This window comes from Symphodus melops (assembly GCF_947650265.1).
Source record: "Symphodus melops genome assembly, chromosome: 8".
Classification (NCBI taxonomy): Eukaryota; Metazoa; Chordata; class Actinopteri; order Labriformes; family Labridae; genus Symphodus; species Symphodus melops.
This window is the reverse complement of record NC_136698.1, coordinates 26,221,218-26,293,306: the sequence shown is the minus strand read 5'-3', so window position 1 is coordinate 26,293,306 and position 72,089 is coordinate 26,221,218. Positions and strand designations below refer to the sequence as shown.

At 40.4% G+C, this 72,089-nt stretch overlaps 3 protein-coding genes across 3 annotated transcripts in view; 2 read left to right on the top strand and 1 right to left on the bottom strand.

The window, feature by feature from the left end:
* Positions 1-30,890: 30,890 nt before the first annotated feature.
* LOC306828331 (chymotrypsin-like elastase family member 3B) lies at positions 30,891-34,342 on the top strand. Its single transcript, XM_079350713.1, has 8 exons — positions 30,891-31,091; positions 31,482-31,570; positions 31,649-31,746; positions 31,884-32,012; positions 32,168-32,304; positions 33,581-33,723; positions 33,824-33,976; positions 34,143-34,342. Exons 1-8 carry the CDS (start codon positions 31,049-31,051, stop codon positions 34,158-34,160), a joined length of 810 nt encoding a protein of 269 aa, XP_079206839.1. The 5' UTR covers positions 30,891-31,048; the 3' UTR covers positions 34,161-34,342.
* Positions 34,343-45,387: 11,045 nt separating this feature from the next.
* On the top strand, positions 45,388-54,602 carry slc34a2b (solute carrier family 34 member 2b). Its single transcript, XM_079350515.1, has 14 exons — positions 45,388-45,559; positions 45,841-46,043; positions 47,214-47,261; positions 47,346-47,477; positions 47,559-47,687; positions 47,830-47,973; positions 49,594-49,705; positions 49,795-49,990; positions 50,814-50,909; positions 51,164-51,275; positions 52,232-52,399; positions 52,647-52,763; positions 52,843-52,967; positions 53,652-54,602. The coding sequence occupies exons 3-14, from the start codon at positions 47,216-47,218 to the stop codon at positions 54,192-54,194; spliced, it is 1,920 nt and encodes a 639-aa protein (XP_079206641.1). The 5' UTR covers positions 45,388-45,559; positions 45,841-46,043; positions 47,214-47,215; the 3' UTR covers positions 54,195-54,602.
* A 17,328-nt stretch (positions 54,603-71,930) lies between these two features.
* Positions 71,931-72,089, bottom strand: part of LOC306828605 (protein sel-1 homolog 3) — a gene marked incomplete at its 5' end in the record, with an annotated part of 25,315 nt that continues 25,156 nt past the window's right edge. The window contains one exon of the mRNA XM_079351127.1: positions 71,931-72,089. This exon is cut by the window's right edge and continues 834 nt beyond it.

The window sequence follows — 72,089 nt, the reverse complement described above, 5'->3', positions numbered from 1 at the left end:
TCTTCCCCCCCCCCCCCTCTCCAGGAGCTTTTCCACTGCAGCCATATCACCTAACACTAATGACAGTTTGAATCATTTATAACCAGGAAGAGGGGGCACGCACCTCGCAGCGAGAGACACTGTGTCTGCAGAAAAACAGAAGAGACGGAAACATACAGAAAGAGAAGAACACTTGTCATCTGACCATCCCTGACTGCCGAAAAGCTCCTGACACAGAAGGAAGATAAAAGTCCCAAATATTCACAGCTCTTTCCTTTTTATATCTGCGTGCAGTCAGCATAGACTGCACCACTGTGGAGAGAGTTTGGAGCAAAACGTTATTTACCTATAAAAATAAAAATATCAAATTATAAATTTTCTTTATTTTGAAAATATTTTGACACAAGCAGCTCAGAACACATCAGATTTCTTCGAGTGAAACTATGATTATAAATAAATGAAAGAACTCTCCAAATAAATGCCTGACTTGTGCCCTCTCTCTTATTCCTAATTTCTTTATTGTGTTTCATGTTTTTAGGTGATTTTAGTCCCTGTACAGCACTTTGACAGAAAGCACTTTATAAATAAAGTTATTATTATTATTAATTCACAGCCCAAGATGGTTTCATGCACGCTCCCCCTTAAAGCACTTTTTCACATTTTTAGGCAAGGCAAGTTTATTATGCTGTTCAGACACAAAGCAATTCACAGAGCTTTACAGACATAAAAACATTTTAAAAAACACATTATTTACAGAGCTTAAGGAAAGAATGCAACAGAAATTTAAAAAAATAAAAAAAATAAAAAATAAACAGGGCAAAAGAAAGATCATACATCATTAGAAGACAGAAGAATGTAAAAATACTTGATTCTATTGCACTGTATTTCTGCTCATGCAATGTGGTTGTTTTTACCTGAAATTCAAATGTTGCCACGTTACCGTGACGCCGGGATGATGAGCACTTAAAGGGATCATCTGTTTCAGCTCATCTGAACATACCCATCTCATACACTGTGCTGCATATCATGTATGAAAACAGGACTGTTGCACAGTAAACATTGCAATACAAAGTGTCTGTCTGATGTCTGTCTGTCAGTTCAAGCTTTGAACACATGAAAAACAGATTGCCTACATTTACAGTGATTTTAACTTTTTGATAGGATTTGTTTAAGATTATAGCAATAAGTGGTTCTTTACCTGTTTTGTAAACATAATGAAGCATGGTCTGTTTACCTGCTCTTTTGTAATGTTAACAGACAAACAGTAAGGTCCTTTACCTGCTTTTTGTAAAGTGCCTTGAGATTACACCTGCTATGAATTGACGCTATACAAATAAATAAAGGTTGAAGATGTTAGAAGTGCATGTTCCTTAACTCTCCTTCTACAGAGCGACATCGCTTACTGCAGCTTCCATGTTGGATTTTCAGCCAGTTTAGACAAACAATGCTGGCAGTTGTTCAATGTTTCAAATTCACCAACTATTGTTAAATGTACCTCTTAAAACTTTAAACTGTCCCTTTAACAAAGTGGCTGAATAACATTGACCTCAGGGCACTTTGGCAGATAACAATTATATGAACAGATGTCTGCGTAAAGCTGCAAAACAATATAGTCCTCACTAGACGGCCTGTTGTATTTACACAGGAAAATATGTGCGCGCGCGTTTGTGGGAGAGTCGTGGGTCCATGGAGTCCATCCAGGCCCAGACGCCATAGATCCAGATCCAGAGCAGCTCTATTGGCCCCTGAGCTCTTATAACACTAAAGTGAGAGAGCTGCGTCTGTGCTGCTGCTCAGCTGGGACTGACCCGCCGGCGAACACCTGTCTTTAGACCGGACTGACCCACAATCTGTGAGCACACATCATAAACAAGATTTTCAGCATGCAATTGTATTTGCGTGTGTGTGTGCATGTGTGTGTGTGTGTGTGTGTGCACACTTAAACAGAAATAGATGATCAGCAGGAAAAAGAACATCTGTTCAGGGTCATAAAATCAATATATCTGGATCATTTTGGAGTGAGGGATTAAGTTGGTGCAGTGTTTACTGTGTGAATGATGTTTTGGTTTAGTGCACTGACCTTTCAGCAGACGTAAAGGTAACACAGTTTGCCCTCTATGGGGCACTCGTTCAAATACTTTGATATTCAAAAATTCAACCTCAGATTGTTATTGGGGGACGTAACCGAACTTTATTTCTGTTAAAACATTTTTCAAGAAAAAATTCAACATTGACCAAGTTTGGTTCAAATGCCACAATAGCAGGATCAGTGACGTAGGGTGCTCTCCTCTGATTGGCTGAGTGAGGATCACATGCTTCTCCACCTTACTTAAGTGCAGAAGGGTGGCCATATGTAATGTGTGCGGAAATTAACAAAAATAGTCACTTGTCCTATAAAGGGTTAAACCCAGGTTTTAAAAATAAATAAATAAATAGGGATGTGCTCAACGAGTCTCTGAATGATTCTGTGTTCATCAATGTGTCCCACAATGCCAGTTTAAATGTTGTGTCTAAGCTGTGACGCAGCCACAATTTTGGAACCCTTACTAAGAAAGTGGTCAGAATTTAATTGAGTAATTTAGCCGCCAACACAAACCCAATATTATAGAGCTAATGCTAAGTTTGTATGTTCGAACCTTATTGATGCCAATAAGTGTGGATGCAGAAGGTTTTGAAAGTTTGGGTTAAATTCTAAATCCGTTTAGTTGTATTAATCTCTGATAATAATGCAAGAAAACAGGGAACTGTATTAGTTTACCTGTCTGATGCTCACAAAGCCCCTCATTTTATTCATAATGAAAAAAATGAGCGTGTGAAGTGTCATTGGGCCATGTGTTGTTCTGGAAGACAACATCAAAATATAACTAAAAAACTACTCGACCTTTTTGAAAGGGCAATCACATTTTTATTTTCTGTGATTCTTAGTGTCCAACAGAAACAGCACATGATTCTGTAAAGTCTGCAAAAACAGTGAAGGCCAACCACTCCACGCAGCAACATGTCTGACCCTACCGTCGAGAATTTAAATCATCATGAAACCTGAGATCCAGGGTCCCATGTTTTAGTACAGACAGACTGAAGCATTATTTTATACACCAGTCGAACATAGAGCAAATATAGATCTCAATCCCAGATCACAGTATTTGTTTGGTGTTTTGATGGTGTGTCCGTGTACGTCGGCTGCAGGCTATATCATCCCTGTGTGAACTTATGAAAATAAATTAGGTGGCTGAACAGACGTTTATTAAACTGAAAAGTTTCCAGGTGATAATTTTGAATGTTTCAGTGAATGTAGAAGTTTTACTATCAGGGATTTCCTTCATATGAATCCAATGATCTTATTATTTCTTTAAGCAGGAAGCTGTTCAGACAACTTTATTGACTACAGAAGAATTGACACATTTTCGGCTGCTGCTGTCGGGAGCTGTCCTGCCCCTCAGCAATTACTATTGATTCCTGTGTTTCTGTTTGACTGCCATAGAGCACAACGTGACTTGTTAGCTTCCTACAAATAATGATATCTGCATAGAGAACAATGTCCTACATGGCAACTCCAATAATTATCTCCAGCTGTAACCAGGGAAGAAAATATTTAAAGCTCAGTTTATGTCTGTTTTTAATGGATGGTGGTGGTGGTGGTGGGGGGGGGGGGGGGGGGGGTTGTTTATTATGTCACATTCTTTCACACGAAGTGAAAAGGCGTGAGTTTGGGAGTCCTTGCGTTCATTCACTGGAGCATTACCATGTTCTTTGATGGACTTCATTGGGCCCAAAGGAAAAGGACGTAACCCTGTTTATTTAAATGCACAGCTTTGTTGGAGTTTAAATGCAGCTCTGTCTTCGTTCCTCAGTCACTGTGCCTCCATTCAGGGCGAAAAACAAAAACCTTTGACCCCTTTTGTCTGCTCCATTTGTTGCTCCGCTCGATGGCAATCTTTGTGCTCTACAGGTTTCTCAATTTAACAATTTTCCAGTAAAACGAGGTTGTCTCTCTTTAGACCTGCCTTTGGCTTTTCTGGACGGGTTTCCTGCATCTAAAGACTTCTTTAAATGACGCTCTGATTGGCATACTCTCCTGTGTGACATCGCCATAATAGATTTCAGTCTTTTTGCTTTCTTCAAGACACAAAACAGACTCCTCGCCAAGCAGTCACCGGGTCTGCCCAGTTTTTCTTATTACAGATAATAGCAGGATTAGCGGCCTTTTCTTTCAGCTAATATTCAGCCCTTGCTCCAAACAGTGTGGGCTTGACAGGTCCAGATCTCTCCAGACTTTGGGAGATTACAGTATTTAATATCACAAAAGAGGTTTAAAACTCCATGTCTTAATTCAGCCCTGCTCTCACTCTTTTAGTGTTGATTCTCAGCTCTAAGTCGAATGACTTCAGGGTGATTCAAGGGTCACATCTTAAAGCAATGACAAAACTTTTGAAAAGACACTTTAATATAAAGTTTGAATGCAGTAAAAGTTGAAACACTGATCTGATTAAAAGCTCATTAAAATGTTCACTCTGATGGACAAATTCAGGTGAAGGGAACAGCCGGTGCTTTGAGTTCAGAGATGCCCCCCACCCGAGACTTTCCTTCTGGAGTAGACGGACCAATCAGCTCACTGTAAAGACACTCGCTTCATTGTGTTAATGTGTTTTGGATGGGATTGGAAAATGTGGTTAAATGTTACTTGAAATAAATAGAAGACAATCAAACAAACATTGAAGATATTATGGTAAATATAAACTTCATGTAGAGAAACTACATTCAGTTCAAACTGAAGATGTAAAGTGAGTGACGAGCATGATATGATATGAACGCAAGAAAGAGGGAGGACATGAGCTCAGTGAACCAGATCCCTTTACAGCAGGAATCTCCAACCTTTAAGTCTCCAGCTACTTCTTCTTCCCTGATTTTTATTTTATTTTTGCAGTTTATATTAAAATTATTATATTCAAGGAGATTTCTGACGCAGCATGCTGTCGACCACTGGATTGTAATCTGGTTTGATAGATCTAGAGTTGTAGGGAGTAGATTCTGTTTGCTTGGCGAGCTACTTATTGAAGGCCTCCAAGCTAGCGATATCTCGTTAGCCCCTTCTTGGAGACCTCTGCTTTACAGTGTAAGCCAACTGCTGGTACAACCCTGAGCCAGGCCTTACTGTAAGCTTTATCTGCAAACAAAGTTTTGAGCCTGCACTCTTAAAGAAGAGAGGGAGCCTGAGTGGTAGAGTTCTCCAAAGGAGTGGGGCCTGATAACGGAGGGCTCGACCTCCCATGTTACTTTGGAGACTGTATGAGAACCACAAACAGGCCTGCATTCTGGGAGCGTGCAGTTCGAAGGGGTAAATGGAGAGACCCGCCTCCTACAGTAGAACATGCATGCTAACTTCAAGGCTCAAGTGTGAAGGCTCAGTGGAGAATATAACACATTTGTCAATGACAGCATGACAAATGAAACACTTGGCAGAGTTAGACTTCGCGTTCATGCCTGTCGTTCCAGCGTTTCTCCTTGGACTGATCTCTCGGTACCGACCCTGCTCGCCTTGGACTCACCTTTCCCGTCAAAACCTCCGCCTTCTGTCCCCGACCACGACTGCTGCTTCAGCCTCTTCTGCTTCCTGTTTGCCTGTTTTTCCAGGCTGACTAAATATGCCTGTCTATGTTTCCTCTCATGCTGCACTCTGGGTCCAGACACTGCCCGTTACACTTGGACTGTTTCATTGTCACATTGACTGTGAGAAGGCAGCCCTATTTGTGCTGCAGTTAAAAGGTGCCGTTAATGTGTTTGCGTGTTGCTTTGTGGATGCTTTATGTATCAGAGTCGAGCCGCCTCTGTTAGTGTCAGTTTATGAGCAGCTTTACGAGCCGGTCGCAGCTCTGCACGCAGAGAGTGATGGAGAGGCCTTGAACGGCGCCATTGACTGGCCTTACTGCAGCTCATCTACAGCCGGCTAAAATCAACAGCACTATTAAATGCTTTAGTGAAAGACAGACCTGTAAAACACTGTGAGAAACACGGCTGTGGGCGGGTCACGGAGGGACCCCTAACTTTCTTCTTTCTGCATCAGCGTAACTGTCAGCGTCGCCTCGAAAACAACGTGTTGGACAGACAAAATATATCCAACAACATGAGGGGACAGTTTGGCCAAGTCCCCATTTTAATGTCCAATACGTCCAACAACAACAGCACATGCCAGATTTGGATTTTGAGATAAAATATGGCCTCATGAATGCATCTTAAATTCTGACCCACCACAGTGAGGGTGTAAAAAAAAAAAAAAAAAAGGCCTCGGTGGAGACAGACGGGAAAATGTGGTAATATAAGGTGTTTTATGGCGCCGCCAGGGAGCGCCTGATAATGGTGAAATATTGCTGCAGTGCTGGGGCCAGAAATTTAGCCTTCAAGATCCCGGGCAGCGTTCCTCCTAACAGCATCATAAATTAGTTTGGCAGGTGGGTTCTGAAGTGGGGGCCACACAGGACAAGGACCCGAACTAAACACTTGGCTCTGAACTTTTAACCATATTACAAGACTTCCACTCTGTTAGTGTGAAAGTTGGACACGAGACTGATGACTCCGAGACGCTTCTTTTATGGGCTCGAGCTGAAAGACATCATCGAATCAAATGACTCAGACCCTCCCTCCATCTTTTGGACCCGTTTGGAGTACATGTCATGATTACGTTACAGCAGTCATTGTGTGGCAAAACAGACAGCATTAGCCAATGGCAGTCCCTCCAGGATTTCACAGACTTTTTGGGGGATTGTTGCGGCCTAAAATGCCGGATTTCACGGCAGCTTTTACAAGAAATTGCAATGTATGTTACTTTGTTTTTAACCGTTTTTGCAAATTAAATTGCAACAGGAAGCAAAAAATGCAAAATAGTTTCCATTTTTTTTGCATGCCGAGCTCTTTCCTCTTTTCAGAATGGCGCTGTTGACTTCACGTTTGCTCTTTTCAGTATGTCTGATATTCCCCGTTATATTTTATATCTTCCTACAGATCGTATCTTGTACCCTGATCGTCTGTGCTCCGTGTCTGCTGGGTTAAAAAAAAAAAAGATCTCAAATATGAAACATGCAGTAAAAAGTGACGGAGCAGCGTCAGCTACACAGCGGTACGTTGTCAACAGACTGTTGTCATGGAGACAGGACGGACCTGCAGCGCTTCACGCTCACTCTCCTGAGTGCAGATAAACAGGAAGTGAGTTTGGTCCGTGGTCACTAAACTTTGGTGACGTAAAGCTCGCTGATTTCGCAGGGGGCTGATCTGATTGGTTGAAAACTATTTTGATTGTTCAAATTTGCAGAAAAGTTGCGGTGATTGGAAAAAAATTGCAAAGCCACAGGGATTGGTTGAATTTGCGTGAATTGATGCAATCGCAACATCCCGACTTCCTGGAGGGACTGATGTTCGTTCCTACTTCGTCTGAGTCATTGTGTGGAAGCGGCGTCATTAGCCTGCCTCATGTTATTGACACTCATACTCAGATGTGGTATGTACGATGGCTCAATAAATAATACAACACAAAAGTTCAAATTGCCTTAAAACAATTTAACAACTAAAACATTTGAGAGGCTCATTACCCGAACCGCCCTCCTCTATCCTCGTTCTTTCCTCTATTTGAGTTCTTCTTGACTTTTTCTTTGGACTGTTGATGGACTTTGTTTTGGACTTTTAGAAGGATGCTTTTGATTTTGGCTATTGGTTAAAAGAAATATGTTTGGTTGCTACACCCTAGTTAAACGTCTCCAGAGCGGACACAAAGAAAAGGTCTTTAAAAGACACATAGAAGGAACAGTATCATCTTTTTTCTCTCTTCCCTGTTTGTCTCTTTCAATTTGTCATAAATGTTTTCTATCCTTTCGGGGTGTGCTTGGTTTTGTCAAGTACTTGTATTCTTTACATACTTTTACAATACTTTTAATATTATATATACAAACTCAGAATAAAGTTGAGGTGTTTTACATTCCCAGTGAAAACCTAAATAGGCGTGTGTGTGTGTGTGTGTGTGTGTAGGGGACAGCTCAGCGCTCATAAAACCAGCAGGATTTATATGGAGTGAACAGAATGTCCAAGAAGCTCTTGAGACTCGGACAGAGCAGGGAGGGGCTCCACAGATCTGCTCTGTGTTCACTTTGCTCACTTCACACTAAAAGCACTTTTTACATATTCACAGCTGAACGTTTTTAGAGAACTGGAGGAGGACTTCCCCTGAAATCCTCCTAAATCAGGATGTTCTCACACGCACCTCCCAGCTGTCAGACGGGAGATGTGACAGGAGGTATCCTGAGACTTAAAAACAATGAAAATGGCGGGCAAAGCAACAGAGTCAGATGCACCTGATGGAAATGTGTTTGTTTGTTGTTTGTGTTTTTTTGTGCCATGGACAAGTTGTCATTGTTACTCTGTGTCTGAAATAATCCATAAAAAGACCTTTCAGATGTTGCTGTAAAAGCAGAAACAGCTTTTGCATAGCCATCGGACTCCATACTTTAAAATACTTACTTACACTTTCATTTACTGCTGTTAACTGGTTTGTTTTTTAATTATTGTTTTACACTTCTGATTTTAATTCTTTGTTTGGATCCAAATACAAATTTCTGTAACCAACTAAAAATGAATCAGAGCAGCAACAGTGCCAACCTAGTTTAACAAGTGATGTTAATATACAAATGAAACGTGTGCATTGAGCTACAGTACGTATTTATAGCATGTTACACGATTTTAACACATGCAGGATTTGCACCCAGCGGCTTCTTTAGGTCCGAGTGTTCATTTTGAGACGAAGATGTAAAGACAGAAAATCTTTGTGACATCATGTTTATTTATTTCCCGCTTCATCTTTTGTGGCTCTTTTATGGAAATGTAGATTTGCTAAGGCATGTCACTTGGTCAGTAGTATATTTACACCCATAAAATACATTGAATACATGTTTGAAACATATATTTAATTAAAAATGTCCCATATTGTCTCTTAAAATCGTAGGTGTACTTTCTGTTATATCTGCACCCCAACAGCCATCTGATACTTTGAGTCCATCTATTTAAATACAAACTGTTTGCTACAATTCAGCGTTCACACTATGAAAGTAAACAAGTGAACATGAGTTGAGATTTAACAGTAATAGCGTGTTGTTGATTGTCCACAGGCCTGCTTTGGACAGATAGGTGTGTGTGTGTGTGTGTGTGTGTGTGGCGAGCAGAGTTCATGACAGTGAGGTGGGGCGGGTCACTGCGAGGTCACCGAGGCTCTCTGTTGGTGGTCTACACATGCTGTGAGTGACGGATCAGACCGGAGACCTCTGAGGCTGAACCGCGGCGCGAGGTTATCACAGTCACCATCACACACTTCCCAGGTCGTGGCGAGATGTTATGGCTATCACTGACAGCGGCTTAAGAGTGAGTTACATCAAATAAGGAGCGGCAGCCATGCGTGGAAGAGCGCCGTGCTGCAACATATGAGCCAAATTAACTGGGCTTGGATTATTTTCTGCCTCAGAGGCTCGCCGTTGTTTTTGTTTGCATTAGTAAAGGTTGGCAAAAATTATATGGTTTGCAAGAGCCGACTGATATCTGATCCTCCATTATGATATTTTCTGAGTGATTGGTTGAATGAAGGGCACGTTTTTAGGAGCTGCAGTCTCATTTAGAGGAAGTGTACACACATGCAAATGTGCACATACACATCAGTTGAAGCAAATCCAAGAGGTTTGTCCTCGCTTGTTGAAATCCCTGGGACTTTTTTCAGGTTGTTCTCCCCACTGAGAATGAGTCATTGGCCTCACAATGGGCCACAGTGACAGCCCGTCCTCTGTGCAGCCCTGATAGCAGCAGAATGCCACTCTGGGAGGGTTTTTAGTCGCTTTATATTCTGTCCACGACGAGGTCCTAACCCCCCTGTGTCAGCCCCCTCACCCCTCACCTCCCGTCTCCTCTAATGTGGCTTTATTGACTGTGACACACTGAGCATGGAGACGATGACCAAACAATTAAAAGTGCCCCCAAAGGAAGGGCCATTAGAGTCACAGGCCATTCCTCAGGCTTTGTGTGTCCAAGCGTGTGCGTCTGCGTGTGAGCGAGGGGTTCGTGCACAGTCCAAACTGTGACAATACACCAGTGGTTGTGGACAAGTGAGGCGGAGGAAATCCCCCCTCACCCCACCACCCCCCCATAAGCCAATGAATATGAAACAAACTCTGAATTCACTTATCCAACTCGTCCGACAACAGTTTAAATGACAAATAAATAATGTGACATTTCATAAAAAGATTCCAATATTTCAGCGTAGAAAGAAATAAAGATGAATGAAGGTGAAACAGAAGCAAAGTCAGGGCAATAAAGCAAAGCGTACGGCCTACTGCAATGATCACCACCACATCTGTCGGTTCTCAGTCATCCATCTCATGGGAAGTGTGAAGCTTGATCTAAAGGCAACTGGACAGTTTAAAGATCCTGAGGATGTTTCACCTCTCCCCTGGAAGGCTTCTTCACTTCTGCAGATGGATGATGCTAATCGACACGCTAATGATCCAGGATGGTTATACAAATCCAGAAACTTTGAACATCGGCACTCCCTCAGGTAGGACATCAAACTTCAACAACATGATTCATTTACTCTGGGTAAATTACGATGATAGGTTAAAGGCAAAAATACACAAACGTTTTTTTTTTTGTTTGTTTTTTTTTACTAAAAATGGAAAATCAAATGTGTTCAAAACGTTTACCCATTTCTCATCAATTTAAGATGCAGCTAAACTTGTCATTTAGAACCCACAATCAGACTGTGAGATGAGAAAATATGAGATATTCTCTGATACAAGTGTTGGAATAACATAAAAATGTGAATAATCCCCCCCCATGAATTCCCTAAAATTGGAAAAGTAACTTTGGAAGTCCAAGAAAATGTTGACTATTAAGTTGGCACCATCTTATCGGGAAACCTGCAGCTAAAGAAAAAAGAGATTTTTCTAAATTCATCTATTGCATTTTGACTTTTTTTTTTTTTTTTTTTAAAGATTTATTTTTGGCCTTTTTGCCTTTATTGATAGGAAAGTGGATAGAGTCGGAAATGGGGAGAGAGTGGGGAGAGACATGCGGGAAAGTGGCCACAGGCCGGACGCGCGAGGACCGAATCCTCGCAACATGGTACGCGCGCTGTCGCTGCCGCTGAGCTATCGGCGCCCCCTGCATTTTGACTTTTAAATTAAATTAAAGCCACGCATGCAATTTGTGTCAGAACAATTCAGATAAATAAAGGTTTCCATTTTGATCATTTTTTCAGCTTTTTGGCTCGAGTCGAAATAGATCAACTCGTAAAGTTTGAGAAAAGAGATGACTGAAAGCAAAGCTTATGTATTTCCTATTGAGATCAGGATTATTTCTCTTTTACATGTATTGGAAGCTTGTAAACATAAACCATCTTCTTATTCACTAAACCTTGTAAGGCAGAGTCAGATCGACTTCCCATCTCAGAGACAGACGAGCTAAGGGAGATTTTATCAACAGCAACACCAGCAGAGAGTAAACAGATCCCTCACTCTGGTGAAACGATGAGGAGCGATGAAGAGGATCATGTGATCACATGCCGCTATTGTTGGCTGATAACTGTAAGTCAACCCTGGACTCTTTAAAACCAACCGTCTCTGAGATTTTTTCCCCGACACGTTCAAAGCCTTGATAAAACCGGGTTATCAGGAGAATCGAGGCCGCTAAAGCTCGAGCAAATATCTCCGAGATCAACTGGATTATGAGGAATCATGTGTGTTCAGCTGCCACGTGAAGCTCGCTCCCTGCAGAGACGGATCTCCAATGAAGTGGGGGAAGTGATAGTGAGTGGATAATACTCTTAAAGAAACACACACACACACACCTACAGGGGACCACATGTGGACCCCCCTCTCTCTCTGCTCATTTTAAAAATACTACAATGAAAGAGCAAATTTCACTTCAATGATCTTAAACCACAAAGAAGATGTCTGATTTTTTTTTTAATCAATTTCTTGAACACGTTCAGGTTCGGGTTAGAAAAAAAATCTCAACTTTACCTTGAAATGTTTCCGGCTGGTCTCCTGCTGTGACGACACCCAAGTCCCCTGTTTGATAGGTAAGCAAGTACACACACACACACACACACACACAGGCCTGTGAATGTGTGTGTTCCTGACAGCATTAAGGGATAACCTTGTCTTTTCTCCTTTCCAGCCTGCAGCTTATAAAACGTGAAGAGAAAACCTGATAATGACGCTGCTAATGGTCTGCCAGACCTCTGACACCACGTCTCTGTCGGGGTCTTCACAGGGCCATATAATCGCTTCCATGAACCACTCCTAGCCCTTTTCAAATGTGACTTTTAGCCCTGCCAGAGAGCTTAAATGTTAATTTGGTGAAATGCGACTAATGCTCGCCTGTCGCTTGTCGTCAGGTTTGATTATGTCGGTGAGCTGTTGTTTGTCCTCCTTTATTAGTTCACGCTGCGATGAAATGATCTGCATTTCATTATGACCTCCTGGAAACAATCCTCGTTGACGATTTAGACACGGCTTTGGAACAAACGCACACACACACACACACACACACCCACACACACACAGACAATATTTTTTATTTGCTGAAAGTCAAAAGAGAGAACATAATAACATTGAATATTTTAGAGAACATGATACAAGACCATTTTGTGCAGCTTGTTCTGATTGATCCCCCGGCTGGCGTTTAGAAAGACCTCATCAAAGACGGAAACGTTCAGCTGGCAAGACAAACATTTGAGTTTGTTACCTATTAAAAAGGCTTTTTCATCAGACGCCATCTGTTCCATAAATCTTTAAACCAACATCTTTGTATCCACATTGTGTCCGTTCATTTCACCTGTTAAACTAAGAGCAGATCCCCTGCACGGAGACAATCTCATTACAGTCAGAGATGACGGCATCAGGCCCTTTTTATCTTTAGTTATGAACAGTATCAATTAGATTTGCCGCCTTTAAAGAAAATTGGAAGAACATGAGCCTGAGCAGAGTCAAGCTTTGAGGAATGTGAGCATGCTAACAGCTATGAAGAATCCAGTTTTCCTACGCCGGTGTTTCTGTTCAAAGCGGATATCAAACACTCACAGGTGAGACATGTCGGCTTTTGTCTGGGTCAGTGAGAGAGGGGAGAAAATCTGAACCAGATTATGATTTCTAGATACTCCGAAGATTTACCACTAAGTCATAAAGTGATTCTGGATCAATTTCTAACTACAAAAAAATATCTTGAACTTTCGGTGACACAAACTTCAAGCTACTTCCAGCATTAATAATGTGTATCAACAGACGTATATTATAAAAGGAATAATAAGTGCAGCTCCAACCAGTTTCCCAAAGACATTTTAGCTTCCTTCAGCTGAGCGATTTTGTTCCCTCGACCACATCAGATTCATTTCTATCCGGAGCAAGTTCCCAAACTGGATTCACCAAACATCTCTTTGATTGATCAGAGCAGCATGGTGGAGAGCTGTTTGGTTTGACAACGGTTCAAACTGTTTATGAGGTAACTTGGTTTTTTTTTAATCAGCTTTAAAAAGTGATTTCATGCACGTGTTTTGTTGACAGTTAAATCTTGACGCTCCCATAGTTCAATTCCATTACAGTGGCGTAACAAAGCTCTGCCGTCATTATGCCCAAAGACGGTCAGTTTGAGGTAACAGTCTGATTGGCTGGAAACTCTACCCATATGAACAAGTGATGTGGTCCCTCAGTTTTATTGACTTTATGTTTTATTGATCGCTCTCCTGGTTGATTTTAAACAAATCTTCCATCATTGTTTTTGCCGTCTGTTGGATCTCTTGATTTTCTGTTATCTGCTTTTATATCATCTTTATACTCTCTGTTTGCTCCGTCTCTTTACCTCTGTTCCTTTCCTTCTCGACATGTTTTTGTTTTATCTGTCAAGCACTTTGTAAACAGGTGTTTTTAAAGGTGCCATATAAATAAAGTTATTATTATTATCAGTCTGCTCTTTAACTGGCTCTCCACAAGGATGTGTGCTTTCACCTTTATCTTCTTCATTCTTTAAGTACTAATGACAATAGGAGCGTCATAAAGTGTGAAGACGAGCTCGTCGTAGTTGGTCTTCCACGTGTCGACGTCAACAGCGATGACTTTGTGTGTCGTGAGGAATCTTCTCTGCAGTTAAGAGTGTTGAAAGCTAAAGATATGACCGTCAGTTTCAGGAAAAAGTCCAACACCCAAGAAGTCACACTCATCAACGTTCAACAAGTTAAACGTGTCCAATCATCCAGATAACTTGGGACAATTATCGACTCTAAGCTTAACTTTGAATTGATTTGTGTTGCTGCGTGTAAAAAGGGAAACCAGCGTTTGTCCTGTCTGAGGAAATTTGCCCATTTTCACATTGACAGAACCATGGTGACCCTTTTTAACCGAGTCGATCGTGGCTGTATCCGTTGTGTCATGGTTTAGAAACCTCTCTGTTGAGGAACAGAATCTCTCTGAACCAGATCGTGAGTGTCAGAGTCTCTGACGGCCATTTTTAGTGTAAATCCAGAAAACGCTAGCTGGTCTGGAAGACTTTGTAACGGTATTGCCTTCACCTGTTTGCTGGCGCATCATCTGATACCATTTCATTGGAAAGATCCTAAACCTCCTTCCATTGCCAGGTGGATGAAGGAAGTCATGTTCAATCTAAAACGAGAAAAGATTAAACGCACCATGAGGGGGGAAAAGGCCGAGTGTGTAAAATGTGGCCTATTTCACTTCTGTTACTGGGACAAGGAACTGGAATGACACCTAGCACTCTATATGACTATTCTGTTTACCAGGAGCAGCTGCATGACCTTGATCTCTGTGTTCGATGACAGTGTGGATAAATGTATGTTTATAAGTGTAGACAGTATTGTATGTTTTCTGGGATGGGCTGGGACTGAGGATGTTTTTTTGGGAGGTAAATGGGGGAGACGAGAGGGTGGATCTATATTTTGTATTTGTATTATGTGCAGTGATTTTTACTGTTGTGGTTGAAAACCCAATAAAAAAAAAAAAAAAGATGAGTCTCTTCCTCTGCACGGTGACTTTCAGCTCCTTCCTTCAGGACAAAGACTCTCGGGACAGCTTTGTCCCAGCATTCATTACAGGGCAGATAAAGTCATGAGCTGTGTTTCTGTAGCTTTTACAGTTTAGCTTGTTTTAACAGTGTACGATTTGAACCTGCACACTTAATGCACCTCCGCACTTTTACCCGTGTACTGTGCATTTACACTTTGTGTGTTTATATCAATCTTTAAGGATACAAATAAAGTAACCTGAACTTGAACCTGACGTTCATATTACTTCCACAACAGAGTAATATTTCTGTCCACTTCTGAGAACTCACACTGCGGTAGATATTTTCTCCCACAGCCCTCGAAATGTTTCTGCCTCAGAAGGTGGCAGAGAGGTGGGACTGAAGAGCTCACACACACCCATCAGCACAGTGTTTCCCCAAACACACACAGACGATACCTGAGCGGGCCACCCAAGTATATTTAGACCTATTTTTATTTATTCATAAAATTGCTGCATGCACGAGAAAGAGAGAGAATGCAGGCGCACGCGAGGACTTCACTGCTTAGTGCAACATAAAAAAACTCCTGTTTTTAAAATAAATAAATGAATCGCTCTCGGCTCCTGCAGAGATAAGACGGCAAAACCGAGAGAGCAGAATCACATCAGCTGCAGAGGACGAGAGAAAGGGTCTACCGTCCGGACTCTCGTGAATGCACCACACATCAAAACTGAAGCTTCTCATGGCTCCATTGATGCTGTGCTGAACTCCTATAAATAACAGAATGTGTGTTAACGTGCAGCTACGTGTTGCTGATGCTGTGCTGAAATCCTATAAATATCAAGTGGAGCTTTTTAAAGCATGAGGCGTCCTCTTTGTGTGTCTGTGCATGCGGGGTTAAGGGTGAGCAGATCACAGTTGTTTGTTGCAGAAACAAAATTAATTCAAAGAGAAAAAACACATTGAATACAAATACAAAGCTAATATTAAGATATAACCTAAGGCAGGACACAAAGCACTGTCAGGGACACCTCTCGTCCCAACCACAGCTTAGTTTCTCCGCCTCTCGTCTGGAAGGATCTCCGTACCAGCATGCCAAGGAACTGCTTTTCCCCCTCAGCTGTAAACTGTCCACCACATGAAAATACTCTCATATTCACTGGCTGTAAGGTGAAGACAAGAAGATACCTTCCGCCTGCAATCTTTCAAATGAAAAGCAGGATCTGAATTCACTTTTGCAAAAAGAAGTCGGATGTGTTCGTTGTTTCTAGTTTAATTTATCACCTCAGTCAAACACTTCCCTGATTCTAATTGACCATAATGTTCATTTTGTATATGAGTGTTCGTATTGAGAGTGAAATACTCTAATCGTTGGCTTCAGGGCTTATTAACCTCAAGAATGAAATGTCGCTAATACTAGAATAGCTCAATCAGACAAATTCAATGGTATAAACAACAGACAACAACCTAATTAGTGACATCATCATGGCTGCATTTCCCTACAGTATGACTAATGAATAAAGTAACCACACTCTGTAACAATTAAAACGTACTGGTAAGTGTTTGGATTTTTAAGAATTTGGTGCAAAGTCTCCTGGAAACAGTTTCATCAATATGTTTGTAAGTGTATGACAAAAAAACCTTAATTACTCTGACTGATGAATAAACTGATCCAAATAAACGCTGCAAAACTGACAAGTCATTTAGAGTTACCCACTACTACCATCTACTGGCACTTTATGGTATTTCACCTCCCCTGCACACTCAACCGCCTGAATCATGACGCTCCTATAAATCTGAGGTGACCTTCTTCAGTTTCAACTTCTGGAACCAAAATCTGCATGAAACGAGAAATCGAACACTTTAAAAACATAAAGTGGACTAACATGAAAGCAACGTCCATGTTACATCCTGAACACGCTGCTCAGGAGGATTGTTACCGCCACATCCAAAACATGATCTCACAACACTTGCATGAGTTAAAGCTGGTTTCGCCAAAGACACAAACAGACGGACAGTAAAACAGCAAATGTGGGACAAATGACACGACGGCTGCTAAATGTGAACAAGTCCGGCCTTCGTTTGGGCTTCTGCTCGTGCAAAATGGATCTTTTCATACGCCTCATGAGTGAGAAATATATGACTCAAATGTCCTCTTTAAACTTCATCATCCGTTGCTGAACAGAGCAGGTTGAGTTATAAAGCAATCTCTCACTTTGACATTTTTAAAAGTGAGCTAAAGGGAATGGAAAAACGGCGAGTCAGCTGCAAAACATATTTTGCACATATTTATTGATATTCAATAATTTTAGATGTGAATTAGTGCATCAGAATCCACAAGGGAAAAATTCAGCTGTTCAGTTGAGTAATGTCGCAGTAGGAGAATTATTACGAAATATTCAGTATTTATTAGAAATTAAAAAATCGGTTCATAGAGCTCAGAGGGATTAAGATGTAAGTGGAAATATCTGATGGATGATTTGATGCCTCGTGTTTCATGTAAGTTTGATTTATTGTACAGCAGATTTCCACCATGTCCCAGAGCATAAAACACAGCATAAGTTGTTGTTGGTGTTGTAAATGTGTAGGCCTTTTGAGACAGCGCCCCCATCTGGAAAACTTTGACAAAAGACCTTCACCTCCTTGTGTGCTCACACAAACACTCCTGGTATGTTTAGTATTTGTGCTGTGAAGTCATTCAGTGAGACATTAGTGCATTAAAACAGGTGCACATCTGTCAGTGATCTGAAAATGAACACTATTAGAATATGAATGTGCCACTATCATAATAAATCCAGTGTTTTAGTGGAAGTGGCTGTTCACACCTCGTCCCCCGCCGGTTTTGAGAGAAGATTAATTCTGCTCAGAGTCTAATTTGGAACATCTGCTTAGCGCTAAAGAGGATGTGGTTCCTGTCATAACATTCCTCCGACCCGACAGCGTGTCATTCACTAATCAGATGACTCCTCCAAACATCCACTGGGATTTGGAGAAATTTCTCCTCACACCCAAAGACTTACATAACCCGAGAAGAATCCGGCTGAAAAGGATCTCCGCGGAGACGAATGGGGCATAACAGGTCGTATGTGAACGAGGCAGACACACAGCGGAGACGGACAGCAACATGCTGGACTCCAGGGTCCTCAGGGAGTCTGCACCTGCTCTCAATACTTATCCAGCAAAACAGACTCCTCCTGTTGCAGGATGCTGCTACAATTATACGAGCAGGGTTAGCTGAAGCTAACAAATACAGAAAAGGCTAGGCTGCAAGCATTTTGATTGACTTAATTATTACATATTCTTTTCGACAAGGCAAGGCCAGCTGTTTTAAAGTCCTCAGTACGTCCCGCCCGACAGCCATTAACATCACCTCGGGGAAAAGTTACCTATTTTTCTAATGAGTCAGTTTTTCATCATACTATTATTTTTTCATATATTTGCATAACATGGCATTATAGGTACCCAGGAGAACTGTTATTATGATTTGATATGTCTCTCTTTCTCCATCTGCCTGTCTGTCAGGAGTGCAGTGGGATCAGATGAATAATAATCATCCAATTAAATGACAGAAACAAACAATGTAATCCTCGTGTATTTATAAAGCACATTTTAAAACAACAAGAGCTGAAAGCATAAAAACATTATAAACACAATATGAGCACAAAAACCACTGCAAAAACAACGTGACGAGTAAAACGCATGAAGACTGATAATAGCCACCTCCAAAACTAAGGAATACATCTTTGTTAGCAAACAGCTAGTTCCCTCCCAGCTGAAGAAATACAGCAGCAGTCTCAGTCGTTCACAATGAAAACTTAAGAGCACTTTATGGTCGGTTTTGCATTAGCAGAGCTGAACAGTCCATAGTGATGAATATGTAAAGACCTTCTAATTACAGCTTGCTGAGAAAAATGTACATTTTACAAGTCTGTAACATTTAACATCAATTAAGATCTAGTTTACGATCTCACCAATGTGTTTTGATTTCAGGCAAGGTCTTTATATCCTGCAACTGCTACCCAACCATAGACTGTAAATAGGACGAAGCCTGGGTGACGTCACTCGTTCCTTGCTGCAGGGGCCTTTGAAGGACCTTTGATGGCGGTCATGATGCAGGAAATGCTATCCCTTCATCAAATCAAAACCGATGAGTCATGCAAAAATTCCACAACCCTTACAGTTTGTGCCGATCGAGACAGGAGCTAATCAGACCTGTTGTTTTTTTTTAATCCAGGTTGTGAACATGTTAGTTTTAAACTGGCTTGTGTGACTTGTGATGCTTCTGCAGCCAGCCTCAAGTGGACACTTGATGAACTGCAGGATTTTTCATTTCCACATTGGCTTCATTTTAACAGGGTGCCACTTCGGTCTTCATGCATGTGGTGAAGCTGCTTCATACTCTTTCCTGCTCCCCAAGTCTGTTCTTTTCTACTCTTTGTTTATCACTCAAATTACACTTAGCATTGATAGAAAAGAAGACAATGTCCTTATAGTTTCAGAATCTGTTGCTTTGTCTGCCATCTTGGATATGTTTCATCTTGGATTTGTTCCTTTTGTGTCGTGTGTTACTTCCAGAAAATTCTCGTGCACTCCTGCATATCAAACTGTGTATGTGTGAAGAAGGCTTACGATTTATCAGTCACCTCTGATCTCTATCGTCCAAGTAAACTTGAACTCTTTATCCTGACTTCGACAGCACAAATGCGGAGAGAATGAATGATGCCGCCATATTCAAGCAATTAGAAGGTAAAGCAAGTTAATCACTCGTATCCCCACATACTCAGAGGAAATGTGAGAGTCCAAAACCTTGTCTTGTTTGTCCCCAGCATAGCCTTTTCTGAATATGGGGAGAGCATAACAGAGTGTTCAATGTAAAGTCCCCTCTTCAAGGACAACAGCCAATCAGCTACCAGCACACTTTGTGTTTTTCTCAACAGTTTGGGGTCCCTGTTGACAGTCGTGGTGCCGACACCGACCTGAACCGCTGTCAGCCCGGCGTACACAGAGGAGAGAGCTGAAATCACTAGCATATGGGCCCGAACACACACACACACACACACACACACACACACACACACACACCCTCAGCTCGTGTTTAGAGAAATGGCATGCTCAGCATAACACCACTGACCCCTGACGCACCCAGACTATTCTTTCAAGATAATAAAAATAAACTCACCTGGGAAACATGAGATGAACCTTCAATATTTGAACAGAGAAATCAGAAGTATGTTAATTATATTTTCGAGACGTGAGTTCTGTCTTAAAAATAATAACTACAGATGTTAATTGCAGTAAAATTCAAACACAATGTGTGTGTGTGTGTGTGTGTGTCTGTATATGCAAAGCCTGAGTGCATGTGTGAATGCTTACATAAAATACAGAGAGCTCTTTGTGCGCCACTTGCAACTTGTGGAAGCAGTAGCAGACGGCGAGCTCCAACTTCATGTCAACGACTCTGTGACAATATTTATTTTATGTTTGCATAAAATGATAAATATACAGGTGTATTTACCTGTAAGAACGGAGGAGAACGTCTCTCTCCCGTGTCGTCTTTCAGAGCTCGCACTGTGCAGGCGTGTAGAACACATCAGGGCAGTGATTTGTACGTGTTTGTTTTAGCCTCAGGTTTCAGGTTGAGCCGAGTACGTGTCACTTTCATTAACACGACGTTGCTGCCCGCCATGTGCCCGCAAGGTCATCTAGAGTTACACACCGCCAACAGGACTCATGTTGACATTTTCTAAATAGCTCCATCTATCATATCAGAGTTTTTTCTGCTGTTTTTTTTTCTTCTACCAAGCCGAGCATTTCTTTTTTTTTTTGCAGCCTTGTTTGTACATAATTTCTGTGTAATTTTATCCAGAATTTTTAAAAAATACCATTCACAATGGTTTTGTAGGTAAATACACAGCTGTGTATGTGGAGCAGCCTTGTCTCTTCAGTGGCCTCATAGCTGCTATTAGCCAGGTTGCAGAAGATTTATGAACCCCTCACAGCTCACTATATTAAAACAGCACCGCCTGCCAATTTGCAGGGTGTTGCAGGTGTCAGTGGGAGTGTGAGGTGAGCTCAAGCTGGTCAATGGCCCCATTATGAACCTAACGCGCACAGAACGGTAAAAAGTATATATACATCCTGAAAAGGCCTCCTTTAAACTGCGTGTGTTATAGTGAACTAAAGAAGCTCTCAACACACATGCAAACAAAATACATTAACCCTATAAGGCCCGCTCATTTCGACTGCTGTAACATGAACACAAGCGACATGAAAACGTGCACGCTAGGATACACTTACATTTTGTTAAGGCATTATACAAACTGCAGTAAAACGGTCCACATAATGTTCAGCTCCCAAAGGGCGATCTTATTTAGCCTTAGCAACATTACGATCTACCAGCTCTTTCTGGGGCCATCGATTCGATGCTGAAAAGCTATAACCTACTTTAGTAGGTGTTAATTTGACCATCCATCTTAGTCTCAATCATAAACATTAGTAAAAGGCAATGAAAAACAAGGTTAACAGAAGCTATGCTGATGTAGTGGTAGGCGATATAATGATCTTAGACTTGATCTGAACGTGTTGACGTTCTGCCAAAGCAGAGAGATCGAAGAACTGGGCTCACGTGTTTATTCTGTCATGCTGCAGTTTAGACTCCCACACAGACGTGTTTCGTCCTCTTTTGACCACAGAGGAGCGGGGTCACCGCTGAACATGAAAGCGAAACATAACAGTGAGAGTTATTTTGAAACGGACAGGGGGCCAGAAACAGTTTAGCTATCTGGAGAGTTTGCAAAGTGTTGGTTTGTAGCCGACTTCAGATTGTGAAACAACGAACTCTAAACAAGCCGGAGAGACGTTTACAGTCTGCTGAGAGTCAGACAGAGCGGAGCTCACAGTCATTCTCTCTCTCTGTTTTTCACAAGTAACTACCAAGCCTCTCATTATCCATAGATAAGGGGTCCATTAGGGAGAACTGGTAACTGTGCAGAAAAACAGGCTGCTAAAAACTTGGAATCTTCTTAGGCAAGTTATTTTCTGTTTGTTTAAACAGATTTTTTTCAGACTAGCCAACTTGTTGATAAGACAACACTCAGGAAACAGTTAAATTAGACCACAAATTATTTCAAATTGTCTTCGGGTTATCAGTGTCATTTGTTTTGGTTTGCTTGCTCTCGTTAGCATTGCTAGCACTGTTAGCATTTGGTTCTCTTTGTAGATTAAAGTCCGCATGAATGGAGATGTCTCATCGGTCTGTCGATATGCCATTTTAACCTGACAGCCTACATTTATTTAAATACATAATAAAATAATGCCTGTACTGTTGCTCCTACAGAATGAGACACTATCTGTGCACTGTGCTTGTTTACATCTGGGCAGCAGAGTGAGGAGAGCATGCAGGAGCATCAGAATTACAATTGTTTTTATGGCCAAGTACATTTACATATACGAGGAATTTGTCTTGGTGTAACAAAAGTAAAAGCAAGGCCAAAATAACAAGTACTTAAATCAAATAAAATATGGGAATAAAATAAAATATGAGAAGCCATTACCAAAAAAAATAAAATAATATGTTAGCATAACAATTTGATGGGCCAACGTCACCTCCAGTCTGACAGGATGGTCTTCCTCTGTGAGGTGCAACAAACTCAGGAGGTTGTCAGGCTGCCTGAAACCATCAGGTGTGTATCCATGAAAACACTTTAAAAGAAGGAACATGAACATGTGAATCACATTTTATGGTACGTAGCTCAACCTTATCAATCTCTATTTTTATAGCATCAATTCATAATAACATCTATGTCAAGAAACTTAGCAAAAAGAGCACATATCACTTGATATTATGTTTGTTATGTTGCGCCTGGGATTGAGCGTAGTCGTCAAGGTTTATGATCGCAGAATTATGTGACATCTGGAAAACATTGCATAGACATTCTGTCTTTTGTTATTAAGATATTTCAGTTCACACCAAAGCTGTGACAGAAATCTTAGACATCCCAAAGCACTGCTAACTATTTGAAGATATTAATGTGCATTTTTAGAATAAAACCTTTTGTGCATGTGGTCTTTCCACTTCATTTGAAGTTCAATAACAGCATTTCAAGTCTTGCAGGAATAAAAACAAGAATCTTTGACACAGCATTTAAAATATGGAGGGTTTATGTGCAGAGGCCTTCCTTGTTATTGTCCATCAAAGACAGAAACTTAATCCGCAGCAGGAGACTACGGACTATCCCTCCCAGTCTGCTGTTCTCTGTCTCTATCCTTCTGCAGGATTCTCTGGATTTTCTACAAACGTCCCTTTGAACATGAATTCAGTAGCATATTTCAGCTCAGCTCTGCTAGGTTAGTGTTAAGCATTGAGCCGTCTAATCTAACCCGACAGTCAATTTTGAGGTCATTTGCGATCAGAAAGTTAGCGATTTAGCCTTATTATGTCGATTTCCTTTTGAAGTCGTCGACCCTGATTGCAGATCTGTTCGCTTCAATTTAATCTCACAATAACCAGGTGGCAATTAAAGGAACCACCGAAAGGTTAGTGCCACAAAGTGTTACTTCTAAATCTCACACATGAAGGGAGCTCATTTTCATCTGTCAGTACGGTTTTAAATGTTGCAGACTCAAATTAGGTTTCGTCTCTGTAAGAGAATCAAACCCCTCACAGCGGCCCAGATCTGCTTCCAAAGGGCTGAGATACCCTGTGATCGTTCTTCTTTTTCTTTTTTTTCCCACATTAAAACACCAAGCTTCTTGTTTTCAATAATGTTCTTCTTTCATATCCGAGGCTGCATTTGAACCCATGTTTGATTTGTGATTTAAAGGAGCAGAGATAATCAGGGGGCTTCCATCTTACACGACCACAGCACTTTGGGTTAATGAGCACGTGATGGAAGCCAGTGTAGCAGGCTAAACTGTTTTTAATTTGACCAACAAGGTTTCAGTTAGACAGCGGGGGAGCGAGAGGAAGAAGAGGAGGTAAAAGAAAAAACAAGGAGGCAATGAATCAAGCTGAAAAGTATCGCTACAGGAGCCTCAAGGTGACCGAATGGAGTCGATTAGCAGAAAAAAAATCTTTTTTTTTCTGAGCCTGACGGCAGGAGTTTGAAGTGTTAAAGTTAATCATCAGGCTGATAAAAGGTTTTGATACCTCAGTACTTTTTGATACCTCATGTTAACAATAAATCTTCATTCTTTTAATGGTTGAAAGCATCAAGAAGAACCAAAGCCTTAAAAAAAAAAAAAAAAGCTGCTGCAAGAGAAGAGAAAGACTGTTTTTGCAATCTGCAAAAACTCAACTTTGACCAAGTTTATTTGTTTTTAGTCATTGATGTCTCGTTTCACTTAATATAAGCCACATAAACTGGACAAGTCCAGATAAACATTTTATCTCAACACATTACAAGATCTACATTGCTTGTTGTGAGTAAAAACATCAGCGCGTTTTACACAAGATTAAAATCTCATGTCAATAAAATAAACAAGTTGATTTTGTTTGCTGTTTTTTTTCAGCTTTTATTTTTACTTGTCACAAGATTTTCAGGCCTTATTATTACTTGTAATATCCTGGAAAAAAAACGTGTGTGGACTTCTGAGTTGAAGGCCTGCAGTTTTCGGTGATTAAAAACAAACTATAAATATTGAACACGGAGTTCCTCGGCACAACAGGCTGCGTCGAGCACGTCTGTTTTATTTAGCTGTGGAATCGAAACAGTCGTCCATTGGGTTCGATTTTTAATAGAAATGTATGGAAGTTTGAACATCTGCTGTTGTGACAACCTAAAGATGGAGTATGAAACTAAAGATGATGGTGGTCAAAGAGAAGGAGGAAGATGTTTTTTCTCCAGCTGCTCTGCCCAGAGCACTTTAACTTTATTTGGGTTTGGGTTTCCTTCATCGATTGATGCCATTTGTCAGATTTCTTTGTTGTGAGACGATCTCTTCTGTTCCTCGCTTTTTGTTTTGTTGGCTTTAGGGTCGAAGGAAGACATGGCTTTGAAGTTGTTCTTTTCTTCTTATGATGATATCTGCAATTAGAACGAGACATAAAGGGCAAAACAAGTTTGGCTTTAATTGAGCCCTGATTCAAACCTTACAAAAACATGTCTAAATATTGCTTTTCATCTGCTCTAATCATCCGCTGAGCCCCAAATGACCTCAACCTGTGAACTACAGCCAAGTGTGTCTAAATGTAAAGTGACGTCTCAAAGATAACAGCGGCAATGTTTAACATTCTTCATTCATTCTTCCAATTCTTTACGTATAGTGTAAGAAATGAATTTTAAATTGGACACTCCTCTGCTGTTAAAGTCTCATTGTGAAAAGCACTTAACCTCCAATGGAGCAGATAGATTGTGCAGCAAAGTGTGAAATAGGACATTACTGTTAAAGAATGACTCTCTCAACTTTTTAAGGCTGAATAAATGTTTTACAAAGTAGTCTGGAGTAACATCTGCAGCAATAATTAGATTAAAGCCAACCCATCCATCCTGACGGAGAGGAGGGGGCAGAGCAGTGCAGCCGTCGGACGATAGCACATTTTTGTGCAGAATAACTCGCAGACGTAATCGTCTCTGACTAGAGCCTTGAGGCAGACTTCACTCCGTTTCTCCATCACCAGACACCATCCTCTGCAAACACCAGAGAACCCAGAGAGCCGCATGGTACCAAAATAGCCGGAAGAAGACAGATTCAAATGATTCTTTATTCAAATCAGTTCATGGAGCGCTGCTGATATTCATGAGGAAATCCATGGAAGTGCATGACGTGTGCTGTAAAGAGCAGAGTTTAGATCTGAGGGATCTTTCTTATTCGCTGTCTTGCCCAGATTCATTCCACGCTCGTCTCCAAAACAAACCACAAACTTTCATTACAATGTTCAGTTTTCTACACAAAGTTAAAGATATACTTGATTTTGGTTGAAATTGTCTTTATGTCCTGACAGTTAATTAATAACTCTGAAATAGAAACGAAAAAAATCTGTCATCTGTAGCAGTTTGAAAACACAAAAACTTCGACCGATGTCGGCAGTCGGTACTCGTTTTATAAGCCAATCAAACCTCTCTACTCCATGCATGCACGAGCTAACGCTCAAAGCATGAGCTGAAATCCACTTCTGGACCAATGGAGAGAGTGCGTGTAAGTGAGGGGGCGTGGCTTTAGAGGGAGCACAGAGGGGAGGGGATGCTACTTTCAAAATCATGCTAGCTTTCAAAAATTACCAACAAGAATGTGATGAAGCTGCTGCAATACAAACTGCACAGCATCGATTTATGTCGAAACATGAACAGCTCTATCTGTAAATTTCTTACAAACTTTGGTTTGAAGGACGCCATTCCTCTGGCTTATGATGATCTGTGAAGGCTGTTGTGCTATTCATTTAAATGCTGCACTTCTGTGTCAAAGTCACGCATGGAAACTGTGCAAAGTTTGGGACACATTCAGGTGTATACATGCAAGAATGAATTACTCTCTACCTGCGTCGTCTATGTGCGTTAGTTTGTCCAGAAATCTGAGTACGAGTACACGCATTTTGAAAGTCCAGTTATAGTTGGGCTAACACAATAAATTGATTAAAAAAAATAAAAAATAACTGCATGTGAAATTATTGAGTGGTACCTCTAGAACTCAACACATCCTTTGTTTAGTCTGTAAAAATCAGACATATTTGAAGCTAACTTTGACTTCAGCTTCATCAATATCTTACCAATATTTTCATAAAAACACTATATGTCCCTCAATATCAAATATCTCCCAGACTCTTTATCCTCTCCTTTTGGAAAATATTATCAGTCACTGGAAAATATTCTGTGTGCATTCAAGCGGATAATAACATGTTCACGCTATCATTCCTCCTCTCTTGTGGTGAAAGGTGATCTGAGCAAACGCATGAAGCTGCATGTGGTACACATTTATTCAACCTACTTTTTTTTTTTTTCCGCCTCTATTAATGACGGATATTCTCTCTCTCTCAGTGAGTGGAAACTGAGTATCAGCCACTTGATGTGACAGAGCCCTAAAGTGTGATTTATGTTTCAAAGCTCTAATTGGCAGCATTTCCTGTGTCTCCAGGCTGCACCAGTCACAGTTTAGACATCTCTGAAAACCTTGGGAGATATATACTTGGCCTTAAACGCTGCTGGCTGCTTCAGATCATTTATCTTAGTCTTGAGCTACCACTGAATAAGGAGCAGGCCTGCTTCTGTGGCTAACGCTATTTCTCTTTGGAAATATCGATTTACACAGTTCAGCAGAACAATGTCTTGATGGAAAATGTTATGCATAGAAAAAGAAAACAATAAAAGGGTAATGGATGCAGGCGGTTTAGGACCAGCTCGTATAAATTTACTCCAAACTATTTCTTTTCCAGCCTTTTTATCATAAAATCCAAATATATTATGCCATAAAATGTTATGCAGTGTAACATGATACAGGCAGAAATCATTTCCTGAGGACATTTTAATCGTACGAGGAGACACTAACTGGACTTTTTGATCTGTGCTGTTGCTCTGTGGCTCTATGGTTTGCATTATTGTGGTTCTTAAACGTTTCAACAATTGTAATTTGCTGCAGACATTCTGCTTTTGTCTGCCTCAACTCGTCATGCATCATCATCAAATCCCTAATTTTTCCAATACTTTGGCTGGTGACGAAAAACTGTAAGAACTTACAACAATACCCAACATCTCTGTCGTACTTCATGCTTATAGCTAATCGGCAAATGTTTGAATTCTCACAAACATCCGCTTCGTTAAACGTGCTCAATGTGAGCGTATTAGCCAGTATTGCTTCACAGAACAGCTAAAGCTACAGCTAGCATGAAGATCAAGCGTCTGCCCTAAACTTCCCTAAACTTCATTATTATGATGATGAAGTTGGTTTTAAATATTCATCACACCTTTTATGTGAACTGATTGGTACGTTTTTATTCTATTCTATTCTTCAATTAATGTGTTAATTTTAAATCATCTTTTAATCCTGGTGATTTTCCATCATGTTACTTCCTACTATCTGTTCTTTTCCCAACACACCTGTGTCTCATTTGTAAGAAATCTGACCTGTATATATAAACCTCCCTGCTGACCTTCTCTCTGCCAGACTGTCATCGTCGCCTGAGGCCGGAACACTAGAAGATAATCCGGCCTCCGCCCCCCCTCAGTCAATCCTATGCACAGATTATCCAAAGACATCGCTCTGTAATGTGAGGTGTCATCGGGGATCTGAAGGATGTGCCCTGAAAAATCTGCCATCTGTAGCAGTTTGTAAACGCGTAACAACGTAGCAGAGATTGTGCCCTGATTGATCGTAAATATACAGTATATTTATTTACAGTCCGATCTGTAAAGACCAGATTAATAATAGCCCGGGTTTACCTCAGTCTATAAAATGAAGATGCCTTTTTTTGGGATAGGAGTCTATGTAGTGTTTGTGTTTTAAACAAAAGTGGTGCACAGCAAAAACAGGAAAAAGAATCATATTGTAAATGTACAACAGAAAGAACATTTACGTGTACAAAACCAGGATATCATTTAATGAATAAATAATTAATTGGATTAACTAATTGGATCTCACTTTGTAAAAGCCCATGTAAACATGCTTTATGGCCTGCATACAATCATGATTAATCATCATTATGGACATGTATTTTAGTTTATCTTTGTATTTTGCTGCTTTTTAACACATAAATTATTCCAACACTAAACGTACCGGGGTCTCTAAGTGTGACCTGCCTTCATTTGTCAAATGTGGCAACATCGGTCTATAATACAGACATGGGCCTTAAGATGGCAGTTTTACGTTGCTGAACTTTTTCCTTCATGAAGTAAAAAGTGGAACACAAATTAACAAATTCTTCCTTTTCTTTATATTATTATATTATTTTTAATCAATATTTATCATCTTACCTGACTCTTATATCTCCAGTGGTCCCTCTTTGTGGTCGCGGCCCCTCGGGTCTCCCCGCTCCGGGCGCCTTACACTTACACGCTACTTTTGATCACATCATGGAAGAAGTTGTTGTCACGTATAAGCGTGGCCTCTCCTCCTCATATACCTCCTCGTATCTCTTTTTGATTAAAGGTTCTGTTATAAAGTCGCAGTGAAAATCCAATATTTGCATTTTAAACTCTCTGCTAACATTAAAATGATTTAAAGCGACTATTGATTCTTTACAGTTTATGGACTCTCTCTCCTGAAAGACCTCCTGTAAACAACATCGGCCATTAATTCATTGTAAGCTGTAACTTTTGCAGCCCTAATCCAAATTATTCACGGGTTCTGTCACTGCTATGTTACACAAACATGCGGCACATGTCGGCTCCATAAATCTCCACGCCACGTCTGGAGCAGAGAATTATCTGAACACGGACAGAAAACAAGCAGAGCCTTTTAGCTGTTGGAGCAATATTTATTTGATTTGCTTCCTATACGGGTAAATTTATAGATGTATGCCGTCTTCTCCGAAGAGCGATATTAGTTTCCCTGAGGAGGAAAGGATCCTGTCTGAGCGAGGCGTGAAGAATTGGCTCCAGACTGAGCAGCAGCGTGGGCCCCTTTGTGAATGTATAACATGTTATTAAAGCTGAGAAAGTTGTTCCAGCACTGTTTCTCTTGAAGGTAACCCAGGAGCTATCCAGTTCTGCGGTCACAGGAACAACATTTATTCCTCACATTTCTCGGTGCACGGCGGCAGCTGACGACACTAAAACCTTGTCTCTCCCTTCTTTTCTGCTTCACTCTTTAAACTGCTACCTCAGCTGCTCAGTTTATAAACCCCAGTGTTTCGCTCGAGGAACAGATCGTCCTGGAGGAAATGTAACTCGCTTTAAAGGATGTCAATGAATCTGGGAAGATGTTTGTTTGTTTTGGTTGTGTTGATGCATTTGGAGTTATCCTGTCATAAGTGTGTTTGCACGCCACTTCCTTAAGATCCCTGTTTAAAGTCAGCTGTGAGGTCTCTGCTAACATTTTACTTGAATGAAGGTGCTCACCCTGATTCTGAGTCTGGAATCAGGGTGAGAAAGAGAGAGAGAGAGAGAGAGAGAGTGGGGAAGCCTCCCTGCACGAAGCTTGACCTGTGATAAATTGATGTATGTATTAAAGCACAACCGTGCACACAGAAGTGGATCCGTAGCATGTCAGCAGAACCTGACAGAGTATGAAAAGTTTTTCATGAAACGTTTTTTTTCTTTTTTTTTCAAATTTTATTTTTTTGGAAATAAAGAATAAGCAGGAGCAGCATGCAGAGAGGACTGATGATGAAAGATGAAAATGGTCAGATGTTCATTAAATTTGTTTTTTTTTGGGGGGGGGAAGATGTGTAATCCATATTTACAAATAAAACAATACTACAAGCAACAAGCCGTCATAAATTAAGAAAATTCCCCTTTTGCATCAGGTTACTTTCCTGCAGCTCTGTCATTGATATAAAAAAACTGTAAATTATTCATTCAACACGCTTTCACGTTTGCTGTTTACATTTCATCTCTGTTAGTTAAACACCAAGACAAAGAAATACCTGTTTCCTGCAGCTTTGGAGGAATTTAGATGCATGCTTTAATTCTTACTTTTTAGCTTTTAAATCTCTTTACTGTGATTGTAGTGGCTTATAAATGCAAGTTATCTCAGTTTGTTCGATGTTATTGTCTTTAAATGTTGTATTTTTATGTTTTTATTATCTGAAAGGTGATCTACAGATGAGCTCTCTCTGCCTGTATTTTGTCTTTAATTGTTCCTATTGCAGATTGGTGTACTGGATAAGGATCCTTGCACACATATCCCATTTACATTTACAAATAAACACACATTATATTAGAAAAATATCCACATGGTGAATAATCCATTTTGCTGTCCAACATGTTACAAAACCTCGCAGTCTGTCCAGAAGTGCAGAGATCAGCTCTGGCAGTGAAGCTGATGCATCTGTGGAGCAGGAAGTTCTTCCCAGCCTGATAACAAAGTTCAACATGTTCAAAGAGACGGACTATAAGAGAGCTGAGAGGAGCTGTCAGAGAAGTTTCTGTGTCTCCAGACTGACACCATGATTCAGGCTCTGCTCCTCCTGCTGCTGCAGCTCGCATACGGTGAGTCGCACTCGTTACAGATCATTGGTACAATTTTATTTTTTTTACTTCACATCCTTTTAGCATGAAAAAAATAAGAAATATAACAACACGTTAATGAGAATCAGGATCGTTTATAAGTGCATATACTGTACAAGGAATTTGTCTTTGTGTGTTGGTTCTAAAAAAACAGCTAACATGTAAAAGGCTAAACTAGCAAGTTCTTTAATAAAATATAAGCCATAATAAGAACATGATTGTTTGATATATCTGAGTAATCATCACAGATTTGAACACCAAATGATGCATTTTTACCTGTAAAGTCGATAACTGCACTACAATGAGCGCTTTGGTAGTTGCTCTATTTTAACACCGTCTGTGCCAACATAAAGGCTTGTGGTGTGTTTGCAGTTTTCGGGTGTGGCACGCCTGCTGTAAAGCCTGACACCAGCAGGGTGGTGAACGGAGAGGATGCTCGCCCCCACAGCTGGCCCTGGCAGGTACTTTAACCCTCATACTGAAACGTTAACCTCTTATTTCAGCATGTTCGATAATAATAATTCTTGTGTCTCTCTCAGATCTCCCTGCAGGTGAAGCACGGCAGTCGCTACCATCACACCTGTGGAGGGACTCTGATCGGACCCCGCTGGGTGCTGACGGCTGGACACTGCATCTGGTGACTAACGCTAAGACGAGATACTGTGTGATTTATTGAAGCAAGTGCAAAAAAGAAAAGAAAAAAAAGAAAGTGTGACATGCAGTGTAAGGCAGGCCAGAAGAGATTCAGGAATGAACTGAGTAAGTGTGTTCCAGGCCTGGAGATGTGTACCGTGTGGTCCTGGGAGAGCACAGCATGAGTCTGCAGGAGGGCACCGAGCAGATCAGAGACGTTCTACGCATCGTCGTGCATCCACAGTGGGACATCGACTTTGTGTCTGCTGGGTGAGTCTATTTCGAGTTGTGTCGAGTTTATTAAGGTTGACCTGTAAACACAGCTCTGAGTAAGTAAAAGCAAAAGTGAATAAAATATTGGTTACCAATAAAGAACATGAAAACTCTCTGAATGATTCATGTGTGTCTTGGATTGTTCCCCTCAGAAATGATATGGCTCTGCTGAAGCTGGATAAAAGCCCCGTCATGAGCGACAGCGTCGGCGTCGCTTGTCTCCCTCAGGCCGGAGAGATCCCTGCTCACGGAGAATCCTGCTACATCTCCGGCTGGGGAAACCTCTACTGTAAAGTTCCCACTCTTTCGTCCTCCCTGTCCTCCCGTCCTCAGGCAGGGAGCTCTTCCCTCCTCTGCTCCCTGCCTGATTCTACATGTTCTGTCAAACCCTCGGTGCCCTCGCCGCTCGTCTTTTGCTCTTCGCAGTTTAGAATATTAATTATCGCTGGAAGGTGGAAACGTGGCCGTGAAAAGGTTTCAACGTAAATTCTGCACAGTTGATGACTCAGAAGCTGCAAAATTGGCGCTTCTTCAGAGATGTAGAAGTACGAGCATGAGGCTGACATTTTCACATGTCCCTCACAGTGACAGATTTTCCCTGTCATGTTGGAAAAGAGTGGCAATTCCCGAGCCTGTTGGGGCCCTTGGCAAAAAAACAACTGGGTGCATTATAACCATAATGTTTGCCAATATCCCAACGCTTATTCTTATTTTTTCACTGTTTCTGTTTTCTCTCCTATAGACGGATTTTTTGGTTTTCATCGCAATTACGCATGCAATGCTTTGCAAGGGGAAGAAGAATGAATGTTTCCTCTTGGGAGGTTTCCTACTATTCTTGCAAATGGTGCACATTTTGGGCTGCTGTTGTTTTGTGAACCCTCAGGCGCCCCCAGCTGGTCTGGGAGCCCCAAGCAGTTCTCTGCCTTGCCTGTTGACAAGCAGCACCTCTGAAGCAGCCTTTACAACATGCACAAAGATACAGTACCCATGTTGGGAACATCATCATACCTCATCTTGTACTTGAGTATTTCATCCACACATTCAGTGTTCACACATCGGCTCTCCCTTTTTCACATTTCACTGTGAGGCTATCGGGGAAAATTCTGAATGCAAGTGGCCACATTTTTTAGCTCACTCTGAACATTTCAGGGTTATACAGTAGTGCATGTGTGAAAGGAAGATACGTAATGGGAAAACTTTTTACTGGACACCTTTGTAAACATTTTCCTCCTGTTTGTACGTGTCAATGGGCGGAGTTAAATAGGATAACAAGCAGTTTGTTTAGGGGCGTGGCTTTCTTTGGGTGCCAATTGTCATCATTGCAACCTGTCAAATATTTTGGTTCTATACATGAGTTACATTTCCATCTAAAAAATTAATATAGGAATGTTCAAAAACACAAACTACATTAAAACATCCATAATGGTACAAAAACTAAATTAGATGTCACAGTGGAAAAGACTATTTTGTAAATGCAGTTTAAAGTAATGACTTCTTCTTTTAAAGGTGAAATGATGTTTTTGTGTGGTACAGTATGGATCACCTCTCTCCTTTATGTGTCTCAGCTCACGGCCCCATGCCTGATAAGCTGCAGCAGGCCTTGCTTCCTGTGGTGGAGTACAGCGTGTGCAGCCGCAGCGACTGGTGGGGCATCAACGTCAAACCCAGCATGATCTGTGCGGGAGGAGACATCGTGGCCGGATGCAACGTGCGTGAAAAAAGAAAGCTCGTACCTGTCATATGGGAACAGGACCTGCTGCGTGCGAGGTCAGACACTTTAAACTTTTGTGTTCCTGTGCGTCTCTTAGGGAGACTCCGGCGGTCCACTCAACTGTCTGGGTAAAGATGGCAGGTGGTACGTTCAGGGCGTCACCAGCTTCGTCTCCTCTCGTACCTGCAATGAGGTGAAGAAGCCGACCGTGTTCACCCGCGTCTCCGCCTTCACAGACTGGCTCAGTGAGGTGAGTTCCTCTGCACGTGTGCAGTTAGTATGTACAGGATGATATCATGATATAACACCCAAATGTCCCCCATTGGGGATCAATAAAGATTATCCTTATAAGCAGGCACACAGATCTGAACTCTCTGATTAACAAAGCACTTCATGGTTTGTTTGTTTTTTTGCAGGTTATGCTGAAATATTGAGACCAACTCATCAACTCTGGAATATAATGAGCTCCAAAGTGATTTTTTTCAGTTTCATGTTAAACACAATTCAGAACGTTTAATGTAAAGAATCTAAAAGAAAGAATTACGGTATTTTCAATCATTGTCCCTGTTACGTAACAGTACCACAATAAAAGGAACTTTTTGTGGGTCTTTCATCACTTTACAACTGGCTGTAAATGATAGTAAGTTACTCTATTACTGCTTATTGTACTTAGGTTCAGATTTTTGGTACTTTTTTTATGGTCTGGTCCTGATATGGGATTCACTTTTTTCTCTTTTATCATTGAACTTTTCAACATCATGACTCATTTCAACCTTTGTCAATTAGACAACAAAAACATGAACCTTTGGTTAAGCCATAATTCCACATCATACATGAAGGATGTTTAAATGATTAAATTGTGGAAAACAACAGAGGGGAACTCAGCTGCAAACATCAAGAAGATCCCTACCTGCAATTTATTTGTATTATTTGTATTATTTTTTTACAAAAAGCCGGAAATGTCCTCTGGACTGCAACCAATGTCTTTTTTTCAATGTCCTTAGTTTTTATTCTACTACAGTGAAGAAGTTGTTTCTTTTAACACAAGTCTTTTTTTAGTTGTAATTCTGAAGTAATGAATGGCCGTCATATTTCTCTGCTCTTCAGCATCATTTTGACGTGTCCACAAATCCAAACCAGTTGTTTACAAAAAAGCATCAAGACTCAAACTAAATCGTTCCTGTCTTTAAAAAGAGGAGAGTAAAGGGATCCCTGCTGTGTAAAACTCTTCACACTTCTCCTCCTGCTGTGTGATCAGAGGAGTGTGTGGCTGCCCATCAGCTCATGCAGAGGACTTATGAATCAGTCTGTCCCATCAATCATCACCAAGGTCGGCTGAGTGTCTGCACCTGTGTCTGATCCCGACTGAAGGGCAGCAGCTCTCACGTCAGATAAACTACTTTGATCCACGACTTCAGCAGACCGTGCATCAGATCGCAGCAGCAAACTGAAACACTTTTGATGGATGCACGTCAAGTTTGTGACAAAGAAAGGATCTCATTTCGCAATTTGACAATTTGCACTCACAAGTATGCAAAGTCTGAACCTGACATTTTGCACTGTGCTAAATCTGCAGTGCACATTTTAAATATTAAGACTCAGAGTTACATTTGCTCCTTTAAAATGAAAACAGATGTGTTTTTTTTGTTCTTTTTCACATTTTGGGATCTCAATGACTAATAGGAACAAAACTGTGGCTGCTGTGGGCGGCTATAATGTAATGTGGGATAAACCTGTCTGATCCAAGTTGGTCAACTTGAAATGATTTGTTTAGCGCTGGCAGGCTCAGATTGTTGTTCTCGGTGTCTGACAGTATCACAGTGGAAATAACCCTTTCATGGTTAGTCATACCTTTTTACCCAGAAACATCTGTGACATGCTTCTCCTTAAGCCGACTCATTTTAAAGAATCCTTTTCTTCCAAAACATGGGAGTTGTTGGTGTACGTTTGCCTCATGAATCAGCTGATTGTTTAAAATTATAATTTGAGATGTAACGCCACAAAAAAGTAGGTTAACAAATAACAGACTGTATATTCTTCTTTTCACCTTTTCTAATATCCTTTTGTTACCTCGATCTTTAAACTGTTATCAGTTTGAGGAACTCCAAATTAAACACTGAGTCAGTCAATACGTGTGACTTTTAACTTGACATCTGCAGGGTGACGCATACTGATTCATAGTTCACAGGAGAAATGCAGCAGTTTCAGATAATCAAGTGTTGAAATCCCTTTTATATATTGATCTTCATGTGTAAAGTTTAAACATGACCTAAAAACCCTTCAAACCCTGTGAATGTCATCTGTCCCCATCTGCTGGTTCATGTGTGAACATGTGCAGAGCTGACGACATCGCAGCAGCTCCATCCAGTGGACGGACAGAGAGAGAGAGAGAGGGAGAGGCAGAGAGAGAGGGACACAGAGAGAAAGAGGGACAGAGAGAGAGACAGAGAGAGAGAGAGAGAGACAGAGAGAGAGAGACAGAGAGAGGGACAGAGAGAGAGAGACAGAGAGAGAGACAGAGACAGAGAGAGAGGGACACAGAGAGAGAGGGAGAGACAGAGAGAGAGGGACACAGAGAGAGAGGGACAGAGAGAGCCAGTGAGAGAGAGAGAGAGAGACAGAGAGAGTGAGACAGAGAGAGAGAGGGAGAGAGAGGGACAGAGAGAGAGAGAGAGAGAGAGAGAGAGACAGAGAGAGGGACAGAGAGAGAGAGACAGAGAGAGGGACAGAGAGGGAGAGAGAGAGAGAGAGAGACAGAGAGAGAGAAACTAACAGACACTTGACATATTTACTCTTGTCAGGAATATAACATAAATAATGCTCTTGTTGGGTGATCACCTTTAAGGCGAGACACTACAGGTGAATAGGGATTTTTTTTTTTAAATAATAGATATCCCCATGAAACTTTCTCAGTTGATTACTTATGTAAAGATGAGAAAAAAAATGTATTGCGAGTATTTTTGTATTTAAATTTTTGTTTAAATATACAAATTAGGCACTATCTAACTAAATATGTGCAAATTTGCATACATTTTGAAAAACAAAATCTGATCATGTGATAAAGCCAGGTTCAAAATTCCTTTTTAATTTTGTTGACATATTAGATGAAAAAAAAATTACAGAGGGATTTATGGATATCTAGTTTTGTTATCGAGTAAATCAGAATATACTGTCAATAGCCCTAAAAATGCGATTTTCGCCATGTTTTTTGGAATAAAATGTTACATAAATTATGCTAGGAGACACGGCAGGCAAAAACATACATTTTTTTATGCACTGGTCAATCTTGAGATTTTGGGCTTATTGAGTCCCTGAACATGTAATCTTTCAAACTATCACAAAGAAAATATCCAAATTGCGGCGTTAGATTTCACGTAAATTTGTCCGAAAGTTAGCATTCTAACGGGATGTGCTGTGTGACGGCGGCTCTCTCATGCCCGTCATGACTGATATCTCTGTAAAGCTCTCTCTCTCCTGCACAACGCCATGTAATCCAAAAAAGGACACTTCCTTTTATACCAGCAACCAATCGTGAAAGTTTAACGGGAGGTTTAATGCTAAGAACGTAATCTCATTGGTTTGTGTTGTGTTTCTGATAACAGAAGACTTATAAACACTTTTAAAAATCCACAATTTTATCTCTAACTTTCAGTTTGATTTACTCACCTAAACCTTGATGAATGTCACCTTTGACCTCTCAGGCTTCGTAACTGATGTATTCGGGTCATGTGGAGACGTTTAGGGGTTATAATACTCTGTTTTTATTCTTCTGTCAGGTGACCTTGACTGTCAGGAAATGCACCTATAAATAAAATGTCTTGTTATTATTGTTACAACAGTAGAAAGTAATGTGTCGTTTTAATTCAGTAAATATTCCACATTGCACTGATACGTCTACATTCAACTTATTACTCAAGACTTGCCTTTTCAAATGAGCTCTTAAGGTATGACTGTGACGTGCTTTCTCTTGATGTTTTGTGTTTCCGTCTATGTGACCTGTGTGTAATGTTGCGGTGTTGTCTTGATCTGTTTCTTTTTTAATCCAATGTGCAGTGTCATTTTCATTCCTGAAATGTGCTTTATAAATTAAATGTTTTATTACTTTCATTGCTTAGAATAATGTCGCCTTTGCACTAAATCAACTCAAACATAGCAGTAACATTTCTTACCTGATGCATGATAACACATCACTGTGAGCTAGCACTCTCCAGCGTGTTGTTTCAGTATTACTGCTTGTGCTGCAGAGTTTGCCCTTACATGCACACACAGATTATAGAAGAGTTAATGATTATATATCCTCACTGTGTCTGTGACTCATGAGTTCACGGGACCCTCGGATTAACTGCTCAACACGCCTGTCATATATCTACGGTAATGCATGAAGTATTTTGTAGCCTGCATGTATAGTCTGCCTCTGATCAGATGATTTAAAATAATGCACGAGAGTCTGTGTTGGTTTGTTCGTGTCCAGGTGGAGGCAGCACGCTCACACGCAGCTCTGTGCAACACTTCAGGAAACATGAGCACATTCATGCAGAACTCAGAGGGGAGTTTAGTTACATTCTTTTTGTGTTCAACATTTTTATTAATTTTCAAACAGGTAATAACAAAGACAGAAATTGAAACAGCACATTGAACAAACAGGAAGAAAATTAAAACAAAATAATCACAATGACTTTAATGATAGTAGTGCACACACTGTTTCCCCAAGGTGAATAGATCCGAACAATGCTAAAATAAATCAAATGACCAAGCTGACCTCTTAAGTTACAGGGACTGATAGCCAAGCAATGAAAGGGCCCCATGTAAACATGTATTGATCCAGTTTGTCCAACAGAGAATATGTTACTCTCTCATAAGCAGCTAATTGAGCCACAGTTGAGGTCCATTCTTCATAAGGAGGTGGGTGTTTCCTCCTCCAGTGCCTCAGAAGTATTCGTTTAGCTGTCGTGAGAGCCAAAATAATCCATCGTTTTTCGAAGGAGGACAAGTCACAGTCTTTAAATTCTGTTGTCGAGCCCAGAATAGCCAGTTTAGCAGAGACTTGGAAGTTCTTTCCCAGTACTTCGTAAATAACCTGTTGGATGTTCTTCCACCAGTCTTTAATAGCAGAACATGTCCAAAGTGTATGAAAGATAGACGCGCCAGTCTCCCCACATCTCCAGCAAGAGTTTAGTTACATTTTTAAAATGAATCAAACTTATCAGTAACCTCCCGCTGCTCGGGTTCAAGGAGCTCAAGGTCATTCAGCAGCAGACGCTCCTGTTCATTAGTGCAGCTGGTGAGTATTTCTGATGTAACACATAGAACTGAAATACACAGATTAGATGTGACAGAGAAGCACAATATTCTGATTTCTGTTTCAAATGATATCTAATGGTTAGATTATCAATGGCGTACAAAAACAGCCATCAAAAGCAGCTGTGCATTTTTAAATCATCCAGCCTCTTCACAGCATTTGCTAGCGTGATTCTTTGTGGCACAGGACATGTAAAAACAAACTAACTTACTGTTAGCTTGCAAAGCTAACAGACAATATTAATGCAACATGTTCACATAGCCCCCTCATTCATCCTCTCATCACACGTGTGTCTCCAAGATGTCCTCCACAGCCTGAGCATTGAGCCACTGCCTTGATAAAATGACATTTTCCACGCTCTCATTTTATTTGTAATAGCTAGTTAAGCTAATTTAAAATAAATTAAAGAAAAGCAAACCTTTAAAAAAAAGTTTTTTAGTTAAACCTGAAGAACTTGTTTGAGTAATTTCTGCATGTTAAAGCCACTGTTGACCCAATTCCTAAAAAGTTTTAATGCATGTAATTTGGGTTTGCAATAAATGTAGTGTAGCATCAGAAATGAGCTTCAATAGAAATTCTGAAACATTGTCTTTGTGATGCTCTGTTTACATGCCTTAGTGTCACTTCAGTGAACCGTAATAACTGTAATAAATGAACCGTAATAACTGTTCGATAATGTCACATTATTTGTGTTAACATGAAGTTGTTTCATTATTGGGAGAAAAATATGTTTCCTGCACCATAATATAACAACTAAGCAAAAATGCAACGACTTAACTCAATTCAAAAAACGTTATTTGGGGGAGGCAACTTAATTTGTACTCTAGTTCTATTTATTATGACGTGTGCTGCTGCCCTCTCGGCCAGGTCGTCCTCGTGAAAGAGCTCTTGATCTCAATGGATTAATTAAAAAGGGCAAAAAGTTCCAACATTTTGGGCTCAGCATTATCGAACAGTTATTACATTTCAGGCTCAAACAAGGAATAAATAAATAAATAAAGGAGACTGTGTCTTTGAGGTTTTGGCTCCTAAATTTTGGAAGTGTCCTTCCACAGAACTGAGAGCCTGGACCTCTGTGGACACTTTTAAAAAGCAGCTGACGACCCATCTGTTTGTATTATCTCTGTGTGGTTTTTGTTTTGTGAAGCACTTTGTGACGTCTGCTCTTTAAAGGGGTTATATAAATAAACTTTACTTATACTTAAGAATCTGTTGAGTTTGAATTAGACGTACTTCAATCACTCAGTTGCTCGTACCAAGCATCGTTAGCGGGCCAAGTTGTGATGAAAGCATTTGTTGATATTTGGATATAAAGTGCAGTTCAGGTCGTTGATCAAACAGCTTAAGCTGATGGTGTTTAGTTGAATTGATGGTAGAAGTTTAGTTCTGTCATTGTAAAGAACTGGAAAGAGTCTTGAGATACAGTCGTCAAGCGTCGATGTGATTGGCCACGCCCACAGAAAGTTTCTAACCAGCAAAACAAGTTACTCTTGAACAAGCTTTTTTAAAGTTGCGGATTTAAACTTCCTTTCTAAATTCTTTGTTATGAGGACGATTTTGTTTATTTCAGAGACATTTAATGTTAACTCACGTGATTAACAGACATCCAATGATATGAACCAAAGCATAAAACTGTACATCATTAAATACATTTTACGCCCTGATAACCTTTCTGTCCTATTACCATTTACCCCATCTGATGGTGTATAATTATTACTGCTAGTTCTATGACATCCAAGTCCAGTGTGTAGCCGCTCAGTCTGACCGTCCTTGAAGGTTCAACCAGTTATGGCGAGATCTTTTTACAGTTTTATGGTTTTATGGATTACAGCTCAGCCTGTGCAGAGTCGTACTGCAGGCCGGCCCCTGGCTGTAACAAGAGGGCCAACAGTTTGACCCTCAGTGGACTGTGCCAGCATGGCAGGAGGCTTTCATGAACTCAGTTACCCTGAAGGAAATGATTGACTTTGATACCTTACCAACCCGCATGAGAAAAACAAAGCCTTTAAGATGAGTATAAAATGTAGAGGAAAACAAGGCTTAGAATGGGGAGGAGTGGAAATATGATCACAAACGGGGTCTTCCATGTTGGTTGAATCAGAAAGGTGTACATTAATAATTCACCTGTGCTCGGTTACGGGAATAGCAGCATTCATTTGATTGGTGAGTGGGCGGAGGACGATGAAAGCAGCACTCCAAAGGTTAAGGCAAAAGATTCCGTTGATCTTTGCAATCGTATGCGGGTCTCCAGGTGTCTCACTCAAATTGCACCGAGTCTAATGGGTTAGTCAATAAACAGCCAAGGGAACTGTAAAATAAAGCGCTTCTGAGATGCTTCGCTGTACTGCAAGTGTGCTGTGAACGCCCAGTGTCACGCTCTCATCGTGTGAAGAGAGGGATAAAGGGCTCTAATCAAAAAGTGATCACACATGATATTACATCAGGAGCTCAGCCTCTGGGCGCCAACACAAAATAAATCAATAACGTGGAACCTAAATTATTTATCAGTGTTTTAATTATTAATTTGGTGCTGAATGGGGCTTTTGTGTTGCTCTGCGTGATAATTAAAGGCTGAATGTTTTCCTTCTGAAAAGCAGTTTGCAATATTTGAAGAATGAATGAAGATGAAAAGAAATTTACTACTTTAAACAGACTGTTTATCCCTCAACATGCTTCAGTATGTATTCTAAAAAGATGTGCATCAATCAAGCTAAAATTAGTTAAAAATGTATGATATGAAAAAGTAATATTTAAAGTTACATTATTCCTTTATGGTATTTTAGGTGACTGTGTATCATATTTCTTGGAAATATGAAGTAACTTTAAAAATCAGGTCAGAAAAATCAGCTGTGATTTAAATTCCATAATCAATTCCAAACAAACACAGGACAATGTGTTCAAATGAAATTATAAGGATGAGGTGCTTTGAAAAGCATTATTATTAAGACAGCTTTAAGAGGAATCAGATTTAGTGTTCAGATCACAGTGATGAATAAAGTTTCTACAACTAATAACAAAACTCAACACAGTGATACACGATGTCCAGTGACTGTCAACATTTCACCGAGCCTGCACTCTCTCACACCTTCTCTTCTCTGTCAGCAATTTTATTAATAAATTACAATTTTAATCAAAAAAGGTTGGTAATTTACCTGGTAATGCACAGGCCTTATGTAATGTATTTATTTTTGACAATATATATTTTTTTCTAATTTAATTTCTGATTTTTTAAAATCGTGATCTTTTGATCTAATTATTTACAGAATGAAGAGACAAAAAGGATCATCAGTGTCTCCACTTTATCCATCACAGCACTACGGTTACTTTATTCGTTTAGCATTTATCTTTTTTAGCTCCAGGATATATTTAGTCTGTTGTTCTAGTGTGTGCCATCATGCACCACTATCACTTTATCATCGAGTATCTGCACACACAGCTCTGTATATACTGTATATATTTATTTCCCATTTACTTCACTATAGTTCAGTTTACATCTGTTTGTTCTGCATATACAGTTAATCTGTTTACACCTTTAGTCTGATCACTGTCCACTTCTTTTATATCCAACATATAAAAGATGCCATTTCAAAAACAATATTTTTTCCATCATAAATAAATTTCAGACACTTTACTGAAATAAGGGAAACGACTGCCAAGTGAGTCGACCCCGATAAGAAGTTAAAAAAAACATTTTAAAAAAAAGAGCGAAACATAAAAATACATTTAACGGACAGACAGGTGTTTTACAAACTTACTGTAAAGATAAGCAGCTTATTCCAAAATATGGTTTATCATATTATATTTTAACTTTGTACTTACATCTTCACACTTTATACTTTTGTTGACTCTTTTTTTTTTTGGTTTACTGCGTTGTGTGACTTTGAATTGTCCGCCAGGGGACAAATAAAGTTTTTTTAAATTGAATTGAATAAGATGTAGTGCAGTGTAGACAGTGGTTGCTCTAAGGAAACACAATGAAGGGAGACAAGTAACCTGCTGATAAACCAAAATGAGGGAATTTGAATCTGCTTGATTCAAAGTTGAATGTGGTCTTGATTACAGCCGACATAAACACAGCATTCGATTGTTTAACACGTCAAATTGTGATGACAACGCTTTGACGTTTTACTGGAGACATTTTACTCTCATTTAATGACACATTTTATTTGTTCACGTATTTAGAAAAACACGTTCGTATCATGTACATCATGTATTTGTAGGTACATTTAATTACTAGGCGTCTTCCTTTTAGGTGTTTTGATGAATACTGTGTACCCGATGGTCCTTGAGCTGCTGTGATATCATTTGCTGTAATTGGGTGTAATGATTGTTGGTCATAAGCTGTTGTTATGAAGCGGGATGATACACACTTTAGATCACCTGGGAGTGTTGCTAACACTCTTAAGGCTAATTAGAATAACAAAGACTTTATTTTCATTTTCTCCTTCAGTTTTATTCAGATGTCTGCTGTGTGTTTTTTTTTATTTGTGATGTGATAAAAGGTTCTTAGGCGGCCTGTGACAGTCTGTTCAAACATGAAGCTAAGAGCCTAAAAAACCCTTTTACACCATGCAGGGATCAAACTGTGGGGAGTACTTCACACATTAAACTAACTCTGGTGACCAAAGTAGATTAAACAGCATCACTTGGGACTGTTAAAGCGGCCTATTTTCAGAGAGTGAAGTCACTGGAGAATTTCTCAAAGAAAGCATCATCTCTTAAGTACAGGAATGGGAGGATTTCTTACAGGAACTGTCATGCGAGTCCCACTTTTACCGTTAAATCATCCGCTGTTCTCAGCTCTGTTTCTTTCCAATCAAACACACGTGAATCAGCAAAACATCTGAACCGATTTTCTTATATTTCTTAAAAAGAAAGCTGTGATCTGAGTTTACTTTAGATAGTCCCATGAACTCACAGCACCCTCTTTTTAAGTACACTATTAAATCTGTGGAGATAGTTTTATTGCAGTTTGGGAGTAACCAAAACATCATCCTGGGTTGATCATTGACTCCTTTACACACCGTTTATTTAAGATGTGATATTCCATGAAGATATCTCACTCATATCTCTCGCTATAAACTAATAAGCAATAAATGTGAGCAGCGTGCGTTCACAAGCGTGTGTGCACATGAAGGTATTATCTAACGGGTGGTAAACTTGTGTGTGTGTCTTTGCTTGTGTGTGTGTGTGCATGTGGGTTCTTACTTACAGTGCTGTTAGACATTATTAAAAAAGGATGCATATGCTAGGAGGTGATTCGACTATTTTTAAACCTTGGGAGCAGATGACTGATCAAAGTACGTCCAGTGAAAATGCTTGTTGCTAACAACAAGTTTGTCTTTGTGCCTGACAACGTGACAGAATGGATCCGTACAGAGACAGACCCTTCTCAAGAAGAGAAAAATATCCTCCTTAAACCACAAACAAAACACCTTTTTCCCTTTAAAGACTCTAAACTCCATTCACCAAAACGCTCATTTTACCTTGCAGGGTATGGAAGCTGCTCGTCCAGAGCTGCCTTGATCAGATTAGTTTGATTCTTCAGTGTTTTCGTTCAAAAATAACCCAATATTCATACAAGTCATAAAAAAAAAATCTGTGCAGCTCTAGAGACCAGCAACTCCTTTATTAAATGAGGTAAAATGACGTCTGCGAGGCATCGTAACTGTTTCTGTTGCTGATTAAAAAAAAACATCCTTCATTGTATTACACGAGTCTGTTACTGGAGGAATAATTCATGTCAACTTTTTACAAACATGCTCTTGTTATTAATGTCTTTCATCAGTGGTAATTGCCCCAAAGGATACCCTGCAGCGCTAACAGCCTCTTTGTTATTTTACTTTCTGTCCATATTTTAGTACGCTACTTGTATTGCATTATAATCACTATTTCTGTACTTTTAAAGTCGAGCGCTTCTGTTTTATTCCATAAAGCCTCACCAAGGACGGAGGTTGCCAATTAGCCACGCTTAAAAACAAACAAACCTGTGTGCACCTACACCGAGTTTCTTGGTAATTATGTAGTTATTAATTATGTAGTTATGTAGTTAATAGTAAGTTATTCCCAGCAGTGATTAAGACCCAAAAATATGTAAAAAGAAAAAAATAGTTTAAAATGACAATATTGACCCGATAAGGATAAGACTTGTATGTTTTTCTAAGTTGCAGCTTTTAAAGACTAGTTAAGATTAATATGAGAGAAATGTGGCCAATAAGATAATGAGCCTTGGTGACCATAACCTGATTGGTTTATTTTTGAAAACACAAATCATGAAAGTTTAAGTTTCTGGTTACATGGCGATCGCTTTGACTTATATACAATGTAGGAAGTGTAAACAACACCAAACAATTTCAAGCACCACCAGGGCCCAGTATAGTTCTGTGGGAATGCAACTTTTTTAGGCATTTTTATGACCACTAGGGGGCAGCTCTTTAAATTGTAAATATCACATTACATAGCGTTAAACTACCTGTGGTTTGGAGAAAGCTTTTAAAGAGGTATTCAGCCACAATAGGGACTTTCTTCATACAGGTAAATTCTTTATTTTAGCGATTACCAAATGTGTTGACCAATGTGTTGTCATTGTTATAAAAGAAGAAACATGTCAGCTGGACGTGCTGTAAGGTTGTTGTTTTTTTTACATTTTAACATTTTATCTATTTCATACTTCTAAGCTTTATCCAACTCAGAGTTGAGAGAATTGTTGGTGACATCTTATCTCTGTGTGTGTAGGTGTGTGTGTGTGTGTGTAGGTGTGTGTGTGTGTGTGTGTGTGTGTGTGTGTTTGTCCCACATACACACTCATCTTACAGCTGGCTGTGCTCTGCAAATGTATGTTTGACCTTTGAACCGACAACACTGTGTGTGTGTGTGTGTGTGTGTGTGTGTGTGCGCGCGCGCGCGTGTGTGTGAGGGTGTCGGTGTGTCTATAAAAGCAGCTCTCACCCTGGACATTAGTAACAGGTGTCTCAGCTGAAGCCTCACCCACTCAGCGCTCAGAGCTCCGCTGCAGCAGGTGCGTATTCCTGAGAGAGAGAGAGAGAGAGAGAGAGAGAGAGAGAGAGAGAGAGAGAGAGAGAGAGAGAGAGAGAGAGAGGGAGAGAGAGAGAGAGAGAGCCTGCATGGAAACACGGAACGCCGCTGTAATCGAGGGAAAGTGTAAAAAAAAAGGTTTGCAGGAGCAGAGTGAGAGGGTAAATATCACGTAAAGACGACGTTATTTGGAAAGCTGCCCAAATAGATGATCATGAAGTCAAATAGCTTTTATTTTGTTTCCGCGTTTTGGATTTCATATCAAAGTTCAAACGATGGTTCAAAACTTTTCAGAGTGAAGCTGGTCAATTTCTAGCTTTCATTTGATATTTTTATTCTAACAATTAGTCTTTGCAAATTGTTAAAGGATAAAAATCTGTGCCTTGACAAAGTACGGTATGATTTATAGTGTAAGGTTAACTGTTGCTTTACCACTAATTACTGATCCAGCACCTTCTCATTTCTGTTCAGCTTAATTATTTAATAGAATTTAGAATTGAGTAAAATGAGTACAATTTATTTGACGTGTCTGAAAGTAGACTGATGTTTTCTTACTCGTTTTTTCATGATGGAAGTTTACACCAGGTCCAGCAGAGTCAGTCCAAAATGTCTTCCTGTTAGAAAGATGTAGGCCTAATAAGGATTGTTTGTGGACTAACATGGATTACCTCAAAAATTATTTTTTTCTTTTGAGAGGCTGAAAAAAAATCACCAATATCAACAACAAAAGCCTCATGATGATGTTTCCTTTAGGTGTGCACTTTTCCATCTTCAGTTTAGTTTAACTCTTTTAACTTGTTTCTCATGCTGTTGATCCGCTCCAGTGATTGTTTGTGCATTTATTTAAAATGTCAGTTTCTTTTTAAAAGACAGCACATGGACATGAAGGCAAAACGTTTGATTTCTGACTTCTTAACATTTCTGATTTTGGAGAATCTTTAAAGTTTTGAAGATTAGTTGGTCACACTGAGTTGTTTATAAAGCTACAGTATGAAAAGCACATCATTATGTGTAGCCCTCAGCAGTAAACCAGCTCCTTTTGATTTTCTTGAGTAATATAATTAAATGTGATAAAAAAAAAATCTTAAAAAGAAAAATCTTATCTTTATTTTTTTATGTCTGAACATGTTGTACCGTTCTGTGCTCTTCACAGTCATGGCTCCAAGACCAGAAGTGGGGACTGATTCCTCCCCCAGACTCGGTATGTTCCTTCCTCTCTCCCCTCCTCACACTTGTTTTTTTGTTTTTTTTTGTTACACCTAACCTGCTTTCTGTCCTCTATAAGATGACAACACTCCGTCTAAAGACATGGCCATCCTGCCGGCGTACTCCACCGTGGACCTTGTGAATGAGGGCAAAGACCAGGATGATGCCTGGGATCTCCCGGAGCTCAAAGACACGGGGGTCAAGTGGTCAGGTGAGACAGCTCGCCATGATCACTGCACACACAGTGTGTGTGTGACTGACTCTGATTCCCTCTTTTTGTTTTCCTCGACAGAGCTGGACACAAAAGGGAAGATTATGAGAGTGCTGACTGGGATTGTGAAGTTCGTCGTGCTGCTCAGCCTCCTCTACCTGTTCATCTGCTCGCTGGATGTGCTCAGCTCGGCTTTTCAGCTGGTCGGAGGTAAAAAAAAAAAGGATCCAAAGATTTCAATGTATTATCCTGTAATGCAATGGTTCATTTACAAAGTCCTGTAAAGTGCTGCTTATGTGATGTGTGCACAGTCTTTTTGACCTGTGTGTGGGTTTTTGTTTTTTTTGAACAGGCAAAGCTGCTGGTGACATCTTCCAGGACAATGCAGTGCTGTCAAACCCCGTGGCCGGCCTGGTGATCGGTGTGTTAGTCACAGTGCTGGTGCAGAGCTCCAGCACGTCCTCCTCTATTGTGGTCAGCATGGTGTCCTCTGGATGTAAGCACGCACACACACACACACACACACACACACACACACATGCACACAACAAAGAACATCTATTTTTGTGTGTTTTTTTAATTTTTATTTTAAATAAGACTAAACTTATATAATTGTTTTATAAATTGTTTTATAACTTATATAATTGTTTTTTTATAAATTAAACAGTGTTTAAAGTTGAAGCCAGTGCTGACCACATGACCTGCAGTGACCACATGAGGCTGGCTGCAAAAAGCCAAGGATGTCCCATCAGCAGCTATATTAACATGCCACTGAATATATATATATATATATATATATATATATATATATATATATATATATATATATATATATATATATATATATATATATATACCGTAAATTTCGGACTATAAGCCGCTACTTTTTGTCGCGGTTTTTAACACTGCGGCTTTTAAAACGATGCGGCCTATTTATGGATTTTTCTTGCGGGACAATGAGCTTGTGCCGCAAAAACATTTGACTTCGTCACATCGGATCTTAATATCAGTCATTTTGCGCTTCATGCACGCACCCTCATCATGGAAAACACACGGAGAAATACTTATGATGCAGCTTTCAAGTTAAAGGCGATCGACCTGGCTGTCAAAGAAGGAAATAGAGCTGCTGCACGTAAAGTTGACACTGACAGCGACAACGAAAAAGAGACTGAGGAAGTGAGTAATGAAGTCATTCTGAGGCAGTGAATGGATGGACTTTTTCTTGTGAAATGTATTACGGTAATCTTTTTCAGCAGCCGCGTTACAGACACTGTTTGATAAAGGATTTACAGTAGGCTTCATATTTGCGGATGTTACCAGTAGTACGTATTTCATTAAAAGCATAAAAGCTCTTGTTATAACGTGGACACAAGTGCGGCTTATATATGTACAAATAAATTTTTTTTACCTATTTTTAGCCGGTGTGGCTTATATCCAGGTGCGCTCAATAGTCCGGAATTTACGGTATATATATATATATATTATGTGACCACTGAAAAGTCTAATACAACTTTTTTTTGAAGTAGCTCATCCGTTGTGATAATATTAATGCTAATAGATATGATTATACAGGTGTAGCTAACCGATGAACAGACGGGCATGTTGTGTTTGTAGCCGCCTCAGCTCTGCATCTTTCAATGTCAATGGATTGACCACAAGTTAGTTTGAGTCAGCATTTCTAATGTTGCGACCACCACCCGTTAACTTCAAAAGTCTAGAAAAGAAAGGAACCCATGGGTGACATCACTGAGACCAAGTCCATGTTTCATACAGTCTATGATTTTTTTTTAAAGTCCAGAAGGGCCAATACAAGAAAATACATGAAGGAAATACACAAGATAATTAGCCTGCTTCTTGGCTGGTTTATCACCATGTCAGTAAACCTTTTTCCTGATCAGTTTATGATCTCAATCTCTCACCTTGTCACCGCCCACTCGCCTAATTTGGTCATTCAGGACTGAAAAAAAGAAATTAAAAAAAACCAGTGACTGCCATAAAGTTTAACTTCAGGCTTCAAAGTAAGAGTCCACAAACAGTCCTCTTAAGTCTCATATGATACCGAAGATAAGGAGCCAAGTGTATTGCACATAAACATAATGATACTCACAATCTTCAGTGCTGGATGTGAAGTCTGCCGTGCCAATCATCATGGGCGCCAACATTGGAACATCTGTCACCAACACCATCGTGGCCATGATGCAGGCAGGAGACAGAAATGAATTCCGCAGGTAAATCAGTGCTTTAAATGATGAACAGAATAATATACAGTTATATTATATACAGCTACATGTTATATACAGTGTTTGTTCACTTCCAGGGCTTTTGCTGGTGCCACCGTCCATGACTTCTTCAACTGGCTGTCTGTGCTGATTCTTCTGCCTCTGGAAGCGGCCACAGGTGTTCTGTACAAGATCACCTACCATTTAATCAAATCCTTCAACATTCAGACTGGAGAGGATGCTCCCGACCTGCTCAACGTGATCACAGACCCCCTCACTGACTCCATCATCCAGGTAGAGTCTAAAAAAAAATCAGAGATTATTTAAAGACACTTAAAGTGGCAAAAAAGTTTGTGCTTGTGTAGGAAGATAAAAAAGTAGGCTCACCTTGCAGGAGGAACTTTAAACAGACGATGAAAAGGAAAACGGATAATGTTGTTGAAGGGGAAAAGGCTGTTCACACTTTAAAGTGTTTTTCATAAACCAGTTACAGAAAACTTTGAATTAAGAAAAGCTCGATTAAAAACAGACATCTGTGGACCTTGGTAGATCCTTTGTAACAATAACCTTCATTGGCACTTTGTCTGAATTAATTTGCTATCAATTAAAATGGAACGAAAACAAGGGTGAAAAAAAAAAGCTTTTAAATGAACTGACATGCAAAAGAAAAATGTCCTCCAGTCCGTGTTATTCAATCACTGAAAAAAATCCTGTTCAACAAAAAGAACTTTTTATTTTAAATTTTTATTATAAACTAAAAATGGTGAAAAAGGTTTCTGCTAAAAACTCTCATCTGAGCAAAAACAGCTTTTACATTTACCTGAGGAGTTTGGATAAAGATCTTTTTCAAAATATTAATAGCAAAATATTAATGGCTGATTTGTTGATTATATGGGGACTTATCTCTTCTTGCCAAGTGTCTTAACTGAACATGAGTTTAAAATGTAGATATCAGATCTAACAGCATTTAAAAACATTGGCATTTTTAAATCCTGACTCTGTTCTGTATTTGTCCGATGAATTTGGCTTATAATAAGTTACTAACTAACTTTTACATCACAGAACATGCAGTGTTATTGTAAAGGTTTATGTTATTTGTGTGTTTTGTGCTCCTCAGCTGGACAAATCGGTGATCACTGGCATCGCAACCAACGACCCAGAAGCTCAAAACAAGAGTCTGATCAAAGTGTGGTGCAAAAAATACACAAACACGGTGAGAGCCGCCTCGCAGGCGTTAAGTGTTAGTCTGCCACCTGCTGAAAATAGAAGCAGTAAAAACATGTGATGAAGCTGTGGTCACTCTGCTTTTGTCTCTTAATGACTGATATTGTCCTCATTGTTTGGTGACCGCAGTGATTCTTTTGTTAGATCATCCTTTGAGAGTGTGTTATTTCATAAAAGGTGTGTGATCATTGAGAGATTACCTCTGTGTTGTGTTTTTGAAAGCTGTTTTTTTCCGTCTCTCAGTCTTTCTGGAACACAACGGTGGAGAACTGCACCACCGGAGGTCTCTGCTGGGAGGAGGGAAACCAGACCTGGACCCAGATGAACTCGTCTTCCACCATAAACCTGGAGAAATGTAAGCATGCTTCCATTAGTGAATGCCCACGGTGAAGGAAAGAGGGGGGGGGGGGGAAACACATTTACAAAGCAATTAGGATTACCTGATCCACTGAAGCTCGCTGGAACATGAGACACAACGGGCCTCTTCATGCCGACCCTCTGATGTCTGCACAATGAGTACCTTTGAGTCCTTGTAGTGACTCAGCTCAAACCTCTCAGAGCCTTCTGCCTGCTCAATAGGTCTATTCATGCTTTGTTATTGAAGCATCACATACGACCCCAACGGCCGCGCACAGTAAGAGCAACAAACCTGACTGAGAGATGGTATTTGTAAAGGATGAAACGCACAAACTTTACAGTTAAATAGCTGTTTATCTGTATAAACAGTCTGAGGCAATCAGCCACTTAACACGTCATCCAAACGTGTGGCGCCATTGTTTTGTCTTCATGTTTCCCTTCTCTAATGCATTCCAGCAGAAAGCTTTTTTTTTAAAACAGGGAAAATTATATCCCAATTTCTTTTTTTGTTTTATGGCTGGCCCTTATGTTTTATAAATAAACTTGGAAAACGCTCCTCAGCCATAAAGCTCATCATCTCTATGTGGGTAAACATGTGCTTTGTCAGCAGGGGAGCACAGGCTTGTGAAGGTGCAAATTTTCTCCACATTCAGACCCAAAAACAAAAGAGCAATCTGCAAAGAGCAGGAACGAGTTTTATGTGTTTTTGCATGTGAATACCCCCGTGTGGTTTGTGAATAAGAGTGAGAGCATTAGACTCAGCAGGGAGAGGCAGTAAATCTTTGGAGCTTCAATCAGCTGCAATCCACATTCAGTGAGCCAGGCCCTCAGTGTGTCCTATAATATTTATTTTTATCAGCTCTATTTATCAAACAAGCTCGGCTGTGAAGTGACTCATGTACATGGAGCTATTTTCAGCGAGAGTGAACCCTCATGTCCGTCGTCTCTTTGCAGGTAGACATCTGTTTGTCAATGTCAACCTGCCTGACCTGGCTGTGGGTCTCATCCTCCTGGCTCTGTCTCTGCTCGTCCTCTGCTCCTGCCTCATCCTCATCGTCAAGCTGCTCAACTCCATGCTGAAGGGGCAGGTGGCTGTGGTCATCAAGAAGGTGCTCAACACAGGTACAAAAAAAATAAATAAATAAAAAATCCTCCTGTGTGATAGTCAGCACATCAGCCTCCATGGTGATGCTTGATGAGCATCACAGGTACAGCGTCTCCTGCTGCTTCTGACTCGTCTCCAGGTCCGATCGACGCGTGCTGATAGAGACAAAGAAAGCTCAGGCACAAACATCCTGCCTGCTCGGGTCGTGATGTCCTTTCTTCACCAGGTTTATTGCTTACCTCTGACCTTTCTGTTTGACATCAGACTTCCCCTTCCCCTTCGCTTGGGTTACTGGATACATCGCCATCTTGGTGGGAGCAGGGATGACGTTTATCGTCCAGAGCAGCTCCGTCTTCACCTCAGCTATCACTCCTCTTGTTGGTAAGTACGACTTTGCCTGTTTGACTGTTTTTATCCGTATCGAGTCGTGACTCTAATCTTGATCTAAAACTTGGACCAGGTATCGGTGTGATTAGCCTGGAGAGAGCCTATCCTCTGACTCTGGGTTCAAACATCGGAACCACAACCACAGCGATACTCGCTGCTATGGCTAGTCCCGGAGAAACTCTCGCCAACTCCCTGCAGGTACAGTATGACCCTCAGCAGAATATGTTATAGTGTTATTATGTTATGAATAGAGTACTGTGGGAAAGGAGCCACAGGTCAGACTTGAACCCAGGCCATCCGCTTGAAGGACCACAGTGTCTGTACACAGGGCATTACCTAACCGCTGGGCCATCAGCGCCTCGTGCTTTAGAAATTAATGACTTTAAAAATGAACTTTATCATCAGCCTCAGCACAGCTTTGTTTACTAATTAGCTAAAGTTAAGAGCTGCGCTGGCACAGACGGAAGCTAATGCTCCACCTGTGTTAAGCTAGTTTAACATCCATCCATCCATCCATTTTCTGCCGCTTATCCGGAAGAGCTGGAGGAGGTGTCTGGGGTGAGGGAAGTCTGGGTGTCTCTGCTTAGACTGCTGCCCCCGCGACCAGCTAGTTTAACAGATTAGCATAAATTGTTGATGGTTTGATGTATTTTTGATGCAGTTTTCAGACTCTTCGACCGTAGTTTACCTGCTTTTATCCCTTTTAACATCACGTTGGACTTCATATCTATGAATTCTGGAATAAAAAAGATCCAAAATGATGTCACTCTGGACTTTGACGAGAAGGAATGGCCATTAATAATGTTCGCTTCGACTATGGATGGAGTTGTTATTTCAGTGTTTTCAGCCTTGTTTGATTTTTATCTGTCTTTTTTTTCCTAGATTGCACTTTGTCACTTTTTCTTCAACATCTTTGGGATCCTTCTGTGGTATCCCATCCCCTTTTTGCGGATCCCCATCAGGCTGGCCAGAGGTCTGGGGAACCACACGGCGCAGTACCGCTGGTTTGCCGCCATCTACCTCCTCCTTTGCTTCCTGGTCTTGCCTCTGACCGTGTTCGGCCTGTCGGTGGCCGGCTGGCAGGTCCTGCTGGGCGTCGGCGTCCCCGTCGTCGTGCTGGTGATCTTTGTGATCATCGTCAATGTCATGCAGTCTCGCTGCAGTCACTACCTGCCCAGGTGCCTCCGCAGCTGGGACTTCCTGCCCCTTCCTCTGCACTCCATGGAGCCGTGGGACGCCGTGCTGACCGCCACGTTCGGATTCTGCGGGAGACACTGCTGCTGCTGCTGCAGGTGCTCCAACTGCTGCAACAAACAGGACGAAGAAATGGTATCGGACGTCAGCAAGAAAAGTCTGGAGATGTACGACAATCCAACCCTGACAAGAGACGACGATCCAAAGATTATCAAAGCGTCCCAGTTTTAAGATTATCCAGTGAAAATCCGCCAAAGTCAATGCAATAATGTAAACACTTGTAATTGTTCCTGCCTGCTCAGGGTGTGGTCTGTTGATGATTTGTCGATAAGCACTCCATGTTCAACACTCTTTCCCCGTCCTGCTGGTTGGACATATTATTATCAACTTCTTGTTTTGTTGTGTCTATAATGTTTATTTTACGATGTGTTTTCCTCAGAATCACTATCTGCTAACTCTGGGTGGTGCCAACTTATTTTTATATTTTTTATGAGATGTATGAAAAGACCTTTTGGTTTTATCTTCTTTGAACTTTAAACCTTTTACGTTTAAAACATTCATGTAGCATCTAAGACATTTGTTATAATGCATTATTTAAGACTCTTTAATATTTGTAAATGAAATAAATTAATATTTTTACATTGCAGTGTTGTGGCTTTTTTTTCCCTGTATCTGTAGCCTCACTTTCAGGCAGACGACACAGTCCTGATCGTGCAGTTATATCAAAGTTATTTGAATAACTTTATTTGATTGTCTGCTCAGTTATTAATGGTCAAGCAAGTGATCAGAAGACTGACAGGCTGTAAGTGTGCTGACAGTCATTCTCTCCATAGATTGATCCTCAAACAGTAAACAAGCAAAGTTCACTTAGAGCCATTTTCTCCAGGAAACTCGTCCTCCCCTTGTGAATCAGTTTTACAAAGTTTTATAAGACACACATTCGTCCGACATGTCATTAAGTGTAAAGTCTTTATTTGAGCCTTACTGGGACCAGTAACAGCAGGAAGAATGGTCCTGGGACTTTGTGAGTCCAGTTAGCATCACCTCATTAAGTTTACTTGATCAATATTAAGAGCTTCACACAAGACACAAGGAAACAAACATTTACAAATGAAAGAGAAGATTTAACCAAAAGCTGTAAAATAATAAAACTCCTTTAATATTAAAAGAGTCAAAGTGCATATATAGTTAATATGTCGTTAAAAGTGTTATATAGTTAAAATTCAGATGATTTATTTAACGAGTCATCAGTCGACATGTCCCTCCTGTGTGATCTCAGAACAAGTGGATAGCCTTCAAATATCTAATGATGATAGAGATCTAAACGTTTAGATCTTTGTCACATCCTGAGCTCGTCACATTTTCAGAGTGTAAACTTTCTCATTTAAAGCCAGTTTGATATGTTAAAAGTGGAAGAACATTTAAAGTGGCATTAAAAATACTGCAGGCAAAACAATATACATTTATAAAATGAACATAAGGCAACTCAAAAAGAACATTAAAGCCCTCAAGGAGATGGGAGCAAAAATACAAACCACAGTTTGTTGGTGACTCTGAATGAACACGTTTATATTGATATCTTAAAGATGCCGATGACAGGAAGAGCACATCACATCTCCAGAAAAACTCTTGTTATTTCACTCCCACATTGGATGGGAAATCAGCTGTAAAGTCTTTCTGTGGAAAAGTCAGTGTCACTTATCAAACTGCAGCTGAGTAACCCTGACTGTGTTATTACACGCTACACTCAGAGCTACTGTTACTAGTTAGATGAAGCAGACCTCCCGACACGCTGCTGCCTTTATAGCTGTAATTGTTGGATACTCTCTGTGTTCACTTGAAGGAACTTGTAGCTGTGCATTCCCATGAAACCAGAGCAGAAGTGTCAGAAAATCCATTTATATGTTTTGGACATTTCCTCTGAGATCCACTGTGACCAGCACGAATCTTAAACATTACTGAGAATAGACTGAAAAACGTCCTTTACTGCAATAATTCAACACTCGGACAAGCAGAGTCATCTGATCCAGCAGTAAATATTGTACTGTAAAGTGTATTTTTTAACACTCTTTCTTCTTGAATTTTGGCCCTACACACTCATTAAGCTGCAGGTGTTTTTTATTAGTTTTTCCTTATTTCTCCCACTCTCTGTATTGACTGTCTTCTTGGTTTTATTGCACTTGTTACAATGTGAAGATTCAACTGTCTAACACTGTTGTTGGTTCACAGAGTTGGGTGACCCGGTGTGATTCCTGTAGAGCTCCACCCAACTCAGACGTGGAGGTTTATAATCGCCACCTGAGTGGGAGTAGAGGACTTCAAAGATGTGCTTGCATATCGGGTTTATGGTTCATCGGTATTCATTGTGCAGCACTGTTAATTATTGTAGTGATAAAAACACAACAGCCGGCTGAAAAACAGAGTAATTGCTGAGGTGCAGAGCGACTCAGAGCCGCAGTAAACAGGAGGAGGACTACGATGCATAATGACCTGACTCGGTTTAAAGCTGCTCTCATCAAAACTTCACACAAAGAACGGCTCAGATAACAGACTTTAAAAGGGTCTGTCTTTGTGACAATATATATAAATGTTAGGACATTTACAGATTGTTTCACAGCTCATTGATTTGCTCCTGCAGCCTGAACTTGCAGGTCTATTTTAGATATTGATACACAGTAAGTAGATTCTGAAGTAGAAAATGGAAAATTGTGACGATATTGAGGATCCTTCCCTTCAGAGTGAAAGTGAAAGAAATGCAGACCTAAACCTGGAAGGTTATTTTTACATGTTGGGATCTAAATGACTCATGTTATAAAAGGTTTTTGAAATGCTCCAGGTGATTTCTCGAGTCAGCAGCCATGAAGCATGTAAGGTAAAGTGCTTCTGACTGAAGTATGTCCAGTGAAGGAGCTGGAGGGTTTTTTTGTTTTTTTTCACTGACTTGCTCAGATTGTTGTTCTTAGTGTCTGGCAGCATTACAGAAAAGATCCCTACGTAAAACCTTTTTTTTTTTTTAGAAGAATATTTCTGTTCTTAACTGGAAATATCTGTTACATTTCTCTATTCATACCTGCCTGACTCCACTGATTAAAACAACAGGTTTTCTTTAAAGACGGCTGATCTACCTCAGTCAGTTGGCAAATCTAAATGTCTGTTTCAAACAGTATCTCTCGTCACAAAAAGATCTGTCTGTGCAGCATGCACTATGTGACTGCTTACATTTCATGTTGGAATGTCATCTCACAATGTGAGACACTGGGAGATTAGTTTATAATGTACACCCCCAGCTCACCAATGACATGCTCACGCTGAAGCCTACGAGATAAATCAGGATGGAGCTTTGACAATTCAACATTTTCCTTTGAAGTTTCCTTTGAAAACTGCAACTGATGGAAGTTAAAGCTCCGCTAACTGGCAGCTAAATCGGAACAATTATTCCCAGTCAGCTGGAGGTTCGCAGATATCTCCTGCAGATGTTTGTTGTCATTGATAACTTGCGTGATGGAGGACGGAAATGCATCCAAACAGGCATGCCTGCTGTTGCCATGGTGATTCCAAATGCTGTTTTAACAGCTTGCGCAGTTGGGGAATCAGCTCTGGGATCTGCTGTAACTGTGTGTGTGTGTGTGAGCGTGTGTGTGTGTGTGTGTGTGTGTGTGCAGACTAACGATGCAAATTTGCAAACATCCCAGACACAGCCCATCTGCTTGGGCTGTGTTTGGCTGTTGTGTCCCCCCGTACACTGCACCGCAATGGACACGTTATTAATCTGAAATTCGGCACGACTTAGACATCAGTCATGTGACTCAAAATTTTCATGGTGTATACAAAAAATTGTTTGACTCAAGCACTTACTAGGAAGTTTGATATAACTGTTTTGCATACAAACTCCTCAAATCTCAGATCTGACAGGTCATTGCCAAAAGCTGTAATCAATAATCCTCCAACCATTACAACATGCACTGTATTAACACTGTCTGACCTACTGACCTAACATTGTGTCGGGGGAATCTGATGTTGCTCAATTCTCACATATCACGCCGGCCATGCAGGCAGTCAGTGATTATGTATAAGATTAGCTATAATCTATGTTATATCATCTCCGAGCTCAAACAGGAATCCACAACATGCATTTAGAAACAGGGACATAAAAAGTACATTTAAGAAACAGAACTGGACTGACAGGTGAATCGCCATCTGCCCAGAAAAGCCTTCAGATTTTAAGTAAAAACGTGAGCTGAAGTTGACTCCCTCCCTTTGTTTTACAGTACACCGATCTGACACAGACTTCTTTAAGAGCTGAGACGTGATTGGCTCGTGTGTTGCAATGTGAAGATTTTATTGAGCTGAGAGTATAATGACTACGTGTGTAGTATAGTGACCTTGAATGTTGGTAAGTCACTTTATTGCATGCTGTGTGTAGAATGTTTTTTATGCTGGAGCTGAGGGAAACATTGTGTTGATGTTGATCTTGTGCTTGTCACACTTTTAACAGAGAATTTTTTTTTTTTCCTGGTGTCAAATAATCTCCAACATTACTGCTCCGGTATTGAGCAGCAATGTCGGGAAGAAATATTCAAGTCATCCAGCGTGAACGTGCTCTGAATGAAGGTGTGTTTTTTTTTTCTTCCTGTCTCTATCATTCTTTTCATGCATTCCCAGCTCGTGAGTATAATACAAGCTCAGATTGTGTATCTTATTTTCCCAGAACTATGTATTTATTTATGGTCACTCAGCTGTTTTTACTCTGCTGATATCTGTGTGAAAAAAAAGGTAATTCTGTGAGATAATGCAGAATGAGGGCTTAAGATAGATGTTGAAACTCTCTTTTTTTTCCCCCATATTGACAGTCGTGTACAGTATTTTATTTTATCGCTGTTTTAAAAACTCTCCTTCCTGTGCTCTCCTGTTCTCCTTCTTTGCCTTTTGAGCTGAGAAAACAGCCGAAACGTGTGTGTAAACGTTGTGTGGTTGGCGTAGACATGTGGCAGCAGAACTGAAGATAAAAGTGGGTTACACTTCTCATGAACTCTCTGATAATGGATGTTTTCATTGCAGATACTGTTCACAGAACGCACACACTCTGGAGCTGTTTCGCTTCATTAGTCAGCTCTCTGTAGGTCTTTAAATAAAGCTTTTGTAACAGTGGAACAGTTTGATGTTGACTCATGGAGATACAAATATCACACAGGAGGAAGGAGGGAGGGGCCTTTGCTTTTAAGAACACAAGACGTTGGTCTTACATTGACATTTATGTTTTCTAAATTATCAAACGATTAAATTGGTGTGCAACAGAAACAAGTGCGACTCATGAAAACAGGAAAAATCTGGATTTTTTTTTTAGTTAAAGCTTTAGTCTGTTGCAGCTGAGATTGTTTAAACATGCATGAAAAAATCTCAAATTAATTTCTACGATGGGCCCAGGTACATTAAAATGTCCTGTAGGTGATTTTGGAGTTTGCTATCTAATACCGAGACCACCAACGAGAGGGGGAAAAGGTGAAAACTTCCTGGGGCCAATCAGGTTATTGCATGGCGGCTGGCAAAAATATAATCCACTCTGAATTTAAGCACGATAACACAAAAGTTGTTTGACAGCCAAATACTCATGTTTCACTATCGCTACTGTTCCAATTATGATCATTCTCTGATTTGATTAAATGGTTTCTGAAGAAGAAGCCTTTTCCCTCTGCCGATTTCTGAAGGCGGGCCTTCCTGATGGCCTGAAAATAGATTTTTCTAACAGGACATCACAGCAAAGCCCACATTGATGCATTATGAATTATTCTAACCTAATTTGGCTTAAATAACAAATAAGCTCAAGAGACAAAACGTTTCTGTGCTTGCTGCAGGATTGTATGATTTTTTTTTGTCGTGCAAAATGTCCATCCTTCCGCCTGTTTCCTGTCTCTCTGTCCAGTCCTCTCCATGTCCCTCTTTGTGGATCATCCAGAGGGCTGCTCACCAAGGAGTCTAGTTCTACCCGAGGTTTCCACCTGTTAAAAGGAATGCTTTCCCTTTCCACTGTTACCAGACTAGACCAGTATCCCAATATGTAGAGCAGGAGAAGGAACCATAAGAAGTATCTCAATCTAATGGCTTAGGATCTATCTTTCAGTACTACCCTTAAATCTAGGAAATGTGATGTAGTGAAGCTTCAGGACCGGTTGCAGTGGAGGCTACGGATACAAAAATAGATGGCTCATGTCCTCTCGTTGGGGGAAAGGTGCTCAGCAGCACTGCAGTCTGTATAAAGGATATCCTTAAGTCTCACATGCACAGAATAGACAAATATTCACTGAACTGGGATAGCTACCTACGACATAAAGAAGGGCCCAGAGACTTTTTCAAGCTCAACCCATCTTCCTCATGACTGTATTTATTAATTTATTTATTGCACGATGACCAAACCCTCCCACAGCCACAGCTTCCCTGACAGTTTCACCCCCTGTCCCCCTTTTTTTATTTCCTATCCCTGATATTTCTCTTTTTTTATTGTTCTCATACGTTTCTATCTCTTCTAACTGTTCATGTGAAACCGTCTTACATCCTCTGTCCTCTTGGTCTCAGTCCTGGGTTCCATGATGTTGCATGATTCATTATTGTGTGTTATTATGTTGCCTGAATTCATGTGATTTTCAGGTTCTGATGTTGGTCGAGGTTTTGTTTGGGTTCTTTTACTGTTGGGGTCTTGTTGTAGTTGGTTGGGTGTGTCATCAGTGGTTGCCTTCTTTTTGTAGTTTTTCGTTGTGGTTTGGGTTATTCTGCTTTGTTTTGATGTTTGTCTTTGCATATTTAAAAGCACTTTGTTAATCCTTGTTTTAAAAAGTTCTACACGAATAAAGTTATACTTATTAATGAGAACAATTATAATAAAGACTTACTCATTGTCTGCAGGTTAATAATAATGCTTGTTAATTATTTGTAATGCTATAAATTGTTATGTTAATAGTCTATAGTTGCACACATTTTATTGAATGTATAAATTATTACAAAAATGATTTGTAAAAGTTAAAGATATCATTAATAAAACATCTACAAACATTACAATACAATCAAGATATCGAAATTGCTTTCACAGCTTTTATTGTCTTTTGTTTCTTGTAATGTTTAGAAAATCATCTGAAGTAATCTTAGGATGCACTGAAAGTTTGACGTCAATCAAATTTTATTTTATTTTTTTTATTTTTTTTACGTGCATTTAGGTCAGTGGAAAAAGAAAAAAGGTTACGCCCCTCTTCCTTCTTCCACCAACTCTAACAGGAAGGGAGCAGAAAATAAAATAACTGCTCAGGGTTGATAACGAAGGGGAAAGGTGTGTGTGGCCACTTTGGCTCTTTTTAACCCTGACTCAAAAAGACAAAGGTAAGAGGTTGAGGTTTGGGGAGGTTAGGAGGTAGAATGAAGGAGGTTTGGGGGGGGGGGGCAGGTGTGGGAGGAGGGCTGAAGAGTCTCGCTACAGGGGGCCTGAGGTTGGAGAGGTGGTTTCTTTGTCTCTTTTAAAAAGACCTAGAAACTTTTTCTTCAGAGACTTCTTCTTCTTTTTCTGAACCTCCTCCACCTTGCATTCAAGGTTCTGTAGTCTGTCCATCAGGCCATCTGTTGACTTGCAATTCTCTTCATTTTTCTCCTCGAGAGTCTTCTTCAAGATGCTCAGAGACTTCAAGAGACAGGTTTTCTCTTTTTGCCAATGCAGCTGCTGACTTTTCAGCTCGTCTTGTGCCTGGTTCAAGGATGCTTTTCTCTCCAGGGATTCTTCAACGAGCTGTGACCTGGAATCCTCCCACTGATAATTCTCCTCTTCCAGGTTCTTTTTGGCCTTTGTTAGGGCCTCATGCATCCTATTGATTTCTTGTGTGTGTCCATCCAGTAGTTCAGACCTTTCCTTCTCCCAGTCTTGTTTCTGCCCTTTTTGGTACTCTTGGGCTTGGATCAGATCAGTCTTCAATCGGAGAGTTTTCTCCTCATGTTCAGCTAGGAGACGGGACTTGTCCTCCTCCCACTGGTGTTTGAGGTTCTCAGTGTTCTCTTGAGACATTTTCAGTTCAGTCTGATTCTTACGTCGTTCATCCCTCTGAGCAACAAGGAGCTGAAACTTTTCTTTCTCAAATGAACACTTGTCGTTCATCAGGTTCTCTTGGGCTTCTTTAAGTTTCTCCTCCATCCTGCAGGTTGACTGTTTTTGCTCTTCTACAAGACGGGATCTTTCCTCGTCCCACTGCAGTTTCTGCTGCTTCAGGTCCTCTTGGGCCTGGACCAGAGCAGCCTTTATGCTGCAGGTTTCCTCCTGTTGCACCAACGGTGCGGCCTTTAGGGTGCAGGTTTCATTTGTTACCACAGTCAAGGGACGGGACGTTTCATCCTCCAACTGGCTGGTTTTCTTCTCCAGGTCTTCATGGGCCTGGTTGGGTGCAGCCTTGATGGAAGAGGACCAGTGGTCGTTTGCCCACTTTTGCGCCTTGCATAATTCAGCATTTAATCTGTGGAGTTCTCCCAGGAGATTGTTCCTTTCCTGTCCCCACTGGCTAGCAGCCTGGGACACACCAACCTTCAGTCTGGAGTTCTCCTCGATTTGCTGGGCGAGACACTCTTCTGTCTTTAAACGCTTCTCCCTTTCAGTTTCAAGAGCGTTCTTCAGCTTCCCTACTTCCATGACTGCTTCTCTTGCTGTGGCCTGCTTGTTTGAAACCTCAGCAAGGAGAAGAGCCATGTTAGAGGTCAACTTGGCTTCCTGATCTTCATGCATTTGGTTTAACTGCTCTGCAGGGATCTGAATTGGGGCTTGGTCAGTCACATTAGTGATAATCTCAAGCATATTTAAAGTTGTCACATCATTGGACTGCTGTGACTGATCTGCTGCACCTACAGACTGTGGCTCTTTAGGGGTCTCTGCAGGTTGTGGATCAGGCTTGTCTTCAGTCAGGATCCTGTGTGTCTCTACGGGTTCTGGTTGAGGAGTCTCTGCAGGTTGTGGATCAGGCTTGTCTTCAGTCAGGATCCTGTGTGTCTCTACGGGTTCTGGTTGAGGAGTCTCTGCAGGCTGTGGATCAGGCTTGTCTTCAGTCAGGATCCTGTGTGTCTCTACGGGTTCTGGTTGAAGAGACACTGCAGGCTGTGGTGTTTGAGTCACTGCAGTGTCATCATTCCCACCCAGGACATTTCCCTCCTTCTGTTTGTCCAGAGTTGTTGTCTTTGATGGCTCCCTCTGTAAAGAAGGAAACTCTGATGCGTTCATTTTGTTAACCTTCTTTTGAAGAGGCTTCACAAGTAGTGAAAGAGACTGTTCATCATCTGACAAGTCCTCGTCAATATATGCGTAGAACTTCTTTTCTTCCTGGTTGCTGAGGACTGGGCCCTCTTGATTCCAGGAGCAGAAGACGACGTTCTTCTTCACCTTGTTTTTGCCTTTTTTGGCATTGTTCTCTGCAGGTTGTGGATCCAGCTTGTCTTCAGTCAGGATCATGTGTGTCTCTACGGGTTCTGATTGAAGAGACACTGCAGGCCGTGGTGTTTGAGTCACTGCAGTGTCATCATTCCCACCCAGGACATTTCCCTCCTTCTGTTTGTCCAGAGTTGTCCCCTTTGATGGCTCCCTCTGTAAAGAAGGAAACTCTGATACGTTCATCTTGTTAACCTTCTTTTGAAGAGGCTTCACAAGTAGTGAAAGAGACTGTTCATCGTCTGACAAGTCCTCGTCAATATATGCGTAGAACTTCTTTTCTTCCTGGTTGCTGAGGACTGGGCCCTCTTGATTCCAGGAGCAGAAGACGACGTTCTTCTTCACCTTGTTTTTGCCTTTTTTGGCGTTGTTCTTCACAATTCTTTCCATTTCTCAATACTTGTGTAATGCTAAGCTCACTGTTTGTGTGTCTGATTGTCTGTCTCTCCTGGCTGGACTGAAATGAGAGTTCTGATTCTAAGCTTACAAACCTTCTTGGGCAATGACATCATATGACATCATATGACATCAGACATCAAAGACATCAAAGACATCAAAGGCGATGGAATCAATCAACGATTATGATGCTGAGTATGATGCTGTGTTTTTATGTGAATTCTGAAGTTGGAAATTCCAAGTCCCCAATCCAAAACATCATCAGAAACGTTCCCTAAAGTCAGAATTCCATCTCGGAAACTCTTTACACTGTACAAAGAGAGCAGCTCTAGACCGTAATCTTTGTCATATTATTCACAAAGGCCCAACATCAATCCATATTAATTAAAAAAAAATCAATACTTTAAGTTTGGAGGAGTTTAAGTATCTCGCGGTCTTGTTCACAAGTTGGGGAAGAATGGAATGTGAGATCGACAGACGGATCAGTGCAGCGTCAGCAGTCATGCAGACGCTGTATCTTTCCGTCTGGGTCTCGATTTACCGGTCGATCTTTGTTCCTACCCCCAGACACTTTCTCCGGCTCTTCTGGTGGGACCCAGAGGCGTTCCCAAGCCAGCCGAGAGACATAGTCTCTCCAGTTTGTCCTGGGTCTTCCCCAAGTACACAAACACAAACAAACATTCCCCAAACATGCCCGGAACACCTCCCTGGGGATACGTCCAGGGGGGATCTGGACCAGATGCCCAAGCCACCTCAGCTGACTCCTCTCGATGTGAAGGAGTAGCGGCTCTATAGCTCCTCCCTCATGGCCAAGCTCCTCACCCTTTTTTTAATTATGCGCCCCGCCACCCTACGGAGGAAGCCCATTTCAGCCGCTTGTAACCAGGATCTCGTTCTTTTGGTCATGACCCAAAGCTCATGACCATAGGTGAGGCGAGGGAAGTCTCTGCTAAGATTGGTTCCCCTCGAACCAGCCCTAGGTAAGTGGTAGAAAATGGTTAGATAGATGGATGGATGGATATTTTACATTTATCTTATTTTTTTTAAAGGTTAACTCCAATACTCTACTCTCCAACTTGCAAACACACCTTTACTGGCAACCTTAATCACGCAAACTGCTACTGAGGGGGCCTGATGAAGGTCTTGCATGAAAACATTGCAAATAAATGTTTATTTGTAAGTTAGACAGTGTTCAGAAGTCTCTGTCTCTGCACCTGTCCTATGAAACAGATTAGTTGAAAGTAGCATAGTTAAATTATCAAGTCATTTATTACTGGGGAATTGACGCTTGGTTGTGTATGTTGTAACAAGCAGTACAGTATATATACACAAATTGATTAATTGATCAATAAAGAAAAAGTGTGTGAAGCAAAGACAGTGGAGAGACGTCTGATAATGAAGATCAACAATCAAAATTTAAAAATAAAAAATTACAAATGAGTACATATAAAACAAAAATACATGTGCAGAGAAATTAATATAATTCTTTAATTGTATGAAAAATGCATTGATCCAAAGAGTCTGGGACTTTCACCAGAGGGAGGAACAGATGTTTTATGTTATACATTAAGACTAGAAGACTTTCTGAGATTTTTTTTTTTTGCATGTGCAGATATCAGTTCAAAGTGATTCATTAAAGCTAAATCTTTGTGTGATGATTTAGCTTAATAACCATATGCTTGATACATACAGCACAGTGCGTCTACTGGAACTCTTGTTCAACACATGCACAGTGCAACAATAACAATCACTTACCTCACCATAGTGCACCCCCTGTTCATCACCATCATCAGTATACAACATAGCACTTAACATGATGAAAGCTGAGAGGGTTGCATAACACCAACTTGTGCATACAACCAAAGCCGGCTGAAATGCAAGTGGGGGAAACTATTAAGACTACTGATGGGAACCAAAACACTTGTGACACTTGCCTACAGATCCTGCATGTGAGCAAATATAGTAAACAAACCCCATAACATCATGCCCGTGGTGACCATTGCATCCATTTGTGTCCTGCTGTAACCTAATTCTGTAAATTTCTCGATATCTCTTGAACCACTGCTGTGTTTTGATAAAGTCTTACTGAGATATCTTCGACCAATAACTGTGCAGGCTATCAGGTTGTTAACTTTGAAAACAGAATCTGAAATGATAAGATACAGTTAGGTCTATTTTTGGCTCATAGAAACAGTCAGTCTGTACTTAGGAAGAATTCTGGTTCCTTCACGCCTTACATTAAAAGCACAAAATGACAGGAACATGAGGGCTTCATATGGAGACATAAGGAATACAAGAGGGTTGCTGTTCACAGAGTTTATAGTTTTCCTTTGTGTGTGTGTGTGTGTGTGTGTGTGTGTGGGGGGGGGGGGGGGGGGGGGGGTTACGTGCAGCCACTTTGTGTAATGTTTTTGTTTTTTTATTGCAACCAAAAGCAATTCATAAAGATCTGCATCCTTTTATGTTTATCAGGAAACCTTCCCAAGTATAATGTGACAAATGAAAAATCGACTTCTAATCCAAAAATACTTTTTACCCATTTCTTTCACAACCTCGTGCCTATATGGATGGATTTCCTTTCACTGTATTTGTATAAAAACAGCAAAGTGTCTGAGATTGGATTGTTTTCTATAAATGTGAAGGTGTTTTAAGATAAAGTCTTAAAAGGTTAAGATAAAGTATTTAAAATAAATGGAGGCCGACGCAAAACAAGCAACAAACTACATTATTTTGCTCTTCTGAACAACCTGCAAGTTTGGATTCTTTCACCTGTAATGACTCATTTATCCAGAAGATGGAACGATAACAGCAACAACAACAGTTGAACCTGTTCCAGCTCTGCAGAGGTTCAGGCTGCTTCCAGTTAAGCAAAAAAAAACTCCCACTCCTGTGAGAAAACAGCTGTTCCTGGCTGCTCCTATTCCCGATTAATTTACTTCTCGGTAAACTGCACAGTCTGACAGTAAACTCAAACTTTTTCAATGTTAACAAACTGACTGTTCAGTGAGTGTAGCTGACTGTCAGTGCTGGTGCGGCCACATGTGTGAATCCTGGGGCTTCCTGTACTCCCTTAGAGTCTCTCAGGCTGATCTTTAAGCACCAGGACTGTTTGTGCTAAGAATGCTCTGTACTTTTATTAGCTTTTATGCTGAGGGCTGTTGACCTTGACTCAGTCACGTCTGACTGTTTCATCTGAAACAGATGATACTACTGTATGTATAAAAAAGAAGCTTGTTCTGCAGAATACCAGAAGCACTGATTTATTGACTCCACTATACTGGAGGTGGCAAAATGCCTCAGATCGACAAGGTTGAACCATGCTAACAAGTTAGCGAACTGCAACAAGACGGTTCTGTCAGGCATTGCAGCGATAAAAGTAAAAATCTTCTGGACTATTGTGAGTGATTTTGGTTTTCTTAATCTCAGAGACTGTTGGCAATTTCCTGATTATTAGGGTTTTATTCATATAAATCCTACAGTGTGCCTTGATTTTTTCATGAATGACTTTGAATTTGTCATGTTTGAGTGCGATCACATTTTACCGATGCACTGCAGCGATTTATTCAAAGGATGGAAGGAGGACGAGGTTACTCTTTGAGCTCAGAGTCATTTACATTCTTTGGATCAAAGATTGTCATCTGTGATCATCAGTGGGACTTTGTCAAAAAAACTCTTTGGCTAATGTCTGTCTTACTGTGAACCTTTTATTGTGAAATACCACCTGCAGCAGGAAGTGTTCTCTTCAGTTAATCATTTACCAAATGGGCTTCATTGTGCCCGACACATTTGAGCTTAATGAGAGCTAATTTTACAGCCTCAGTCAATGATTGCTTAATTAATGATTTTTTTATGGTTTCATCACCTTATTCAAGGGTTCTGTTTACCAGCAATCTACTGTAGATGGAGATGTTACCCAAGTCCAGTTGACAGAGATAATGTTTATGTTTTGTTACATTGGAGTAATGGCATATTGCATCAAAAAGACTGTCGATGTGCACAAATCCTCTGCCTTCAACCATTGAACAGCCACTGCATCTTACTGCACAGTAATCTTACAACAAGGCTACTCTGACAACAAACTTGGAAAATGATTTCCCTCCCCCCCTCTGGCTTCTGAGCAGCTCCAGGGTGGGCGTGCAGATAGCTTCTGTCCACATTAAGACGTAAAACAGGATCAACATTTCTGCCTGAATATCATCCACATTATATATTCAAAGGTGAATACACTTTGTGATTATGTACTCATGAGCAGATAGTGACACCAGCTGATGATGCATAATTATTTGGAGCTATTAGCAGCTAGAATCTATTCATATTGGACCAGACACTGACAAAGTATCCCGGTAAAATAATCGTATTTCCTGCAGGGTATATATTTTTTTTGCAGAGTTCCTCTCCTTTAGAAGCATCGCTCTTTTTTAAATTTTTTATTTCATTTCCACAGACTTTGGTGGATTGAGTCGGCAGCCTAGCCCGCATCCAGCATGTAAACCTGCCTCGAGTCCACCTCGTTGTTTTCAGATACAGACCCAGGGCTCCGATGTCAGACTACAAGCCAAACAAACAGGCACATCTGGCACAATAGAATCAATCAACTGCATCACTGAGCTGCGTATATGCTGAGTTCTGTGTGCTGCACGTTACACAAAAACAACACTTATTTCTCAAAGATTAATCGGAAGTTCTCAAAGTTTCTTAAATGTTGTTTTGAAAATGAAGAGAGAGAGAGAGAGAGAGCCTCCCTTGCTTCCCCCACCCTCCAGGGTCGCGGTAAACAGGCCAACAGATAAACCTGGGGAAAACCCTGATTAAGAAAGGTCCTGACTCCATCAAAATACAAATGATTTAACCTGTTTACTTCTTTCATTCTCCAGTTTGTCGTGTGGTAAAAGTCGGTCATGTCACTGCCGCATCAGAGAAGCCTCATGAAAAAGTGAATGAAGATGAGGAATGAAAAGTCATCACAACTTGTAGTTCAAGAGTCAGACTGCACATCAGCATGTGCACAGACTCACATGAGAGGAGTCTGTGGTTGTTTCTGAGAAGTCACTGCGGAGGAATTTCAAAGGAATGTCAGAGAGGTTTTGGATTTCACTGCATGTCTGAGCAGCGGCTTGAGGAGGCGTTAAATTAAACAAGAGGGTTACAGACAGTATCATCAAACTCTGTGATTAACAATTACTGTACACTTACTGAAATTGAACTCAACAGCCGTTAAAACACTGAAAAAGCAGACGACAGTGTGTCTTGTGCACGTGTCAGGGCCCTTGCTTTTCATGTCATACATGTTCCTATGTTAACTGTCTCGCTCCTTGTTGGAGTTTTTTCCCCCTTTTTGTTGATGTTTTGTTGGATTTGACAGAGTAAGCTTTTGCTTTTTTGTTTAAATAATATATTTAAGTGTAGTCTGCGCTTGAGTTCTTCTTCTTTGTTTTTTTTTACTGCGTGTCAGAGAGAGCTTTGCAACCGTCCTGGCTCACATCGATTAATGTGTTCTCCATATTAAATGGAAATACTGATTGTACTCAACTCAATTTATTTACTTAGCTATCTAGGTAACCCCTCTTATTACAATCCATTCATCATCAAGTATATGAATTCACGATCAGGCTTCGTCTGACGGACAACAGAAGAGAGGACGAAGAAGAAACAGAGATGATTGTTCTTCCACTAATTACACACAGATTTCCCTGTGAACTGCAGGAACTCCACACGCTGCAGTTTACACTGACACACTCTATTAAAGTAATGACAGCTCCATGAATGCAGAGCGACAACACTGCAGCCATAAAGTGCACATCATCACAGGTCAGCTGAGCTGTAAATACCCGTTAAGACCTGAGTAACTCTGACTCTCCTCAGCCGGGGAAACTAAATCCCTCCGAGGTTACAACCTTTGTGTTTTCGTTGTGCAACAGAAACACGTTTGTTTTCTGTGACGGCTCTAAAGATGTGTTTGTGTGACATCTATTGCCGGAGTTACTAATCCTTTCAAACCCAAACTCCTCTTGTTGTCTCCCGCAGCGATGGATAACACTGATATCGTCTTAAGTCGTGTTTTTATTGACCGGCAGCACCGACCCTCACGGATCAATACGAGCTGAAATTCCCCGGCTCTGTGACCTTGAACAAAATGTCTAAGTGTCCATACATGCTGCCGCCGCATGTCTCCTGTGAGACACTTATCATCAGCGTGTCACTGATAGGACCAGGAACAAGCTTTAATAGCTGACATATTAAAACACAGCTTCTGCTAAAACATCACCCATCACTCGGAGGGATTCTATTGTTTCCTAAATTCACAGCTCTTGGAGCATCTGTCAGGCTCTAACCCGACCGAAATCATTGATTTTCACCAGACAAACAAAAGAAGATTTAGAAAAGAAGTTTGATTTCAAAAATCTTTCAGAGGACAGCGACTTCACTTTTAAAAACACACACCTACAAGGTCACGCTTTTAGTACCTCTAAATATGTTGCTGGATAAGATCAAGGATGAGTTTTACAAGGTCTTGAAGTTATTCAAAAACTGGGATTTTTACGATGTTAAAAATGTGTTTTCTCATATTTTTTAAAGACATTATATATTTTTCCCATTCAAGTGTAGTCAAAGGCTACTGTGAGGAACGTTTGGGTTTCATCCATTTTGGCGCCCCCTGTGGACAAACTGATGACTTACCTTTTTCCTGATCTTGTTTCGTTGAGTTTTTAAATAAAATATTAATCTTTCATTATTTCAAATGTCTAATATGAAACTTATTTATTTATTTAAGTAGTTGTTAATGGCATCACCACACGCACACGCACACGCACACACACACACACGCACACGCGTTTGAGAAGTTTCAACAAACTCTAATAATGTAGAAATAGCCTCTCTTGTGACCGATGGTCTCATTTGGTTTTGAATATTATATATATTAAAATTATATGAAGCCCTATTATATGTGTCTTTAAATTACATCCGGAGATGAATAAAGTTTTGTGAATTAAATTGATTTGATAAGAAAAGAATATTAAAGCTCAGACTGTTTTATTATCAGATATAAAACAGACCATCAGAGACGAGACACTCGTTCATATATCTGTCACTGTCTGAAACGTGACAGATATAGTTTTGATTAATGAAACAACTGTTCCCTGAAAAAGAACAGGAACGTGACAGTTTACTCGCTGTCAGCAAACACAGAAAATACAAAACGAGAGAGCAAGGAGAGCTTCCTGGACTCCATCATAGTTTGTTAAGATGCCTTCTTCGTAAAGAGCTAGACAAAGATATTAAAGCAGCGACACGAAGGGAATTTATTCGGTAAAACACACGGCGCCGTCATGCCTCCTCCTCTTCCACGTGCTGATTTTCTTTGCAAAGAGATGGAGGTGAAGTCGATGTGAGAAGCTAAACAACTGTGTCAGCTGACAAGGTCCTGAGATATGACAGGACATTGTGCAAATATGACTCTCAATGAATCTCATTCTGTCTTCAGTCCTGTTGTTTGCAAACTGTTAGCATGTGCAGCTTGTGTTGAGTGACTGATAGCAGGATGTCTAAAGGCCACGGTTAAATGTCAACATTTGAGAGGGGCATTTATTGCACGCTTGTTGAGATAGTTTTGTGAGGTTGTGAACTTAAAAAGCTAACTTGAAGATCGACAAAAAAGAGACAACTTTTTATCTGTTAGATGGATTTATTTGTATGCAAGCCTGAGACATAACTTGGGGTTGGATGAATTTCTGCACCCAGAAAACTGATAGTTACCTTGACGATCATTTTAAGACTGAAAATAAAATTCAAGAAGAGCCGTCAATGTTGTTTCCTCTTTTCTAGATATTTTAATCCTTTCTAGATCGCTCGCTTGTGTTGTGCTGAATCTCTTTTGATAAAAGCGTCGACTAAGTGAATTGAAGGCAATGACCTCGGCCTGCTGCCACAGTTAGATACTGAAGTAAACAGGCGAGCTGAAATCTGCTATTAAATCAACATTTGAAGCAACTTTTAAAAGAAGAAAATCGTACAGTGTTGATTTAAATCTCAAGAAAACTTAGATTTTTTAAACAAAATTATAAGAACAGTTTTGTTCATGTTAAATGATTGGCTGGATAAAAAGCTGAAATCTTTGTAAAGATGTAAAGATCTTTGTAAAAACTGACTCAGATTCATCGATCAATCAGGTGAAAATGTGATCGAATAAAATGTAGAATCATTCACAAGATGTGTCTGAAAATACGCTCAGTTTTGTTTATTGTTCATGAATAGCAACCCATATTTTAAAAACACAATCATGGCTCTGAACC

Coding starts and splice junctions, on each gene's coding strand:
- LOC306828331 (XM_079350713.1), top strand. CDS start 31,049: ATGATTCAGGCTCTGCTCCTCCTGCTGCTGCAGCTCGCATACG. Junction 31,571..31,648: donor CCCACAGCTGGCCCTGGCAG/GTACTTTAACCC, acceptor TGTCTCTCTCAG/ATCTCCCTGCAGGTGAAGCA. Junction 33,724..33,823: donor ACATCGTGGCCGGATGCAAC/GTGCGTGAAAAA, acceptor TGCGTCTCTTAG/GGAGACTCCGGCGGTCCACT.
- slc34a2b (XM_079350515.1), top strand. CDS start 47,216: ATGGCTCCAAGACCAGAAGTGGGGACTGATTCCTCCCCCAGACTCG. Junction 47,974..49,593: donor CAGCATGGTGTCCTCTGGAT/GTAAGCACGCAC, acceptor CACAATCTTCAG/TGCTGGATGTGAAGTCTGCC. Junction 50,910..51,163: donor GCAAAAAATACACAAACACG/GTGAGAGCCGCC, acceptor TCCGTCTCTCAG/TCTTTCTGGAACACAACGGT.